Below are 70,509 nucleotides of genomic sequence, written 5' to 3'. Positions count from 1 at the left end.
AATTAACTACCGGGAATGAAAGTGGAGATGAAAGCATCCAATACCTCAATAAAAGAAACTGAGGTCAGGGAAAAGCAACAAAGGAAGCCTGTGTTAGTGTTAGTGGTGAAGCATTGTATATTAGGCACATATTCTACCTTTGCCTTAATTTATCTGATTGCCTCTGATTTTAGCTTTTTAGAGCCGTACAAGTTTAGAAGCATAGTGTGTTATTTAAATTGGCTGAACTTTACAAAGAAAATTTTGTGATTGGAAAATCTGGTATGTGTGACCTTTCTTTTAACGATCCAAAGAATTATCTAGATTGTAGATTCTAGATTCTGGTATATATATGATCACGAAAATCTGAAATTAGTTTATGGAGCACAAAAGAGTTGACATAAGGGGTGAGAGGCGTTATGAAAAAGAGATCCATTCGATGTAAGAATCATTCCTCCAAATTAGAAAAAATTCCACTAATAGGGCATTTGAAACTGTCACCAGCAAGATATCATATACAATTATCGTTGTGGAGTTTGTACATACGAAATGCTCTCTTTTTTGGTACAGATACATACGTAAATGCTATGTAATTATAATTAATGCTTTAAAAAAATGGAAGATATATAAAACATGTACTATATGTGAGCTTCAGTTGAACTACAATTCTTTTTTTTTGTTTAAACTCAGCTGAACTACAATTCTTAATATAAGTTGAACTATTTTCTCTCCAACAAAAAGAAAAGAACATCCACATACGGAAACTAATTCCAATAACAGTCAGGAGTGCACTTAAACTAATTTCATACACTTTATTCTCTTTGATGTTCCCTATGTTAATTCATTCGCCAAGAGTAAATTGCGTGCCCAATACGAGTAATTACTTCGTATAGGATTAAGCGCTCAAAGAGAATACAAAAATTATAAATGAAATAAACACAATATATAAAAGTCAGGGTTCAAATCATCTCCTACATTGCAATCTCAAGAGAGAATGTTTAGCTACTCATAATCGTAGAATAAAAAGACAAACAATCCCTAGTAGCCAGCTTCTTACATGCATAGAATTAAAATACAAAGTTTTCACTTGTTGTCTTCTCCCTCTTCTTCTCCAAAATCTTCTCTCCTTGATAGCATTTTTTGTCATGATACCACTGTCACATAGTAATCTTCTTTGGCCTCAAACCCTCCTTTAATTGGAATAATTAAGTCAGGCTTGAGCTCTCTGGTTAGGCGATATATAAGGCACGGTAGTGCCACTTAAGGGACATGGTTGTGGCTATTGAATTGATTACCACAGACATGCATGGCTTTAACACGGCATGACTCTTCTATATAATAGTGCACGAACATACCCTCTGGGTTCCGCGGTCGTACTTTTACTTCTGCACGCAAGTCTTCACTTTTTGCTCCCTTTTGCCATTTTTTCAACAGTATTTTCCTCATTTCACTTTTTACCTGCATATTCCAAATCTAACATAAAGCACATGATTTCTATAAAGATGATGCATTACTATATAAAACCATAGGAAAAATAAGGTAAAAATAATGTATTTTAGACGTGCACTAGTGGGCTAAGCCCAACTTAGTCCAAAATGTCACACCATAAATACTACTAATTTAATTGGACCAAGACTACATACAAGCCCAATTTCTCTAGTCTTAGTGGGTACGTAAGAATATAAGCCCAAAACAACATTAAGGTCCAAGACCAAAACAAAAAATTCTATGAGCATTTACATTGGAAGTTGTTTATTTGGGTTGCTTAGCAATATTTTTATGGGCCCAAAATGTTACAAGAGACTTAAGCTACTCATAAACAACTATTTGGATTTAAAAAAAACTATTGGGATCCCACAATAGGCCCTACATGCATATTTATTTATTTTATTTCTAATTTAATTTGGGTTGCATGCTCGTGATTATATTATGAGTTAAGAGAGAGAGAAGAAATAAGGTTATTTAGTCACAAGGTCTTTTTTTTGTACATCGGAAATGTAAATTGCACATGTCAGAAATCGATCCATGACCCATACTCAACTCATATGTCCCCCAGCTCCTACCACTTGAGTTATCCTATGGGGACTAGTCACAAGGTCTAATTGCTTATAAAAGTACAAAACTTTATTTTTAAATTATTTCAATTTCCACCTATACTTGCTTCAATGTGTAATCAAATAAGATTCTTTTTCTTAGTGATAAGAAACTCATACTAGCAAATATTAATACTAGCAATAGAAATTATTCCTAAAAATTATGTTTTGAACAAAGATCCAACAAATCTTCAAGCTTTATTCCTATGTTATCCATGCATGTGTCATTAGCTTCAATTCATTTAACGTGAGCTAGGACATTAAATCATGTGTAGCGTTGGCTTGTGCGTTCTTAGTGCTGGCTTTCGACCGGCCAATGCTAATTAGTATTTTTCTTTTAGTTGTCTAAACGAGTGACTTGAGGGTCTCAAAGAAACGGTTGAGGTGAACCAAAGCTATCGTGTAGAGTTAATTCTCCAATAGTGGTTGTAGAACCCTCATATCGAGTTATTCTTGTTCAAAGGTGTTGATATTGCCATTTTTGAGTTTTCTTGGTGAGCGCTTTTGTTTGAGTGAATGGTGGTGGTTGTGGTTGGCGTGGAGGGTGTATTTCTGAATGAGCTGGCATAGGGAGTTTGTAAAAGATATGAAGGAGATAAGGTTGAAGACTGGGACATTAGGGGAGATGAGGAAATAAAGGAAGGTGTATGGGAGACCGTTGTAGAGGGAGGAGGAGACACACAAATAATGGGATGGAAAAAATGGTTGCAAGATGAGAAAGATAGGGTTTCACATATTGTAATATCCGGTTTTTCACCTACTTCGACAACACACACGTTGGAATGATAATTGAGAATCATATCCTTCCATATATTCATGTTAAAATTAATTATTAGCATCATCATCTTTATATTATTCTAATATTGAACCATAATTATTCATGTCATATGTGCCCTAAGCATCTCAATCTTTAGTTTTATTGATTTATGTATTCCTTGATCACTTAAACTTATTCAAAGTGACCTTAAATTATATTTTATCATTTTATAAAGAATATTCTTAAATTCTTAGATCTAACAATTTTTTTTGTTACAAGAGGAATAGATCTAACGGTTTAGAATGGAAGGACTACCTGTAAAAGGGACCACTCTAGTATTCACCACAAACTTTATCTCTTTTGATTAGAGCTGGGTAAGCGGGCTAAAGTCTGCGGGTCAACCCGCGTAACTCGCGATCTGCATGGTCAATAGCCCGGTGTATGGTGGTTCGCTTAAATGCAGGCCTATCTAGGCTGACTCGTTTAGCCCGCGGTTTAAATGGGTTGAACCCGCGGTTTTGCGGGCTGGTCCGCGGGCCATATTAATACATAAAAAAAATTATCTTCATAGTCAATGAACTACTTTACTTGATCTTGAATTCTTGATAGTGTGGCCCAAAAAAAAAAAACTAACCCAAGAGACTCAAGTGAAGTGAGATACTCATCACTTACCAGACAAGTTACCTTACGTACCCTACTTCTCTTCTCTTACTCTCTTTCTTTTCTGGTTTCCGTATCTCTCAAGTCTGCACCGCCACCATGAAATCCTCTTGCTTTGGATTTGTGGAACATTTTAGAGTTTGATTATGTAATGTGGAATTTGGAGAATTGTTTTGGCAATCAGTTTTTTTCTCTATTTTTTTAGGTGTTTTTTGCTTGTTTTATTTTAAAATCTAATAGTGGCCCGCGGGTCAGTTCGTTTATCTGCGGTTTAAGCGGGGCGGACGAGAGCTAACTTAAATACAGACTCATTTATTTGCGGGCCTACACAGGAAAACCCGCTAACGCGCGGGCCTATGCGGGACAAGCATATATGAGGCGGGCTAAACCGCATACCCAGCTCTACTTTTGATATTGTCCTTTCTTCAAATTCCTTTCCTCTCCTCTCTTCTTCTACAAGTCAATTACAGTTAAAATGTATTATATCTTATTTAATATGATTTTAACTTATTCTTATATGCATGTTAATCAATGTATGTTTTAACTACAGTATTTAAGTATATTTTTAATTTCATCAGTGTTTGTATCATTGATTTGGTTTTTAAATATTAATTTTACAAAAGATTAACTCTTACAAGTTCATGAAGTGAGTTTACAAGTTAAATATAGTCACTCCAGACAAATTTATGTAGACTCTTAAGTTTGACAACTAAATTTATTCTGCCTGATCCAAAACACCAGCTTCCATTAGTTTTACTTTGGTTAAAAAGCATTTTTTACCCCTGATGTTTTAAGTTTGTGCAAATTCTGCCTCTACTCTATTTTTGTCGACGTTTCTACCCGTCATGTTTTCAAACAGTGCACCGTCTACCCCTCCGTCAGTCAGGCTTTCTCAGGAGAGGTTCTTGAGTAGATTGGAGAGATGAAGAGGAGTATATGAAGTTGATGATGATCAAAGAAATAATAAAAATTAAATTTGCTTGATGTATATATCAATTATGTATGTTACGGAACTGGTTAAATGCATGTTTTGCTACTTACAGGTCTTGAGTTTCAATCTCTCATGCCCCCTTTTTCCAATTTCACTTGTAATTTCCACGTGGCTGGTCCAAAAAATATAAAAAAAATAAAGCCAAATCAGCTCATTTCGTTAGTTTTTTAACATCCGACTGACGGAGGGGTAGACGGTGCACTGTTTGAAAACACGAGGGGTAGAAACAACGACAAAAATAGAATAAGGGCAGAATTTGCACAAACTTGAAACATTAGGGTCAAAAATACTTTTTAACCTTTTACTTTTATTTCTTGGGTTAAACGATAATTTAATGATTGAAAACTGGTATTGGGCATGTGTACCTTTACCTTGATTGAATTTCTATCAATGCATTTGACTTCTAAAAATAAACAAAATCTACAGCACTAGAGTTTGATATCATTAACAAATAGTTTCAATAATAACAAACCTTGTCTCTTTCAATATTGTCCTCTTTCTTTTTCTCCCCTCTCTCCCTCTTCACTCTTCTTCTACAAGTGTATTACAATTGAAATGTATATATCTTAATCATTTGCTTTCGATCTTAATCAATTTACAAAACGACCAAGACAGAAGCAAAGGCCATCACTGCTCCAACCAAACCAACCTTGGTGGTGCTTGAAGCGCTGGAAGGAGCTGCAGCATCTGCAGCATCGGGACCTGAAGCCGGACCTGAAGCCAATGGGCTTGATGCTGTTGGGGCATCAACTGGGGTTTCAGCAACATCACTGGAAGGTGATGTTGCCACAACCTTGTCAGCTGAAGGAGCAGGTGCCTTGGCACCCTGTGCAGCAACGGGAGCCTTGGCGCCCTTAGCGGGCACAGGGGCCTTGGCACCTTGTGCGGGCACTGGGGCCTTAGCAGCACCCTGTGAAGGAGAAGCCTTGTCGGCACCAGGGAACACAATAGGCTTAGAGACCTGAAGGACGGAGATGTTGTAGGGCTGGCTGGTGACGGTCTTCACGAGCTCGGCATCGGTGGCAGCACCGTTGACGGCGGAGCCGAAGGCAACCTCACCCTCGCCGATGAGTGCAACCTTGAGGAACCCTTGCTGGTTCACGGCAAGGCCGGAGGCTTGGTAGAGGGTTGTCAATTGTTGTTTGCTGCCGAGGGCTTCCATGAGCTTCTTCTCATCGAAGAAGTCGAGGACAATGTGGGTGCTGACGACGGCCTTGATGGCATCAGCGGACTTGCCGGAGATGGCGGAGATGGCGCTATTGTCGACGGCGAGGACGGTGATAGTGTTGCGGCTGTTTATTTGCTCGGTGAGCTTGGTTTCGGTGAGGTATTTGCTGAATGTGGAGAACTCTGGGTATTGGGATAGAATTTTTGTGATGTCAAATGCCTGAGTGGCAGATGAGACTGCAAGGACAAGAGCCAAGCAGAGAAGAGAAGAGCTTTTGAAACCCATCTTGTGACAAGCTTTTCTCTTCTGTTTATTTCTTTTTTTCTTATTTTTTGTTTTTCTGTTTTGGATCCGAAACCAAGCTTGAAGAACATGGGAGGGTGAAAGGGGTTTATATATGTTACGTAGAAAGGGAATCAAGGGAGGACATTTTGCATGTTCAGAAACTTACTAACTTTGGTCATTGGTGATGAGAGAACCTCTCTCTCTACCTTGCTATTTTTTACATGAAGGATATGTGGGTGGTTGGGCATGATTTGCATATTCAAACAAGCGGAGGATACTGAGTAACTGCTTAATTTTAGGATAACATGATTGGTGGTGATTTGAATGAAGTACGTGGTTTCTCAAAATTAGAAGTTTTGCTAAATTTGCAACTACTCTTTGATGTAATACACAAGGCGAAATAAGCACTTTGTGATACTGAGATTTGAGAGGGCAATTGACCAATGAGAAATCAAGTCATATTATTACAACATGAAGAATAAGAAATTACACGTGAAAAGTGCAACTTTAACCGTTATTAGTAGTAGTATTTTATATTGACAAATATACATTTTATTGAAGACGAATAAATAAAATATTTGTTGTTTTTACTTTCCCAAAATTGAAAGAATTTTTATGTTGACAATCATTGTAGTTTTTTTTTTTACGGGAATCGTTATAGTGGTTGCAACTGCTGAAAGATTTTTTTTTAAATTAAAATTGTTTAAATTATATCTAAGGTTACCAATGTTACAAGATAGAATGAGTTAGCTGTCTTATCTATTAAAAGTGAAATATTAGAATTGTTTTATAATGATGAGTATTCATCTTCTTCAAATATCTTCATCATAAAACCTAGGAAAAAATAAAAAGGGAAACCTAGAATTTCGTCCATGATTTATTTTTCATGTGCCACCATATCAAAGATAAACACCTTCTAGAGAAATAATTCAAGCATCCACATCCAGTGCCCATAGGCCACCAGATCTGAAGCCTCTGCCTTCTTCTAATTTGTGATATCCGCTCAGAAGGCCACTAGCCCACGTCGGTCCATTATTCTAGGTTTCCCTTTTTATTTTTTCCTGGGTTTTATAATGAAGATATTTGAAAAAGATGAATACTCATCATTTTCTAGTTTTTATTTTGTTTTTTATTAATTTAAATGTAATTTTTAAACTTTAAGGACCAAAACTACACAATGTGTATAAGTAGGGGACCAAAAATGCAGTTAAATCATTTTCCTTGGTCACATGAGAAGCACGTGCGTTTTCACATAAGCCTTCTCCGTTAATAATTAGACAGAATGACTAACGTTTAAACGGGAGGGAACGTGAAGAACTAATCTTGTAATTAAATTAGGTGAGGGACTAAAATCATGGTTTTTATAAACGTCGGGGACTAAAGTTGCAATTAAACCAAAATCTTAACAAATGATTAAAGAACAAATCATCAATTCCTATACAAATATCTAGAAAATTTGACATTAAAAAACAACATTACAATTATCCAGAATTTTGTTACAAAATGGAGATGACAATGAGAAACTAGAGAAAGTTAAACATTAACTCATGAATATGATCTATTTAGACACATTGACCCATGGATCCATATATCTCGATCGGAAAAGAATTAATAGAACAACTCGTAATCGCAATGACCAAATTGTAAGAGCGGAGCTCTACCAACTAAGCTATATCCCCCGAGCCAAGTGTAACATGCAACAACGTGATTGGAGGCGAGGACAACAATAACATGCAAATCCACTAAATTCTTGGGTCTCGATGACGGAGAAGCAGGTGGCCGAAGGTTGGAGGATGGAGGCATAGAGGATATACTCATTGAGTTTGCGCTTTGAAGCCATGGGTGAGAGGTTGTGCTTTCAGACCCGAAGAAAATAAGGATCACTACGGAAACCCTAGAAGTGAAAATGAGCAAAGGGGGAGAGAGAAGTTACTTGAGTGAAGCGGTGAAGGGTGAGGGTGGAGGCGAGGGAGACAAATATATGAAAATAATCTTAATGATTTCTTGGTAGAATAAAATTGGTAATCTCAATGGACTTTGGACTTAGACCTATGCACATAAGTTTAAAGACTCTAAATCAAGATTGTATCTTTTTGTATCTTTTATAATTTCAAATAGCATCTTTTTATCTTTGTATATTTGTATCATATCACAGATGATTCCTTCCGAGTTTGGTATACGCTGGGTATATAAGTACACACTATAGGGGACACACCCCTGCTACACACGTCCTTCTAACCCTAATCCGTATTTCTTCTCCCACTTTACTGACTTAGGCGTTAGAGTGTCACACAGGTACCAACCTCCAATGCCTAGCTGTGATGGAATACAAGACGAAGTCCTTCTTGAAAGGAGCAGAGACCGAAGCATCCCTTCATGAACACCATTCGTTTTTAATCTGTTCACGTAACCTATTACCATATCTACTACCATGACATTAGCACCATTTATGGGAAACATTAAATCACATTCCCATTTATCTCACCATGAAAAACACAAGGCAACTAGCAAAATTGTACTCTGCCCCCAAAGTAGAGAACTCATCAATGGTCATGAACCGCTATGATTTTGGGAACACAATAATCACCATCTAAACCACAGGAAGTGAAAACTAAAATCATGCCAAGGACCAACTGTTTGGTGCCGTCCAACATGAAGAACAAAAGTGTCTCTTGTTTTTGTTATTAATATTCATTAAGTATAGAATCAAACTCATGTTATATTGTAACCAAGTTATATCATATTTCATTCTATCATGTTTACCAAACACAGACATATTATTTCATCCAAAACATGTGCTGTAAACAATCTAACTATCCAATATATCACATTAAAGTAGCATAAAAAATTCATAGAAACATTAGCATTCTTAAAGATGCAAGTAATTAAACATTGTCGGCAAAAGATATCTAGGAATTTGGTCTGAATATGCATATGAAACCTGAATCTAATTCTATTAAAACCAAATCCATGGTTGAGACAGTAAGCATATATCCAAAATGACTGTCTCAACTCTCAAGTTGCAGAAATTGAAGTTAACAACCATAAAGACAACTGGTTGATACATTCGAAACAGATTTGCTTTGTTGGATTTCTACCATTAGAACAATTTACCTAACTTGACTAAAGCCAAGACAAAAAGCTTTGCAAAACAACTTTAAATCAACTAGTGTTTGATATCTCATCAATGATATCAGCAATGACCTTGTCCATGTCCAAATCCTTCATTGGTTTGAAAGGACGCTTCATGTCCTGAAACAAAAATATAGGTCACGAACCACACTTGTTTCAGAGGACAACGTAAAATAATCAGAAAAAGAAAGAAATCATTTGCAGGTGGAGAAAGATATCTTCAAAAAAAGTGATATCCTGATATGTGATATGGGAGGCCAATAGTTAAAAACAAATCCCCATATAGCTCATGTACACATTGAAAACTGATTGATAATAAACAACTTAGCACACCAATTTCCAATTATTCATGCTTGATAAGAGTGTAGGAGTTACCAAGAGGCTAATGAACTTCTTGCCCCCTTCTTGACGTATTTCAAAGCAACCTCTTCTTGGCTGTTCATTGAAAAAAATATAGGTTAAAAGTTGAATCAATCAACCTGCTGACACCAATAACAGAGTACTTTGACAATAAAGACTGATAAAATAATACATCATATAAAACTCCATAACCATTGTCATCATAGAGAAATCATAAGCAACCTCTTGTCTGTTCATTGAAAAAAATAATAATAAATTGAATCAATCAATCAATCTGTTGACACCAATAACAAAGTGCTTAGACAATAATGACTAATAAAAAAGTGTTTGAACTATAGTGTGCAAGGTATGTATGCTTGACAAACATAACCGCCAACCATTTTGAAAGGAAAGAGCATAGAAAGCCAAACAAGTGCTTGAACTTTTACAAATAATGTGTGTAGCCGCATGGATACTTTATCAAATACCAAAACCGATACTTTATGTTTAATGGTGATTTTAGAGTCTATGAGTATATTTGTGAGACAAAAATCTGAAGTGTTTGTAATATTTAAGATATTAAAAACATTTGTATTAAAACAAAGCAACAGTATACAAAAGCTTTGTGAACTGACGGGGGAAGGACTCAGGAGTATACCTAAAATGAATCACATAAATTTTGTAAAGAAGTGTTGAAAGGAAGCTAACAGTTGGCTATTGCGTGATTGGGTAAGACGTGTGGATAACATGAATCAATTCAGGTTATGTATTCAGACTAGGTTTGTGATTTTTTAGTTTTCATGATACAGTGGTTTGATCTTCAACTAAAGATAAGTATTTAGCAGCTAGCTTGGCAACAAAACAAACACTTTGGTGGAGAAAAATAATAGAAAACATTAGAAAGAATCAAAAAGGAATTATCCAACTTCATTGTGACAGCAAATCAATCATTGTCATAGCAAAGCACATTTACATAAAGCATCACTTAGTTTGAAGTGTAGTTGAAGAAGGAGATGCTCAACTGGTTTTCTAAACTTTACAAAAGCAATAAGGAGATATTATAACCAAAGCACTACCAAGATGAAGATTTCAACATCTTAGAGAAGCATTGAAAGTTCAAGAACACTACATTCAGGAAGAGTATGTCGACAAATGTGCCGATAGCAGATATTGTCAATAGCGGAGAGTTATGCGTTTACTGATATAAATGCTAGTGAAGAGATGTGCTGATTAGTGAAGTGTTTAAGTGAGCAGTTGAGACTTTCTTTTATAGTTGTAACAATCACTAATCATTGTAGAAATTCATGTGTATGACATCCTAAACAGAAGTGAGAAATACCAAAAGAATCCACCAATGTAAATAGAGCCCAGGCTAGTTAATAGCGCGCCATACCGGCGCACAATAGTGCTATACCGGAGCACTCTGGGGGTTCACCGCTCCTCCACTATTCACCACTATTTGCAGCTATTGTCCGCTATAGCGCCGCAATAGCGCTTGAAATATTGGCTTGTTAATAGCGCGCCATAGCGGCACAATAGTGCTATAGCATACCGCCCTGGGAGTTCACCGCTACTTCACTATTCACCACTATTTGCACTTATTGTCCGCTATAGCCGCAATAGCGCTTGAAATATCATTTTTTGGGCTTGCCGCTACGCTACGTTATCCGCCATTAAAAACCCTGATAAAGCCTATCATATTCTACATTTCCTAGTGTCTTAGTTCCTATTCAATCTTTAGAATACCAACAACAACAAGAAGAAGAAGCTATTAAGCGAAACGCTACATAATTTCGACAAATAAAATCAATATCAAGACCTAGCATACCTTTTGGGGGTTCACTATGACAGTGACTCCACAAGCACTCTTCTCTAGTCCTTCCTTCACCAAAAGAGCTCTCGTCTTGAACGAGTTGCATTGCTTACTACAGAAATGCAAATAAACAGTTAGAAATGAACATTATCGAAAAATTAGGGGTAAGAAATGAAGTACCAATGCTCAACGACGATGGTTTTGTTGTCAGAAGCTTCTAGAACTTCTTCTCCAGAGGAATCACCTTCGGCTTCGGCTATTTCATCGGCTGCAACATTATCAACCACAACTGGTTTCTCCTCTTTCTCTTTTTTACCTTTACCTTTACCCTTAGCCTTCTTCACTGGAGGCGGAGCCACTGAACTCGCGGTGGCGGCGCGCTTCGTCGACGACCGTGTGACCCTCGCCGCCGGTGGTGGTGCCTCCGTTGCGGTGGGCTCAGCCTTGCGTTTGGGTGGCATGGTTGTTTGGTTGCAAAGCAAAACTCTCTCTCTCTCTTTGTCTCTTCGTTTCTCTCTTTCTCTCTCAGTGTTGCTGTGTCTATCTGTTTCCACTTGTTGGGAACAGATATTTATGCTTTTCGTTTTGGCTTTTCCCGCGCAGGGTAGAGGGTTTGAATGGACGGTGTAGATGTGTTCTGAGTTGGATGGACGGTCCTGATGAGATGACAAGGAAATGTTATGTTTGTGCGGTACAGTGAAGTCAAATGGGTAAAATAAAGGCTTAATTGCACTTTTCGTCCCTCATCTAGCACAGTTGTGCGATTTGGGTCCCTCATTTTTAAAACGAGCGATTTGAGTCCCAAATGTTTTTGCCATCAACAATTTTGGTCCTTCCGTTAGAATTCTGTCCAAATTTAACAGAAGTGAGTGATGTGGACCTCATTTAATGACATGGATGCTATGTATTCGCCATGTAATTGCCACGCAAGAAATAATAAAATATAATTAATATTAAAAGTTAAAAATCCAAAAAATTAAAATCCTTAAACACCCCCCACCATCTTTCCCATCAACGAATCTTCAGCCATCGGCCTTCCTCTAGCATCTTCTTCTTCTTCTTCCTTTTTTCTTCTCTTCTCTATGCCTTCAACCCCCATAACCATCCTCTGCCACCACCGTCTAGATCGAAGCTTTATCGTCGTGGGAGATCAAGTCATGGATAGCGTATTCGCGACCCTTCGCACCGAGTTCCACCGTCAAGGTCGAAGCATTATCATCGTTTGAATCCTCCTCATTTACCAACAGGGTGTCGCTCGATCGGCTCCATTGGGAAAATGAGCGAAAGAGAGAACGAGGTTATGGGAGCGGAGAATTTGTTGTTGGAGATCCAGATTTTCTTGAAGGAGGCTGAGTGGGAGAAGACCCATATCGATGAGGTGGAGGCTTGGGACGATGTTGTTGAAGTAGATCGGTGAAGGATCATTCTTAGCACTGAGCATTATACGCACATATGGTTTCGAATTCTAGTTTGCGTTATATTTTTATACTGAATTATATATATGTTTGATAGCTTCTGTTGCTGGAACAATTTTGTATTGGTAATTGGATTGAAACATTTTCTGGAACTTATATTGTCGTTTATGAATTATGAGATGGATCCATGATTACTTGATAAAATTTCCTCGGGTGAAATTGTGAATGGGGGTGCTTGGTGGTGGTGGTCTCTGAAGAAAAAAAGAAGGTGAAGAGGCAATGTGGTGGTGATCTCTGCCTCTCTAGAGTTGAAGGGGGATGGAGTTGGAGGTGGGTTTAGACTTTAGAGTGAGGGGAAGAAGAAGAGTGTGATGTGGAATTTATTTTTTTTGAAAATGAAATGTATATTATTAATGAAAGTGATGTGGAATTTATTTTAAAGAATTAAATAAAATTAAAATTTTAAGTGGTAATAAAATATTAATATAGATGCCACATCACCTATTTCTGTCAAATTTGTACGGAACTCTAACGGAAGGACTAAAGTTGTTGACCGTAAAAACATCTGCGACACAAATCGCTCGTTTTAAAAGTGAGGGACCCAAATCGCACAATCGCGATAGATAAGGGATGAAAAGTGCAATTAAGCCTAAAATAAAATGAACTCAAAGGATAAAAGAAAAAGCTGTCCATGATCATTTTTTTAATATGTATAGAAGTTGTGTTGTTCAATGCTCCACGTATTGTATTTGTAGTTTATAATAAACCACATGTATTTTTGGTACACGAGGGGGTTAGACCAAATGTAGAGACAAATTCGAGTACAATATGATTATTGTGGATGATAAAACTCGATTAGGTAAGAGTGTGTTTGTATTATAATATGACTACTATGGACTATAAAACTCGATCCGGTAAAAGTGTGTTTGCATTGCATTAAACTTGAACGGGCATCGTAACTAAACATCAACAGTTACGAAGGATGGTTTTGTTTTAAAATAGCTATTTCGGTGGTGTTTCAACTTTGCAACTATGTCGTCAGTGTAGCATAAGGCCAATTTCTAAAATATGATAAAATAGATTAATGTGATACTCCACTCTCCATCCAATAAGATGGTGCTCTGGCTTTCAACCCTCCCTTGTTGTATCAATGTCAAATTCATAAGTCCCACCAAGATTTTCTGCAACTTCTACACCCCATGTCGTCTTGCAAGGGTTCTAGTCTAGTAGTGGCATAGCTAGGGCCACAAACACCGGGAACTTGTGAAGCTTTCTCAGCTTCGTTGAAATATCGTCGGTCAAGCATCACCATCTCCGCCAAGCTCCAAATAGCCAGCAAAATGTTATCGAACATAAAAAGATCTAATTAATTTTCAATTTTTTTATTGTTAAAAAAGTAACATAAAGCGGGAAAATCTTTCAAACACGTAAAACTAAGCATGTTAAAGTGTAACTAATTTCATATTGGTCGACATTAGGTAGCACCAAAATTTAATGGTAAGCACTACTTTTTTACAAAGTAGTAAGTGAAGATTGAAAACATGAAAAATCCACAAGTTTTTGCTGCACTTTCAATATGTGTTTATAATCTTTTCGTGCACTATCAATGTAAACTAATGCACTCATCAGTATAAATTGTTTAGTTTACACAGACATTTAATTGTATTCTATCAATTCAAAAAAATTATTTCTATTTTAACTAAAATTAAAAACAAATGTAATTGTTTCAACTAATTGTGATGGACTGTTATTAAACTGTTTAACACCGAAATGCATCACAATTAAACTAATTTCGATATTTAATACAATTTTCATCTTCATATTTACTTATATACCAAACTGGCCTTCGATTGTATAAAAATAATCAAATACGGCATGCTCAAAATAAATCTTTTTCCAAAACCATCATATAAAACCACCGATTTGTAAATCTAAAAAACAAAAGAGACAAACTCAGCAAAATTCTCTGCATGACTGCTGAACCATCACCGAAGTTATATTTAATGCATGGCTGCATAAAATTTTCAATTCTATTACAGTGATAAATAACAGTTAGCTTCCACTGTCAAAATCAAGACCAAACCTCATCCCTCCCTTTCTAGTCTCTATCAAGGATATCAAAATTTTCCATCCTTCAGAAGAATCTGTGATGATTCCAATATTATAAATAAGAAATCAAAATGGGAAGATCAAATTATCCAACCAGACAAGCTCAGCAGTTTCATTAAGCCCCAGAAAAGGAAACCTCGACTAAACCCGCTTCTGTTTCTTCCTGAGAAATTTATCCAGCTGCTTTAGGGAACCTCCCAAAATTAAAGGTTCTGTCATATGTGCAAGACGTTGAGGCTGGGGATCACATGGTTGATTCACCAAAGAATGATATAGTGTACTAAATATTTCAGAATGTTGTATAATTAGAGTAAATTTGTATCAATTTATCCTGAGTTTCTGGCAAAAACTTCCGGGCGAATAGATAACAAGAACGTCTTGAGCCGTTTAGTATGCAAGGTGTAATCACCACTGTTCTCTGCAAGGCATAATGAAAATGAAAACCAAATATTAATGCATTACTTCAACAGAAACAGAAGCAATTATCATAACATGGAGGACCTTTGAACCTAAAATAGATGAAGGAGATCCTATACCTTTGCATCGCTTGTATAATGTGGACTTTCATCAATGTACTGCAATGAATAAATCATTTCATTAAATAGAATAAATACTGTTTTAGAACCTTGTCAATTAACAAGAGAAAGACAAGACAAGGAAGTAACTCAGTAATTTTTTTTTGTTTGGACGTCAATGACTTGGTATGTCAGCTATGTACTGTAGGGTTTAATTCATTGAAGTATTGAACAATACACTATATATATGTTTGTGTGTGTGTGTTATGTATATGAAACAATTTCCTTAGATGATTCAACATAATGAATACAAAAGCATCTAAAGGGAATGAGAGTAAAAATTGCTACGTACTGCTATTTTTTTCATGAGTTTGTAAGTAATATCATGGGCTCTGAATGACCTCGGATGCCATTTTCTTTCAGACCAATCAACATATGTTACCGACCAATTTGCAATTCCACCTGGATCCAGCATCTAAACGTACACTAAATGAGTTAGCAGGGAGAAAAAGAGAGATGTCTATCATTGCACAACAAAAAAGAACAGATTGGTGCACTGACATTAAAAAAGGTTGGCAAGTAATGCTCATCAGCATAGCAATTGCGTCCTCCCTCCATATTTGGCTGGGAATTTAAATCATGAACAGTAGAAATTTGTCAGAGAAGCTATCTAGAAGATTCCTTACTTTCCAAGAACTGTTAAAAATAGCATTAACAGAAGACAGTAAAATACTAAGTCTGGAAACAAAGAAAGAAACCATTATTTTTTTACTTGGTCAGTAAAAAAATAAAATAATATAAGATAAATGTTAGTCATTATTAGGAAATGTTAATTCAAAAATTTATAAAAGCTCATACATGCTGCAGCAAGTACACTACTGACGATGTTTCTGAATAAAAAATTATTGCAAACTTCTATACTTCTAATATATGCATTTCTTAACAGTGAAAGAAAAAAGAGAATTGCATACATGAGGGTAAGTAATCACATATGAGCAAAAGAAAGAACAAAACCAGAAGAACAGAACCTGTAGTCTATGATAGAAATAACATTTTCAAGCTACTTTAAGTGCAGCAAATCCGTAACAAATGTAATCATTTAATAATTTCCAGCAAACCTACTTGTGTGTAGGCTAGTTACTAACTTTTTATATCCTGCTCTAACAAGTTATTTCGCTATTTTTTTGACAGTGGGGGGGAGTAAGTTAAAATTTAATTTTTAAGAGACAGAAGACAAAAAATGTAAATCAAAATAATGGATTAGAGTAGTTCACAAATCATACACAAACTTACCTACACTAACATTCTTAACAAAGGTAACAGGAATAATACAGAATGCATCACCAAACAATCCATCCGATTAAGAAACAAAAAAGTAATAGTGATACTTAGTGATGTCATACCCTGCAATGATGCTTAAATTTTGTAAAATATAGACTGTCTGCCATAATTATGATAGCATGCTGCCGTTTCATTGAGAACCACTGCATTAGAAACAAGATCCAAATCAGCTGCATGTCAGAAAAGCTATCATTGATTTCCTACATGTCTGAACTTGTAATAACAAAGCTGTAATTCATCCAGATCACTACTTTGATGAATGGTTCTATAAATTAGAGGGAGATGAATGAGCAAACGAAATAACACTCTGAAAGTCAACCAAGTGAGATAACACTTTCCCAGTGGGTGTTGTAAGTCAGCTTATGTCCTCCCCGTCTCAAACGTCAGGAAGCACTAATTCGCATCGTTAAGTTTTTGAAGAAAGCTTTGGGAGAAGGTATTGTATATAAAATATAAGGATCATGGACACATGTGAGCAGAGCCCTTTTTGAATACTGACTAGGCGGGATCCCTTATGGATAGAAAATCTACCATAGGCTATTGTGTATTTTTGAGAGAAAAATTGATATCATGGAAAAGTAAAAAGCAAAATGTGGTGGCACAACCAATTGCAGAAGCTAAATACCGAGCTATGGCTCAAAATACTTGTTGACATTTGTGGGTAGGACAGATTCTAGTCAAGATGGGAGTTGAGAGTACATCTTTGATGAAACTGTGGTGTGATAACTGGGATTCAATACATATCTCTTCAAATTATGGCTTCCATGAAATGACAAAATATATTGAGGTGGATTGTCACTGTATCCAGGAGAAGCTTCAACAGCGCCTCATCTCCAGTTCCTATGTTACCATAAGTGACCAACTTGCAGATGTATTTTTACAAAGACTTCGAGTGGGGTGCGTAATGGTTTCATTTGTAATAAGGTGGACATGATTAGCATCTATCCTCGAGCTTGAGGGGGAGTATTAAGAGTTTGGATTATGATTTAGACTTATAGATTATTGAGTGTATACTTGACCCGTATGTACTAGTATCTCGTACTTTGTACTTTACTCTTAACCTAGTATTATATATATTAGAGAGACAACACCTAGCAAGGCATCCCATTACAGTTCTCTCTGTCTCTCTTCTTTTAATTCTTTTCCATCTTTACAAATATTTAAACCCCATAGTTTCAATAAGGTACCATATCAAAATGAGAATGTATGACATGGTGAAAATCAAATAACCGCTGTCAGGCTAAGTGAAAGGGATAGGAGAGTTGAAGAGTGATCTGAATCAAACACTGCAATTAAGTGGAAGCTTAAATTTTACTGTACAGGTAGATAACATCCATACCTGAGAACCCTTTCGGAAATCCTTCTTTTCTACTTCAGGCAACATATGTTCTATATACCTGCCATTTCCATGAGGACCATGATCCACATAGCTTTTTTTGAGAAAAGGCAAGGGGGAAAATAGAGACAGATTAGACCAAATTGCCATCCAATAAATCTGCAGCATAGAATTTTCATGAAAGGAAAAAGTTTCTAGAATTTCTTCAACTAATTTGTAGAAGCCTATTTAATAATTACTTACCTGTCAATAAAGCTGACATCTGTTAATAATAAGTAGTTGTAAACAAATTCAAAGCGGCGCACAGGTATACAACTGAAGCACAAGTGAACAGAAAATCAACTTTCAATCCCACAAACAAACTTTCGAGTTAACAGCAAAAAGAAGAATCAGACAACAAAAATACCTATCAGACAACAAGACAAAATGTTGGTTATCAGGGTCTAACAGTGCATTCGCCAAAAGTCTCCTTTCTGCCTCAACCATAGAAGTCATTCCCCACGCTACCTGAAAGAAATTGAAAACCAGTTGGAACAAACTACTATAAAACAGATTGCATGGCTTTGGGAAAAGTGGATACATGTGATACATGTTAAGTACCAGATAATCATAAGAATAAAAGAAAGTCTGCTTATTTTATCCAGTGTTCACAATGACCTTATTGTTCCGGTTCCCATTAGAAATAGATTTTATTACACTCTCATCTTATCAACGAAGTTCACCATTATATTCTTTGTGTAAATAGAAATTAAATGTCTCATATGATCAATAGTTCTCCTTGCTAAGTGATTGTCAAAGGGGTAGTTTTGTGGTAGCTAGTAGAAAAACAATGTCAAAAATAGCATTAAATTTTAATGTAGAGAAGGGGAAGTAAAGCCCTAGTGCCTTGCTCGGTTGAGTGAAAGAAAATAGAAGGTAGTGACGAGGGCAACCACTTGGGTAGGGTGGGGTGCCTTTTTGCCTGGGCAAAGAAGTTGTTCCTTCTCTGATTACTTTTCTTTCCTTTATCATTATACATTGGCTGCAATTTTCCTTTGTAATCAAAGCTTATTCCCTGAAATTTCCTATCAGTTCTATAACACATTCAGTTCTGGTCACGTTAATTAAAATTATACTTCAAATTATATAAACTGAGCACATCTTTAATCATCCTTAAGAACTTGAAAATGTCATATAAACAGTTTGTATATATATATTCAAATCATGAGCTATACCCCATACCGGTTCACTGTGGATGTCTCGGCCAACAAAATAGGGGCTGACATGAACTGGTTTTTCCCTTGATGCATGTACATATACAGTGAATTTGCCCTCGTGGCCCTGCATTTCATTATAAGAGGAGTCCAAATAAATACAAAGTAACATATCTCACATTCAAAGGGAAAGGAATTGCACTTGGTAATTACATCCAGCACAACAAGCATTGATATTTTAATAGAAGGAGAATATTATGCCACTCGTAAATCATGGTATTCACTCTGGTGCTGCAGGAAAGGAACAAGTTTAGAGCAGTTCTCAAATTACTGTAGCAAAAACAGAAGGACAATAGCAGAAGCAGATCGAAAATAAAAGAGAAACTAAGATAAGCTACACTGCCTCGAGGCCAAAACCTCCCAGAATTTCCTTCACAAATTTGAAACTCCCTCTCGCCCAGCTCCCTCCATCATATTTCCACCTCTCTCCCTTCCTATATCCTTCTCCATTATCATGCTACCCAGTGTCAGTTGTGTTAGACTCCTTCCTTTCCCTCCTAACAGACTTCTGTAACACGTTTCCATTCCTGCCCATTCCTTCCCTGCCTCTCTTCTTTCTCTAGTAAACATGCATTGAGGCACATATGCCCAACAAAATTTCAGCAAATGAGGTACCAAAATATGGTTAGTAAAGGGCTGAAATGTTGGAAGGGCGTTACTAAATACTCATAATGTCCCTCAGGAGTTCGAAAGGTTGCTTTGTAATGTCCGACTTCATGCAGATTTGATGATAGCCACACTTTCAGATCAAAATTGCAAATAATTCTTTCAGATCATAATGATCATGACCAAAATGAGAAAGGAGAAACCATTGACTTTGCATCCCCACAGAAAGGACAAAAATAAATATCCACAAATTCTTACTTCGTAATAATCAAATGTCGCCTACATTTTTAAATGCTAATCAAATAAAGGTTTAATAGTTTATCTTCCACAACTTTGCATGTGATTCGTCAACAGAAATTGTTGTTTCCTTCATAATGCCTTTTTCTGTAAAAATCTAAATAAATCTCCAACCATAAATAACTGGAAATAAAATCGGACTCTATCCACCACTCCTCCATTTATATTCCCAAAACCCAATCTGGGAGTAACAGTCAAATGACTGTAACTTAAACAGGATGACATGACTCAAACTAGTTCCTATCAAGAACACTGATGTACGTAGCTATATTTGCAGAAGCAGAAAACAACTTAAAGAACCCAAGATACATGTTGTAGAATCAAATTATAAATAAAACAAGAAAGCAGAGTTTATGGTAAATGTAATAGGAATGCCATACCTGAAAGAACACATGCCACAGCTTCTCAAAAGGTAATGAACCCGGAGTCAAAAACAAAAAAGCAACTTTAGGGATTTTGGATTGGACAGCATAATACTTCAAAACTTCATTAATAACAATCCTAGATTCTCTCTCTGCATCAGATATTTCCCGGGAATGCGCCTCCGGTGGCAGATCAATGGTACTACCGCCGCAGCCTTGAGAGTTAAAGAAATTGCATGTTGAGGAGGGACTCCGGGGCGGATAAATAAAAGCTACAACCAGAAAAATGCAGACTATAGAGAGCAAAACAATAATCCAAGTGGGCCTCTTTAAATGCGACCGGTTTCTCGATCCAACCATGATCAGAATATTTCTTATAAACTGCGGCCATGCAAATTCTTTCTCCTTCATTTAAGTTCCACACACCCCAGCAGCAGCCGCAGCTTCCCCATTTACATTCTACAATGTCTCGCTGCCAACAGACATTCATACGTAATCAAAAACACAAACAATAAAAAAAACAAGAACAACATAGTCATAATAAGTACAGTACTACTTCAAGTTTCAACTACCAAGAACCAAAAATGAAACAAACCACACACGTGCACAATGCTTCAGGAACCAGTAACATGTTTCTTAAACCGCAAAACAAGAAACATATATAACAACTCTCAATTCTTTTCTCCTCAGCAACAACTCAACAAACACAACACAGATCTTAATCTTAAACAGAACAAAGATCTCACTACTTCTATGCCTGTCTTTCATAATCGTGTAGATCTTCAAATATTCGTATGAGATGAATGGATGAATGAGTACCTGCGGTGAATCCAATGCAATGATCTGAGGGAAGATGCTCCCAGCGAGAAGGGGAAATTGAAGAGAAACCAGAATCGAAGGCAAAAATTCAAAAAACGAAGGTTGTAGAAGTTTTAAGAGTGTGGATTCAAGGAAGAGAGGAACGAATGAGATTGGGCTAGAGAGGCGAAATCGTCATCGTTCATCCATCGAGAATGTCAACGGTGGTTTTGTTTTGTTCTTGCTGGCTGCGCCTGCTAGTGCGTGGTTAGATCGGAAGCTCAGATTTGCAAAGCCAAATGGACAGCGTTGATTCCGGTGTTGTTGTTGTTGTAATTAACTAAAATCATATATTAATTAATAATAGTGTAATGGTACATGTAAACAAGATTTGGGATTTAAGTCTTGCTCCCCATTGCTGCCAGCTTGTTCAAGTTGCGAGGTCTTGTCACTCTCAATAGTGAAAATAAATAGAGTAATTCAAGTGATAACACTTTTATGACTAAAGAAATTACTTTGAAAAGGAAAACTTGGTACCTTTGAAAGAGTTTCAAAAATGGGAAAGATTGGTGATACAAGTGTTGGGAAGAGAAAGAGGACTAAGTTCAGTCATCAAGATGATGGACTGTTGTGGTGCGAGAAGTCACTAGGGTGCAGGAGACACTTCTTGCTTATTAAGCAAATTGTTAGGGGAATCGCTGAGTATTGTAGAGAACAATAAATGTTAGCTAGAGACGTGTATCCTTGTGAGGGTGTTCTACTGTGTGGCTAACTATGACGCATTCATGCATGTATACCTGTTGAGGTTTGGATGACCGAAAGATCGGACCTCCGGAAGGTTGAGACGATCGCATATCAGGCCTTAAATGGAAATGTACCAAGAGGGTTCTAGCTCCTGGCATACGCAAGTCTGTGTGGTCAGCTGTGTGTTGGATCGATTTGGCGATGTTTACGTGGTAAGTGATACTCGAGTCTGTATGGTCAAATGTGTGTTGGACCGACTTACGAGGTGCCCGACCTATTAAGTGGCAATTCTTTTATGGCGTTGACCAGTTTATTTGAATCATATTTCTGAGCATGCATTGTATGAGCATAACCATGCAACTAACTTTGATGTGTTGATAAGTCCATCGTTTGATCGTGTGGAATGATAACACGACTTGACTACGTGATATGATATGATTATACAGATTGTGTTTCTTGTGTATAGCAATATTATTTGTAGTGGTTACAAAGTATACATTATTGTGCTATAATATACTAGTATTTGAAAGTTGACTCTCGCACATTATTGTTTGCATGCTTGTGCTTAGGCGGTCGACAACTGTTAGGTGATGGGGGATTGAGAATATGGTAGAGGTATCTCGAATGACACCACCAGATCATGACGAGTTCGAGGACGAGGATCCGCTGCATGGCGTTTCTTGAGCAAGATGAGGTGGACTTCAAAGATATAGTAGATCGGACAGAACAAGTGAGAAAGCGCATCATTCAACGATAGATGAGTCGTTGTAGAGTCGAGGAGCATGGTGGACATGTCTTCTCGAGTAGAGTGTTGTCATATTAGTGCAATACCTATAGGGTTGGATCTAGTGACGAATCCAAGATTTCTTAATTGTGGGGCAAAATACACACACATATATAAAATAATTAGTCGGGAAAAATAATGCAAATTACATACACTTTTTTCTTTTACAAACAAAAAATATATATAAAGTATTTAAAAGGGATTTAGAGAACAATAAAAAATTTGTGGGGGAATTTGCCCCCAAAGCCACCAATGTGGTTTCGCAGCTGGTTGGATCAGCATATACTTGTATTTTGGGACAGGGTTGGTTCCCGACATATTGATCTTGGTATGGTTCTTTTATAGGGAAATCATATGGAGTAGTTGGACTTAGGAGTCTATATTGGAGGCCATTTTAGGATGGCTGTTTCTTTCGACCATGGTAAACACTTGTGTATTATATTTTTGATGATTGGTTACTGTGGCCTTCAGACTTGCATATAAATGTGATGAGTTGGTATGTACGTATGGTCTTTATGCATAGTATGTTTGAAAGTCTATTTCGCTTTAAAAAAGAAAAAAGAAATATACCCGCTTTCAAGAACCGCTTTTGAAAACTATTGCATATTTATTTGGAGAGATGTTACTACTGTGACCCCCGAAAATTGGGGTGTTACAAAGAGCTAAGTAATCCTAGAGGAATACAACCTCTTCGAATGGGCAAAGATCGAACGAAAGTAACATGTCCTGGGGATACAGTCCAACAAGTTGTGAGCACAAGTAATCTGAAAGGGTCAACCCACACCGACCCTAGAGGATGATGATCGGAAAAGAAATCCCAAAGGAATGAAGGCAGTTAACAGCCAAAGGATGCAAAGGCATAAAAATTCATATGAGACTTTTCTTCCTTTTATTAAAGTTTGGAACTACATAACCGTTTGTTGCAAAAAAAAAACAATTTCATTATTAATTTTTTTAAAGGGAACAAACTTTAAGCAAATCGAGCGGTTTCAAATATATGGAAAGGAGCGCATGAAAAATAAGGGCGCAAAGGAAATGCTTGGAAGTTTTCGGAGACTCGACAATGGGTATGGCTTCAGAGGGTGAAAATGACTCTAGGAATGAAAGAAACGTCAAAGATATAGAAGAACACTCTCCATTTTCTATTTTAATACTTTTCAATTTAAACTTAACATAACAGGATAGATAAATTCTAATTAGATGGTTTTGTGAATCGTTTTTACATTGCGAGTGATGGTAATTAAAGTCATCGATAAGTTATTTGTATATCTAGTTCTTTAGATTTTGTTTTAAAAAAAAATCTAGTTCTTTAGATAACAAAAGTTATCTTACTGTCCCCTAGGATAACTCAAGTGGTAGGCAGGGCCGGCTCTGGGCCTGTGTAGGCAGACCCACAACTCAGGGCCTCCAAAAAGAAGGGGTCCAAAAAAAAATTCTCATTAAACTTTCCCAAAAAAAAAAAATTTACTAGTTGCATTCAAGACCAGTTCTGTACTTCTGTATTTAAGAGCTTAATTAGCATTGAAATGTGGAAGGTTTCCTTGGGTTCTTCTACCTAATTCACTAGATAAGTGGATATTAATTAATTAGTGAACAAATTAACTCTGAAACGGCCCAGGCCCTCCAAAATGTCGGGACCAGCCGTGGTGGTAGGAGCTTGGAGATATATGAGTTAGGTAGGAGAGATCCAGAGGTCGATCCGTGACGGGTGCAATTTATCTTTCTGATGTACCAAAAAAAAGTATCTTAGTATGAGTTTAATATTTTATAATCTTCATGATTACTATTATTAAAAATCTAAATATTATTAATTGTATTTAATTTTTGTAAAATTAAAGTAATTAATGCTTCTTTTAGTTAAATATATTAATAAAAAAATTATTAAAAATATATTGTTTCTTACTTTTTTTCGATACTTCGGAAAATTTTTTGTTTCTTACTTTTATGTAAATTTATTCAAATTATTAATTTTATCATAAAATTATTTGAATTTGATTGTTTAAATATTTCACGAAATAAAATTATTAGATGCATTTAAACGTTTTAGCTTAAATCTTAATTACTAGATATTGTATCATTCATTTTGCTTCAAATTAATAAAGGATTTTACGTATGCATCCAATGATGTCATTTTTTTTGGTACATGCATCCAATGATGTCATAATGCTCCATTTTCAGTTACAATATTTTTAAATTTATATTAATTATGACATGACATGTTGAGAGATTCTAATTTGAGTAATTGTGTAAAACTTCTTTACACAATCAATGCATATTAATAAAACTTTACCGATAAATTATTTTTATTTCTAGTTCTTTATAAAATGTAAGTTATCTTAATATAATTTTAACATTTAATACTTTTCGTGATTAAAAATATTAATAATATAATTATTATTAAGTAGATTTAATTTTTTAACTTAAATTGTAATTAATTCTAACATTTATAAATATTCAACCTAAATTTATTAATAATAATTTCAAAAAAAAACCTAAATTTATTAATAATTAGTTTTTTAAAATATATTATTTTATTACTTTTATGTAAAAAAAAATTAAATTATTTAATTTATCATAAAATTATTTGAAACTTTAATAATTTTTATACTTATTAAATGTATTAAATTAAATGATAATTAACCAAAGAAAATTAAATAATAATCATTAAAATATGCATCATTTCTGTACCAAAAAACTTATCCTTTTTTGAAAATAGTTAATGCATCATTAATTTTGCTTCAAATTAATAAAAGATTTTTTTTTTTGATAGGCAATTATAAATATATTGAAGAGAAGTACAAGGGGTACTTCAACCCAATACAAAAAGGAAAATGAAGCAAAAGAACAAGAAGAGAACATGTACAAAGACAAAGACCCTACTAGTGTTAAAGCAAAAGATTTATTTTATGCGCAATGATGGTGTTCAATTATTTTTTTTCTTCGATGGAGCAGGTGTTCAGTTATATAAGCATGCATTCAATCACGTTATTTTTAATTTATATAATTTTAAATTTAAATTTAATTATTGCGATGACAAATTGATTTTTTTTAAAGGGACAAATTGATATATTTTAATTGAACGACTGTGTAATAATTCTTTCCACTAATAATGCATTGTAATTAAACTCATAGATAAATTATTTTTATTTCTAGTTTTTTTGAAAAAAGGAAAGTTATCTTAATATAATTTTAATATTTAATAATATTTATGATTAATATTTTTAATTATATATATTTTTTAAATTAAATTGACATTAATGCTGTCAAATATATTAATAATTAGTTTCTTGAAATATATTATTTTTTCTCTATGTTTAAGGGAAGATATTTATCTTTTTTATTTGATATGGAGTGTACTAATACATTTTTTTATTTTAAGAAAGTATACGCTTTTATTAGGTCTGACAATTTTATTATTTTCTCTAAACAAATTTCATTTATAACCATTAATTAATATTTAATATTTTGTAATTAAATTTCCATAAATTTTCTCTCATTCTTCCTATTTATATAGCATTTTTCTCATTTCTTTGGTCATCCTCTTTCTTCTTCTCTCAACATTTTCCTTGTTTCTCTCTCCACCACCTCCATGGATCCTTCAAAGATTTTTTTTTTGAAAGAAAGAAAAAAAAATCTTCAAAGATTAAAATGGGAGAAATTAAATTGTTCATAAAGGTTTAGTCCTTTATGATCATCAATTAATTCGAGTGAATGTGAACTTTAACAGATCAATAAATCACCACATACACATGGAGATTTTTTTTCTTCAGGTTTTTGGTGATTTATTAAACCGACTGAATTTCATATTTCAAGAACAAATATATCTTAGGGTATATGAAGTATGAAGTGGTATATTCTTTTTTCTATTCATATTTTATTAAGATTGATTTCTTTAAAATTCAGATTAAATTTCTTAAACTTTCACGTTGTTTCAGTAATGTACTCCAACATTAGTCAATTTGTTAATATCCTAAAACATAACTTGTGAATGTTCATAAGCATTCTATGTTAAAACTTGAAAATAGGAAGCCTAGCTAAGGGGTGACTCTAGTTGTTGATAGTCATTTTGTTTGATGTCAAGGTATCTTATGGTAAGTGTTTTTCTAAGCTAAATTTGATTACAAGTTTTGTGTTGTTGATTTTGTTTTGTTATGACATGAAAAGTAAATTGGATATGTGAAACAAAATTATGACTATTTGTGCCTTAACATTTTTTTTCATTTTTTTTCAGATCAGATTTTCTAGGTATTGTTTGTTAAGCTTTGCAACTTGCCTTGACTGACAACAGTGAGACACTATTGCCTTGGTTAATAGAACTGTTCAAGGCCAAAATTATGAATAGTGCCTCAGGGTTTTAAGCCAAAGCAAGTTGCAAAGCTAAACAAACAATATCTTGAAAATATGGTATGGAGATAAATGTTAAGGCACAAATAATCATAATTTTGTTTTACATTTCCAATTACTTTTAATGTCATAACAAAACACATTTAACAATATGAACTTGTAATCAAGTTTAGCTTAGAAATATACTTACGCGATAAGACACCTTGACATCAAGGAAAATGATTACCATCCATTAGAGTCTCTCCTTTATTCTTCACATTTGCAACTTCTGACATAGATTACTTATGAACATTCACAAGTTTTATCTTTATTTGAGTATGTTGAGATGTTTTTATAAGTATTAAAGACTATGAGTTTAAAAATGGTAAAAGTTCAATAAGGTAAATGAAGTTGTCCAAATGTAAGTAGAGGATCAAGATCCTGCCCTAAAATAGTAGCGCAACCGTGCAAAATCATTCCACTCTTTGGCTTAAAATCCAACAAACGAGAAAAATGAGAGCTGGGGGAAAAATCCTTCAACCTAAAACACAAATTATGTAGCAATTTAGTAGAAGAACAAAACATCCAAATATCCATATTAGTGAATCCAACAAGCTTAAAGCTCCATTGTGCATATATTTGTGAGGAACGCATGCACCATCAAAACCAAAAGCCTTGTTCCCTACCATTATCTTGATTAAATAGTTATTACATCCCATAATTAGTTTGTTCTAATGGTCACTTTAAAAAAGCACATAGCAATTATCTTTCCATTTCACAATATTTCATAATCATATATCCCAAAGCATAAACACAATCTAAACCAAAACCAATACCCAATTGCAATGCTCAAGAGTCGTACACTTCCACAAATACCTCCTCAAGATCATGAATTGCCTCATTGCCCTTGAATTTCAATCCCAACATTTTATTGAGTAAGAAAGTTATTTCTGCTCCTGTAAAGTAACCCCAACAAGTGCACCACCAAAAATAGAAGGAGAATTTAGAACCAATGGGGATTCCTCATTGACTTCAACTCCATTTTCTACCATCCCGACATGTCCCTCACTCAGGGGAGGGGACAATACTCGAGAATGATGACCCCTTTTGATTTTCTTTAGGCGGCCACGACCCCGGGGATTAGAGATTATTTCATTCCATTTGGACTTTTTCTGATTCCTGTTGATAAACTTTACCTAGAAAACATTGTCAAGAGCATCCTCAACATTTTTGGAGAGTACACTCGAAACCCTCACACCCTGAGTTGTAGCAGCTCCCCGGAGAACCAGAGAGGCCTAACAAAAAAAATCCAACTTAGAGGACGCAGAAGAAAAAGAAAACCTTGTAGAATAGCTATGTCGGATGGGAAAATCGACAACTGGACTTCTATCAGAAGCATTAGAAAAAACCACAGGAGAATAAGCCCTTGGGTTTAAACTGACTATTCCTTACCATCCTACCAGATGATAAGTAAACCTGGCATCTCAAAAAGTACCCCAAAACCAAACAGACGCACCCCAAGACATCCAAGATGTGACTAGTACACACACCAGCCACTAGAGGAAGAAATCAAAAAAAGATTAACAATTAACATATCATTATTATAAACTGAAAGACTCTCAAACTTCCTTAACTATAATGGAACCAAAACAACAACTAAATTAAAATCCATAAAAGATTTTCCATAGATTTCAGGTCTCATTAATGGAGTAGTATTAACCTCCATTGTCTCTCTTGCGCGATCTGTAACACCCCAATTTCGGTGGCGTCACTTTAGTAACCAAAATCAAATAAAGCGGAAAAACAGGTATATTTTTTTTTCGTTTTGTTTAAATAAAAAGACTTGTCGAAATAAAGACTCAACTCAATCGCGATTAACAGCGACTAACATACAATATAAGTACAGCCCTCGCTGCAACTAAAAACATCGTCACGAGTGTCCACAAGTGACGGAAAGTAACTGAAAGTGGTACCCGCAGGCTAATAAGTGCGGCCCATAGTCAGAGTCATAACCTTTATAAATACAGTCATCCAAGAAAGTAAGTCTGCCCATAACGACCTCCAAAAGACCTCCTACGTCCGACAAACTCCCTGTGATCCTCATGGAAGAGAACCACACCACAAGCTAATAGTCGGGGACCTACCCTGCCCCAAAATAAGAAATGACAATCAGAGCTATGACAACGACACTTGATATACTACACCCCTAACATCGACCCTCATCCGATCCTGCATGAAGTCCGGTCCACGTCGAAGGCTCAATAGTAGTCATTTCGCTCCGGGTCCTCCCCGAACGTTGAACCATCACGAATCAGCTGTTGAACATCTGGCAGCAAGCCGACCGCCCAAACACAAACATGAACACAAAGCCAAGGCGCGAGGGTCAACTCACAGAATATGATAAATAATACAAGCAACATGTGAAGAATAAGGGGGTATATATATATGTTGTATATATACATATAAGTTTTGCATTGCCTACCCTAAGGTATATACATGACATGTTATCGAATCTCTAGTAACAACACAATATTCAATATCTCAACAATTCAACAAATAACATAACGATGTTCACCAATATCAAATCATCAAAATCTCAACATATGAAGTTAGGTGATAAGGTTAGTCAAACAATGTATCGTCCTCCCAACGCACAAGTGTCTAACTAAACAAATGTTCCCTGTCGTTTGCCCTAGGTTAAACGACGATGAAATCTCACGCTTCAATGGAGTCTTACGCTTTCACGAAGTCTCACACTTCAGTGAAATCTCACACATTCACGAAGTCTCACGCTTCAGTGAAGTTTCACGCTTTCACGAAGTCTCACGCTTCAGTGAGGTTTCACGCATTCACGAAGTCTCACGCTTCAGTGAAGTTTCGCGCCTTCATGAAGTCTCCCGCTTCAATGAAGTTTCACACCTTCACGAAGTCTCACGCTTTAGTGAAGTTTCACGCCTCCGCAAAGTCTCTCGCTTCAGCGAAGGTTCCCGTCTCCACGAGGTCTCCCGCCTCAGTGAAGTTTCTGCTTTCACGAAGTCTCACGCTTCAGTGAATTTGCACACTTTCACGAAGTCTCACGCTTCAGTGAAGTTCCATGCTTTCACGAAGTCTCACGCCTCAGTGAAGCTTCCCGGCTCATCCTTTGGATGGCTAAATAAACTGCTCAAAGAGCGAAGAAGTATCAATGTACTCATAAACTTATTAGTTTCCCCAAAACTTGGATTCGACGACACTTCTCATTTTCCAAAACTAACATCCAAGCCCTAAGCTTTCATTTGACATTGTTATCATTAGTTAAAGGGTTCAGAGGTTGTTTAGTGTATTATGAATTTTCCTTGTAAAATAGTTTCCATTTAGGTTTATCTCTAATCTTATAAGTTTAAAAGATCCCATCATCCCAAGTAACTCCCAGAGAAGGTCTCGATCCACTAAAATAATAAGGGTTCGAACCTCGGTTCGTCCCATCAAACTTTTTCCCAAATTCTCATCTTGAGTATGACATAACTACCCGTTTCCCCACACTCTGACGTTCCACAAATATTCGTATAATTGTACAGTATAATCAATATAATCCAGCAAATCATGTGCACAAGTATTCACATAGCCTATGATTATCCATTTAGCAAATACAGCATATGAATCAATCAATGGCAAATCAAAGCGATAAATAAATCCCAATCACCAATGTCGGCCGAAGCCTCGGAAAACGGAGACACACGTCTCAATTAGTTCACTCGGCCGAAGCCTCCAGAAAAACATTTCCCAGTCAATCACAATCAAGTGCATAAACAATAAATCAAGTCGAATTGATCGACGCCTAAAACATTAGCTAGCAAGGTAAGTTGCCCTCACCTCTAGTTCGTCCAGAATCACAATGTAAGTCACACTCACAAGCTTGTTCAGTCAAGTCCAATGTTTCCACAAACGAACCTTAGAGCAAACAAAACAAAAATCAATCAAAATAAGTCGGTACAACCGAAACAATACTAACTAACGTTAGACAAAGCTCAAGAAGCTTCAGAGTACAACATTTAGGCACGAATGGAAGGACTTTCCTCAAATGGATGAGTTTTGACTCGATTCAATTTTTGTACAAAAACACTTTATTCGCTAAAACGTCCATAACTCGAGCTACAAAACTCAGAATGACACGAAACCAAAGCCAAAATTTCGACAACGGAGAGAGCTACGCTATAACTCAGGTCATACAGACCCAAAAGTTATTTTTGGACACGGTACTATACCAAATAAGTCTCGGCCACTATCAAAATAGGGTTTCCCGAACTTTTTCTTCGATCAAATTTAATTCCTAGGTATTCTTAGGCAATATCTAGGCCAGAGAAACTCTTAGAAAAATTATCGGGTCGAAAACTAACACAAGGGTATTTTGGTCAGTGTTTTTAGCCTGAAAACTCAAAGTCAGAATTTTGAAAAATAAATTTGATGAGCGTGTTCCTAATGACATTTATAACAACTAATCCTACTGACGCTAAGCTCAGTCAGGAGTTTTTGATTCAAAAAGCGAAGCTTTTACCCAAAAATGGGGGTTTCCAGAAAATTGTATCTCTGCGACGATTCGGCGAGATTCAGCAGAAAACAACCGGATATTCATGCTCTTGGGCATGTAGGCAATAAGTTTAGACATTGAAGTCCAGTTATTTGAACACTTTTACAAAAAGCTCAAAACTTTGAGCACAGAAAAACATAGAGAAAAGCGATAGAATTGACGATCAGAAGTAAGGAATATCATCTATACCTCGAGGCCTACGTATAGCAACTGTCAGTGCGACGATCAGGCAAGAAACATCGAAAATCTTCTTCTCCCTCCTTCTCCTCCAAGCTCGGGGGTTAAATGGTGTTATGGGTTTGGATTTTTGATTTCTCACCTATTTATAGGTGAGGGAAAATGCGGGAAAATGAAAATTTCGCGATTCTGATTTTTCCTGTGCATTCCTCTGTGAATTATAAGTTAGGTTCTGGCGACAGAATTCTAGAACTCGAAACAGGTTTCTCAGAATTAAGGCAAACGATCCAAAGTCGGTGTAAATCGATTTTACCCGAAAAACTACTTCTTGCAGTTGATGTCGGATGAGAAAACTTCTTTCTGAAGAAAGATTAGAAACATAGAAAGAAATGGGTGTACGTGTGTGGAATCTTCGTTTGAAGCTCCGAATAGAAAAAGTCTCCATCGACAGTTTATTTTAAGGTTCTTGAGCTATCAGAGATTCAGTTTCGGCAAACTTCCGAGAATTGGAATCGGACGTTTGTACATTCCAGGGTTTCGTGTCGAAACACTTGTCATGGAAATGAATAAGAGAAATTCTTATATTTCTCTGAAGATTTTTGGAATTAGTTCCTATAGTGCTTTAAGAGTAAATTAATCGTTTACTAACGCTCTTGCCCTAGGCGTAAGCGAATAAGACTCACGCTATAACTTATATCGACTTTAATACTATTCTTAGTCTTTTCCTGAACTTTCTCCTTCATAAATTTATTCCATTCAGTAAACACTTGTTCAGGTTTCCTTCACGATACATCGAAACCTAATCGTGGATATGAATTTAATTAATTAATTCTATAACTGAAATTTTGGGTCTCACACGATCTGCATAACTTCATATTCTTTCCAACTGTCAGGCGCAACAATCTCTAGGAAAAGCACATGGACCAGATGCCTTAAGGTCGTCGCATCAAGAGAGCTTGTTTTGTTACAAACAATCCTATCATCTGGCAATGAAAAGGCCACCTCATGACGATCCTTCACTTTCCCCTGTAGAGTGTAACACCTGGGGGTCGACGAGGGCGGGGAGTGAACACCGATGCAATGAGGCACAGACAAGAGCGACTCTTGGCAAGGCTTCTAGGCAGAGGGGCACATGAATGAATCAATCTCACACATAAACAAGAGAGATTCCGAGATTGTATAGGTATGAGACCATACAGTTGAGGAGGGCATAAAAGTTTTATCGTTACTACTCATAAGAACTCGAAGGTTAAGTGTGCTTGTCTTGGAGCAATATTGGGACGAGTGACCTTCTGAGAAGTTTTACCGGGAAGCGCGTGAGTGAGGACAACATGTACTAAAAAGACTCGTGTTCTTACCGTAAGACCAGTCGTCAGATCAGGATGTTACACTTAGCTTCACAACAAGGGTTGGAAGATGAAGGGAGCCCAACCGCCTTATTCTGTCAAATCTACATTTGCAAAAACCCTTGTTACCTTCTTACTCGTAATTCGTAAACGAACCACTCATTTCTCCCTTGCCCGACCCTAGAGCAACCCATCGAGGAAATCTTGCTACTGTCACAAACAAGGCAACACCACCTACCCTAATGCTATTTATAGCTTCAATCACCATAAAGTCTACGAGAACCAGACAAATCCGAAATGGGACAACCTTCAAATCTTTCTCATGCCTGCCCTATACATAACTAAAAGGTTAATTAATTATGTCTTTTTATCATCAATTCCACAAATTTCACCATTTTCTTGGCACTTTTGTGGGGAAAACTATTCATGTCAAGTTTTCCCTTCTTTCCCAAACATGTGAAGATGCCATTTCCCATTCGCATTCCTTCTCCTTCTGTCCTTCCTACCTATTTCCTTCCTCCCAAACTCCCTCTAAAATAACACAAACATAATATAAATGAACCCCCCTTGAGCAGATGATTTGGCAAAAGTGGACACCTAAGTAAACTAATAAACTAAATAATTTAAATAATGTGAGGTGAGATACTGAGATCCTCCAAAAGATAAGAGTTTGCAAACGTGGCATCATAGAAATCCAATAATTAAACCCAAACTTTATTTTCATCCGACGTGGCTTCATTTCATTTCATTTCATAATTTTGGGGGTTTGTCAGCGGCTTCGAACACCACCAGCTCTCTCTCTCTATCTATGGCTGCAGCAGCACCATCTTCTGCGTCTCTCCTCCTACCTCGTTCACTCACCGCCGCCACAACACGCCACTCCGTCAACCTCCGTTTCCCTCACCGCCGCCGCCCCCACAACAGCTCCTTCAGCGTTTCCGCTTCCGTTTCCGTTTCCAACCCTGCCGTCAGAACTGGCTCCGATGATCTAGTGTCTTCTCTTCTTTCAAAGGTGATAATATCCTCATTTATTTATTTATTTTGAGTGAATATTCAAATGCAAATTAATTTCTACTATGATTAAGCCTTATATGTACCCAAAAAAGCGCTTATATATACTTCTATTTTGAGTTTATTTCAATATGCTATGAATAAATGTTTGTGCCACAAAAGTTTACTGTCATAAGTGATTAATTAAACTGTTTTCAAAAACACAATCTTAGAGTCCTCGATTGATAGCTTAAGTGGTAAGAACTAACGGACATGTGGGGTTGGGTGGGGGAGGTCCAAGATCGACCCCTGAAGGTGTAATTTATCTTTCTGATGTAAAAAAAAAAAACAATCTTAGAATATATGTAAAAAAAGTAATGAAGTTCAAAAAATAAAAGGGCAAGTGATGAAATATGTTAGGCGAACTAATTTAATTAATAATACACATGGACTCTTGTAAGAATTTTCATCCTTAACAACTAATATGACTAACTAGGGTCTAATTATTTTACTTATGAAACTTTTAGTGATTTGTTCTTGTTTGGATGAGCTGAAGCAAATTTTGGAAAAAAACAACTAAGCACATTGGAATTAATTGTACCTTTTAAGCTGCAATTCTAGACTCTTATTAATAAGGCCGTACTCAGCAAGGTATGGTACTGAAAATCTTTTTATCAAGATCATAAGAATGGACTGTGATTAGAGTCATGAAATTTCATATGATAGATTTTACAACAAGGCTTATGAATTGCGGTTATTAGTTTCGTTCTTCCATTCATTCAACATATATATTTATTTCCCTACTGAAAATTGAATTATTGACATTTTAATTAGGTGGTGCAAACAGATGGAGGAGTTTTACTGAAAAAGGAAGAACATAAAGAGGTTTCTGAAGTGGCTCAGGAATTGCAGAAGTATTGTGTGAATGAGCCAGTGAAATGTCCTTTAATATTTGGAGGTGAATCCTTATTGTTCTGATTAGCCTTGAGTTTTTGTTAAAACCCCATGACAGTATGTCTTCATATTCAATTCTCTGATTAGGGTGTTTGGGTGTGTTTGTTTTTTTATAAAATACATTTTGCTTTGTGTATAATATTGACGAAAATGCTTTTCAGAATGGGATGTGGTATACTGTTCACAGCCAACATCACCTGGAGGTGGCTATAGGAGTGCATTTGGTCGACTTTTCTTTAAAACAAAGCAAATGATTCAGGTTGTTGAAGCTCCTGATATTGTGAGAAACAAGATCTCATTTTCCGCTTTTGGCTTTCTGGATGGAGAGGTTTCTCTAAACGGTATGTCATTTGATAATTCAAAGAATGAGTGCAACATACAAATGCTGATAGCGTATCCTAGAAAGCTCTATGTTTTAATAGAAAAACTGAAATTTCTTAGGGTCTGTCTGTTTTAAAGTTTAGTTGAATGAAGTTTAATAAATTTAACTTAATTATAATTAAATTCGAGAGGATAGATTTGTGCGAAATGGTAATGTAAAAGTAAGGTTAAAAAAAGGTTTTGGATTGGATAGTAAGATAAAATTACTTTTGTGGTGTAAATATAGATATAGTTTGTAGATGAATGAATTGTTCGAAATAGAAAAGTATAAGTTCGCACTGAAGTCACATACTTTTGTCTAATTGGGAAAACTACCCAACACAATTCAGGTCAATGCTTTGTTTGGTAGAGATGATTTTGTAAAGAGAGTTAGAGAGGGGAGAGGAGTCCAACCTTGTTTGGTAGGACTTAGGAGGGAGTGAGATAGGGAAGAGAGAAAAGTGGGACCCAAACCCAATACCTTTTTGTAGTGTCCCCAAATTGAAGAGAAAGTGGGAGAGAATGTGTCATTTTTTACTGTCTTACCCATTGTATCCATCTACCATTATCACACTTATTTTATTAATTAATATTTATATTTTTAAGGTATTTTTTGTCATTTACTTTAAAACAATCTTATTTCTTCTCACTCACTATTCAACCAAGCAAGCGGAGAGAGTGTCCATATCATTCTTTCTTTCTTTCTCTTTCTATAATACTCCCAAACAACCTACAAAATCTACTCTCTTCACCTCTCTCTCTCTACACTTTTTCTTCCCTCTTCTCTTTATCTCTTATAAACCAAACAAAGCATAAATGAAATTAATTTTAACACTAAAACGTAATTATTTTCAGCTAATGTTAATGTAAAACAAACAGGCTCAGTTTTGTGAAGTCAAAATCAAATGAATGAACAGTTATTGGATGATTTTTAAGTCATTGTCTCAATAGTAAAGCAAAAAATTGAAAGGAATGGTGTGGATTAAGATTTTGTTGCTTGGTCTCTAGCTTGTAATCCAGTTGATATTCAGTCAAACTTTCGTGCTGATTTGATGTATGCTGATAGGAACCCAGATATTAGTAGTCCTAGTATTGCTAAGGTATTTGTTAGGAAGGGTAGAAAGGGAAATAAAATTGATTCCCACTAGTGATAACTGCCAAGCTGATGTGGCAGTATCTTCAGGGTGCTAGGAGTGTGAAAGAGAGAGAATGCTGAGGTGAGAATGGCTATATAAGCGTGTATTGTGAGAGAGAGGTTAGGCTTGAATTGGGTTTAGGCTTGGGACTTGGGAGAGAATAGAGGCACTCTCTAATTTGCCTCTGCTATCTTTTCGTTTTTCCTTTTCCCTGTAATCTTCTGCAGCACTGCTTCTGGGTTTCTACCAGAGGGTTCAGTGATATTATGCAATTCCATCTCTATTTTCTAGTTCTATTCCTAGTATCTAATATTGTTTCTACATTTCCTTGCTGAAAACCGGGTTCCTAACATTGGTATCAGAGCACCGATCTAGGTGCTGTGGTAGCCTTTGATTTGCTAAGATGTTTCCAGAATTTGATGGAAGAGTGGCTTATGGATGGATCATCACCGTAGAGCAGTACTGTGAGGCCAAGGGAATATCAGAGGAGAAGAAATTCTCAGTGGCGGAGAAGGCATTGACGCGTGATGCTCTCCTTTGGTGGAACGACTGGAAAAGAAGAAATCAGAGGGCAACATGGATGGATTTTGTGATAGCTCTACTCAGAAAATTCGAACCAGATTCTGATTTGTTTCTGCCAGATCCAGTTCAAGATACTGGGGAGGAAGAAAAACAGACGGATGAAACCAGAAAAGCCAAAGCCACAAACCTGGAACTGAGAAGAAATTGGTGTGAAGAATGGGTCAAGTTTCGTTGCACTGGTGATGAACGGTTCGAAGGTGACTGGATTTCAGAGAATGAGGAAACTGAAGAGGATCTGACAGAGAACATCATCGTTGCAAGGGAAGAGATGACCATTGCTGCGAAACTCCAGATCTGCGACACTCTTCAGGAATCAAGAGGTGAGGCGGCGGGAGTGATGCTAAGTGTCAAGCAACCACCACCACCGGAGATGATAAATCAGGAAGAGAAGAAGATCGAACAAGTACCACCAGACCAATCATATCGTGGGGCAGCGCTAACATCGGCGACGCCCATGTTCATAACGAGGACAAGGTCAGTTTACGACCAACGGTTGTATACTCTGCAGGCAACGGAAAGCGGATTGGCCAATTTGCCACCACCACAACCACCAGATAAGTCGTGTCATGCGGTGGTTGAAGAGACGCTCAGAGGAGCAAAATGGAAGCAAACTCAAAAACATCCACCACCAAAACCACCGGAGTACTTGGACTGTGGATGTAATCCGGCGGCGTACGCCACAACGCCGGCGCCGGCGAGGTCGGAGGACAAGGCTACACCGGCGACGAGAATGAGAGAGAAGATAGCAGAAGTTTCTAGACGTCAGAAGGCAAGTGCATGGGCAAAGTGGGTGAAACAGGAATTGGACCCTTCTCTCAGCATAATGGGCCTGGCCCAACGTGATAGTAGCTGTGTTGCAACAGGTAATTTGCTTCTTAAACTTCTGATTGCTTTTGGCAAAATAGAGAGAAAGTTACAAAATTTGGGCCCATTATATGAATCAATAGATTGTGGCCCAATAACTGAAAATAGAAATAAGCCTTCTCAAAAAGGGAATCAGATATGTGGAGTTCTTCGTACTTGTGTTATAGTTCATCTATGGTTGAATCCCAAGATGTTTATGGATGCTAAACATGGTTCAATTGTTCAAATATCCTTCTTTGAGGCTAGCAACCTACAAGTTCTCAAAGATTCATCTCTTATTCATTCTAATGCAAACTTGGGAGTTCGTGGACAAAGCTTTTTGAACTTGTCTGAACTTGGAAATTTGATTGAAGCCCAACATCTAATTTTATCATTACTTACTAATAGCAAGGTTGGGTCTAGACCTGTTCTAAGAGGTCCTTTAGAGGTTTCTGGAGAAGATAACATGATGGTAGCACAACTCTACTGGGAAATTGAAAATGGCATGGTGGAATTGCCTCATCCTCCTGAAAAGTGTAATAAGAATTCTTCATGGATTCTCACACTTCAGATATGTCGGGTTGAAATTGCTATTGTTGAAGTAGCCACAACTGGTTCGGGTTTGCGTTTTCCCTGGATTAGAAGGCTCTCAGTAGAAGTGAGTATAGATGTGGATTTTCCAACAATAATACAGCTCCAGGTACAATCTAAAATACCATTCTGCAGTACTTTAAAAGCTCTTACTCCTAATGAGATGATCAAGCAAGGGGTACAAGCTGTTTCCTTTCACAACACAGATGGAATTTGGTATGTGAAGTGGCAGAAAGATTCTAAGTCATGCTTACTAGACTCTTGTGTAATTTACATGATATTGAGAGTTGTTAAAGCAGTTGCTAAAAACACAAATAACATTCCAATGGAGAAGCACATGGACCCCTCCTATGTCATTTGCTCGTTGGAATACGGAAGGTTGACCCAGGAAATTCAGAAGCTCATTGAGGGGGAAGGTGACATAGTTACAGTAAGAGTAAGAATGAAGAACACAGCTGTCTGCATTATTACCACAATGACTTGTAGTACACTTGATGTCAAGAGGGCCAATGAAGAGACTGAACAACAACCGGTGATCTCTAGCCATATGTTCATCTCTAGAAGGGTGAGGACACCTGACCTTGTTGCCCAGGCTGTCTGCTATGCTTGCACACAAGCTGATTTTGCTGAGGAAATTTTTAGCAAGTCCTGGACACATATGATAGCAGCTAAGACTCTATTGCTTGGGTTGCTTGTTGCGATTGAATGCAAGATGAATACATGGGACCCTGGAGGTTGTTCTTATTTTTCAGCAACGACTTGGTCTACATCCTGTTTCAAACAATGAGATTCAGGAGGTGTATTACTGAGTCAACCTCTTCCGTCTTGCTTAAATGAAGAGGGGGAACTGCAACCTGAACTTGAACAACTACTGATTTCAAGATCTGGACAGCAGGGAGATAGGGAAGTGCCTATGAAGTGGAAGACCCTACCTGATTCTGACAGCTCATGGGAGTCCTTGGCAGCCATGAAGGAATGTTTCCAACTTCCATCCTTGAGGACAAGGATGTTTTTGAGGAAGGGAGAGATGATAGGAACCCAGATATTAGTAGTCCTAGTATTGCTAAGGTATTTGTTAGGAAGGGTAGAAAGGGAAATAAAATTGATTCCCACTAGTGATAACTGCCAAGCTGATGTGGCAGTATCTTCAGGGTGCTAGGAGTGTGAAAGAGAGAGAATGCTGAGGTGAGAATGGCTATATAAGCATGTATTGTGAGAGAGAGGTTAGGCTTGAATTGGGTTTAGGCTTGGGACTTGGGAGAGAATAGAGGCACTCTCTAATTTGCCTCTGCTATCTTTTCGTTTTTCCTTTTCCCTGTAATCTTCTGCAGCACTGCTTCTGGGTTTCTACCAGAGGGTTCAGTGATATTATGCAATTCCATCTCTATTTTCTAGTTCTATTCCTAGTATCTAATATTGTTTCTACATTTCCTTGCTGAAAACCGGGTTAGGCTAACATATGCTAAACTTGAAACAGGAAAACTGAAGGCTCTGGATACTGAATGGATTCAAGTTGTATTCGAAGCACCTGAATTGAAACTAGGATCATGGGAGGTTCAGTATGGCGGCCAGAGTGAAGTTAAACTCCGAATAACTTATGTTGATGAAAAAATCAGGTTAGGATTGGGTTCCAGGGGTTCCCTCTTTGTCTTTCAAAGAAGATGAAATCGAAATGCAATGAATCAGGAGAAATCTGATGAGTGTGTAACTCTGCACAATTTGATGTACAATATGATTATCTGTGTATATTAGTAAGAGTTCAAATAGAAAATCTTTTTGAGATCGCATTACTCAGTTGCAGAGTTTGTCTCAAAATAGATTAGTTATAGATGCTATGGCGCAATTAATTTGCTACCGAGACAATCTTCCATTGTGCAAATTCTGAATACTCATCAGTGGTTGGGATGGATTTGCAAATTCTGAACCATCCTGAGCAAATTATTAGAATACTAGTGTCACTCTATATTCTATAAATAGGGAACTCATTGTAATATTTTCATCATCTTTTTCATAATGATTGACTATTGGAATCAATACTCTAATTCTTTTGTTTGCTATGTTCGGGATCCTCTCCTGGATATCCATATTCCTTACATGGTTATCAGAGCTCCAACAATGGAGCTCACTGCCTCTTCCGCCGCCGTCATGTTACAATCAATACCTTTGACATGCTCGTGATTTCAAGCGCTGCCGCCGCAACACCACCGCGAGATCATCTTCCTTCAATCTCTCAGAACCCCATGATTTGTTTACTGCAAGTTCACTCTTCTACAAAAGATGCTAGAGTTTTGATTAATTGAAGTATGAGTTTAATATTTCAAATTCATCCACTATCAAATTAAATTTTACTGGACATGCTCTTGAAGTCTTCATATTGCTTCACACAAAGACCCTCTTCCGACGCTCTTCCTTTCAAATTCAATCCATTTTCATTGTGTGCAAGGATGATGTTGATGCAGTAGTTCTCATGTTGTGGTTTTGGATGACATGGAAATTAATTTGTGCTTTGATGAAGCTGATTAATGGTGGGTAAATATATTTACATCAGTGGAAGTTCAGCTTGGTAGACCTGAGAAGAAAAGGAAAGTTGTGGGAGCCAGTTGCAGATAATGGAGATGATGGCGTGCTTGCTGAATCAAGCTTTAACTAGACATGTGTCAAGTATTACTCACAAGTTGAAATAGATGCAGTTTTTTATTTTTGAAGAGCTTATTTCTCAAGCAACAACTCTCCAATTCATGTGATGAAATTCTTGAAAATTGCCTTATTTGTAATGCCTTTGGGTATGCTGTTCAGTCATTCTTGCAGCTCTTGGATCGGTTCAACAAAATGATTTTTGTGCAACGCCATTACAAGATGAACCATCCCCTGATGATATATGATGTAGCCACTCAAGAGGCACATTGTAAAAATCTAGTAGCAGCAGCAGGGAGCATTAAGACTTTTGTAGTGTCCATACTCAGAATTTGTTTGTTCATGCAGTTGATCTAGGGAACATTTTGTATCATGATTTAAGGAAATTATTTTCGAATTTCATTATTAATTACGAGAGTTAATAATTTCTGGAAATGCAAATTAATTATGAGGTAAAAATGAATTTTGAAATTTAAAAAAATTCAGAAAAAATGAAATATGACATCATCTAGACATCTACTTACTAAGAATAGTATTTTTTTATCAGCAAATTGAACGAGTATATAATAAATAGGGGCATAAGGGTCCTCCAACCGATGAAAAAAGTCAAGGAAGGCAAAACATGAGAGGCGACCACTTATAGAAGTTACTATTTCTTTGCTTCGAAAATAATTTATAGTATAAGATAAGATAAGATATGATAGTGACAAAAAAATATATTTACCAATATTTTATTTTTAAATATTTACCAAAATTATTTAACATAGTTTTTTGTTGTTGGATAAGCCAAGATTATATAGAAAAAGAAAAAGAAAAAGAAACAGAAACAAATCGAAACAGGGGAACAAGGAACAGGTTAATACACGGATAAAGTGATTTCTTCCACTTCCCAGCACTCATGGGCACAGCAGTTCACCTTTGTGGCTGTTTCAATTCCACCACTTCCAATTCTCATCAACTTCAACCTTTCAAAACTCGTAACCCCGTGGCGTTATCTTATAGTGTTTTTATTTATTCAACTTTACCATGCTGAATTTTTAACTCGTCTGAATTTTTTCAGGTACCAAATGCAACTATGCTGCTCAATCAGTGGTAAACAATACATGATCTCTAACTCTTAATTCTCACTTCAATTTCGTCAACATTACCTTTTTTGTTTAATTTCATTTATCAAACACTTTATGTTCTATCGAAAAATATAAAATAAAAACTAAATGATTAGGGTTTGTAACAATTAACATTACCAGTGATTACTGAAGTACTAGTGTGTGTATGTTTGAAGTTATTATTTGAGATTTTGTAGAAAGCGCTTCCTATTCGTATATTATCGGTGGGGAAGAAGCGATCGCGTGGACTGCAACTCTTGGTTGATGACTACATTGAAAAGATTAAGTATTATTGTAGTGTTGAGGATGTTCAAATACGGCCCAATCCGAGAAATGCACGGTGAGTTCACTGTGTTGCTTTTATTTAAGCAGTCCATTTCGTCTGAATTTCCTGTTGTCATGCGAAAATCATGTCTATGGCGCATTTCATAGACATTAAATTTATGAGAATGTGAGATCTCATTGAAATTTGAGAATTTTATCTAGAGAGATAAAATGAAGTTTTCAGATGAGGTCTGGTGAAAGTTTAAGATGAGAAGATTCACTCTCTAATTGAAGGGCGGATCGTTTGTTTGTGTTGTAGTGACCACAGGGCTCAGGTTGATGATGAAGATACGGCAGTGATGAACATTATAAGGTCTGATGATTGGGTATAGTCTCAAACATGCATGTAGTTATATTATGGTGATGATGAATGAATACTTTTGTCATTCTTATTTGTACTTTGTGAGAGTTCTGTTTTGGATGGAGATGAGAAAGATGGTTTACGTTCAGTGTTGAGCACAAATACTGCTTGGTGCTTGCTTACAATGCTTTCAATTTTTTAGTTGTTTAAGTTTTAAGTTTCTCTGAATTGTTTGTCTTTTTTTCCCTTCTTATACCACTTTTATGTAGACACACGAATGTAGATTTTTTTTCCTTGATGTGTCTTTAATACAATTGTGTGATATAACATAATATGTTTATATGCTCCTTTAGCTCCATGTGCTGCGCTGATGGCAAAATGGAGTTAAATTAAGCCTATGTAGATGATACTGTCAATTCTGCATTATGTTTTGGTCTTTACTGGTCATTCACTTATCCATGATATATTGGAATACATTCAGGTTTATTTTGTTGCTAGGAATACTACTACACTTTTAATTGAATCCACACAATCATTCTATTTATGGTCTGTGTCATATGTTGCAGCTTAGGTAAAGCTAGCAAATCTCTCTTTCCAATACACTCTCAGATTGATTGAAATTCATGTAGGATCCACTAAATCATGTGTCCCATTCCCAACTTGGTGTGTTGGTCCACATGAATTTCAACCAATTAGAGAGTTTGTTGGAAAGAGTGTTTAAGGGGCGTTTCACTTCTTTTTTGGTTAAATTAAAATATAGGTCCCTGTAGTTTTATCCAAATTTTAAGCAAGTTCCTATAGTTTATAACTTTTAGGGAAGTTCTTATCGTTTCAAATTTTATTAATGCCCTAATAACTATCACCATTACTAACACCATTTGAGCTCTGCTAAGTGATATTGACATGGCAATTTTATTTTTTCCTGTGATTTCTTTGGTGCACAAAAATTTTTCTTTGAAATATAAATAAGAGAAATTTTGCATCACAAAGTAGTTGTAACTACGTAAATTTTCTCTTATGATTAGTGTTTGGTGGTGATAGAATATGGATTTCATGATCATATTATCCGACTCTAGTTCTGAGAGGTGCTAACCCTAGCAAGCAACAAACTAAACTAACAAGTGTTGTCAAATAGCAGATATTGTGGCGCTATAGCGCTATTGCGTAGCGCTCTGAGGTCTCAATACTAACCACTATTTGCTGCTAATTCCGCTCTGAGGGCTTAACATAGAAAACTTTTGGCTTTCCTCTATTTTTCGTGATCCACGATTAACAACATTGCAGCTAATGCACACAACAACTCGTGCATTGTCTTATTGGCTGGTTGTGGTCTCATATGGAGATTCCTGCTGAAAGTCAAAAGAAACAAGAGGCATATAATAGAATAAAAAAAGTTGAGACTGCCACATCCACAGTGCTAGAAGTGATGCATATTAGGAATTCAATGGTTTTAGGTTACAGAATTTTAAAACTATCACTTAATTGAAAGTTTTTAACTATTGGGATTTAATTAATAATTTGATGATATTATATAGATGAATTTAACCTATGTTTTAATTATTATTATTAACATTGTTTCTATTTTTGCAAACATTTTAATATCATTCTGTTGAAGTTGCTACTTCAAGTCCTTGCCTGAAAGTTGAAAACCTACTTTACTTGCAACTCATATTTTTCAAGATACAGTGTAACCAGCTACAGATTTATACATCTTTTCTATATCAGCAAGAATCTATCTTTTATTTGTTGTCTGTCATGTACCTGACCTACTCTTGTAGGTTGTGATGTTGGATGAACGTGGGCAAGACATAGGATCTGAGCAAATGGCAGAGCTGGTGGGTGGTGCAAGTAATACTGTAAGAAAACCTTGTAAACTATCTCTTCCTTATATGAAAATTCTTCAAGCATGGGCATATGAGTATTAAGTAAGCTTATTGGTACTGTGGTGAAAGAGATAATCGTGAGTTGTCAAGCATGTGACACATCCTTGACATCCTGTCTAAAGAAAGATTGAATACATCAGTTCTGTTTAAATTGAGTAGTAGTAAAAATAATATGTTTCGTGTCTCACACTTGGTAGTGCTTCTGTCAATCTTTCTTTTTCCTTTCATGAACTTACTTTATAGTTACGGGAATTAGTTACACTACACAACTCATAATAAGAGTCACGACAATAATAAGATTTATCAAATTAACAACTACTTTTAGTTTTTGTAAGCTTGCTGAAGTTTCTTATCTAGCCTTCGTCTCTTTACTTGGAAAAATTCATCTCTCTCTCAAGCAGGCTAAACTAGGTTCCTACTTTTGAACTCCTTGAAAGGAATGATTTTTTGTCCTATACTGCCTAGTTCGTATTTTGACTGTATTTACTATTTAGTAGTATTAGACTATTAGTTGTATCTCAAAATATAGCGGCATCATTTTTAGTATTTCTTTTTAATTGTACAGTTTTTATTTTCCCTTTTTCGTACAGCTTTTCCCTATATTTCATAATTAGGATAGATTTACTTTCCCTTTATTCTGGGATAGCAATCAACAAAACCTATGTACATTAGTCTATAAATTGTAATTCGAACCTTTTTTCCTAGGCAATCTACATGAATTCCCATGATTTGAGCTGAGTTTCAAAATTCTACTAAAGATCATTTAGGGTCCTTTGGCACCTACAAAAGGATTTCAAGCATGGTGCGCAGGGAAGGGATGAAAAAGGATATCCAACAATTTCAAGCTAGTCCGCTTGCATAGATTTCCAGCCACCATTGTGTCTAATAGGGACAAGACCGCATTTGGAATAACTTATTTGAGCTTATCTTATGGTATACATGATTATCTAAGTGCTTGTGTTGTGTGAGCTTTTGACATAATTGTAAGCTGTTTTGGGCCTATTTTCATACGGTGCTCAGATTAGCTTATGAATAAGCGCTTATACCTGTACCTATTAGTTATTTTGAACTTATTTCAATAAGCTTCTCAAATTAGCTTATGAATAAACACTGATGTGATAAGCTGTTATGGCAAGAAGCTCTTGAACACTTATGTGAAAACACTTAATTAAACACAAAAAAAAACCTTCCTGCGCTATTCTTGGAATGAGTTATTCCATTTAATAGGATCACGTCCAAGCAGTGGTCTAGGTGTCTAAGCTAGGTAGAATTTTGGTGTAACCATAGCAACTCAACACAACTCACTCCTTTCATAAGTGTGTTCTCTGTGAAGGTGTACGTATAGCCCAGTTTTGTCTTCTTTTAATAGGAAGATGCCTTTGAATAATATTTCTTTTGAAAAATGGAAATAAATTTTATTGATTTATGCTTTCTCACAGGGTGCTTCACGATTATCTTTCTGTATTGGCGGTCCTTATGGTCATGGAAGAAAAATACGAGAACGTGCTAACATATCTATCAAGTTATCTTCACTGGTTTTAAATCATCAAATAGCATTACTTGTGCTCATGGAGCAGCTTTACAGGTAACAATATTTTAATCTGCTACAGTGTTCTGTTTATCAGTTTATGTTTTTTTTTATCTCAGTCTTAAAATGTAGCATCAGGATAATATGTTAGAATAAATGTTCATTTACACTCCTACCACACACGAAGTGAGAGATAGGAAGAGAAGAGAAAGACCCGAAGAGAAAATAAGTGGATATGAAATGGAAGAGAAATGGAGCATGAATGAATCAAAACAATATGTTAATACTTTGACACGGATCATACATTGGTTGCTTTACCTATTATTGGTGTACTTGCTTCTTTTTAGGAAAAAGAGTACATTTTGGGGAACAAAAAAATGCCACTTTAATGAACTCAAGTTAACCTAAGTTTTTTACATTTTCAAATAAAGTAAGAAATCTTGATACCATTTGTTAGGCTTTTGCATTGAATTTTTGTTTCCCCAGAGGGCCTTCCCCCAATCACATTGTAACTCTATATTTCACGTGTATGAATGGTAAAATCCAAAATTACAATGTAACTGTACCTTTAACTTGTCCATGTTTTTCACACTATTATAGTATGATTTACTTGTAACTGTAAGTGGCTAACATACACTTCAATCTATTTTGCAGGTCATGGACAATTTTGAGAGGACAAAAGTACCATCATTAGATGCCTTGTCTTATTTTGTTTATCTTTCATATGTCTTGGTGATCTGTCCAATTTTCCTCCGAACCTTTTTATACCTTGTCCTGTATTTCACAGAACTTGCCTCAAATTGAGGTGGACGGATGAGAGATGTTTGTTATGAATAATTGAACTTGATTAATAGAGTGCAAATATGAAATGGTGAGGTGGTTGTTTATTCATTTTGCTCTATTATGACTAATGAAGGGCGTTTCATCTAAGGTTGTTTATGAAATGGTGAGCATGTTTGGTTACCTTCACTTTGTTTCCCATTACTCCGTATCACTTTGTTTCCTCTCTCCACCATAGAGCCCTCAACTCAACCCTCTTTTTTCTCCCAACAATCAACTCTTCCACTCCTTCATTGTCACCGTTTAATGGTGGAACCACCCACAACTTGGGTAAGGGGATCCGCCCAACTCATCTGCAAACCACTTCCAAAAGTTTGTTTTTTTATCAGTTTCAAACACATCTTCCTTTTGAGGGTAGACATGAGATCTCGCACTACATAGAAGGAAGATGAAGCAGAAGGTGTTTCAGGTATCGTTGAACAAGGCTCGAGCCAAGAAGAGGCTAGTGGTGCGACGGATCTGTGCGCCGAGATGGTTGACGGCACGAGGGGGTTGAGATTCGACCTAGTGGAAAAGATTACTCTAAAGGAGGAAGGAGATAAATGGGGTTTAGTGGCTGAGTGTGTGGGAACTGGGAAGGGAGGTTAGAGATGGTGGTGGGTACGATCGGGGACGGACCTATGTCTAACACAAATGGGGCGATCGCCCCCTAGAATTAAAAAAAAGGGTTCATATAGTACTACAAAACTATGCATCCGCCCCTGTAAGAAAAGCTGCAGCTAGTTAGTTACTCATGAGCCTTCCAATTCAGTTTGATATGGTTATATTATGTCTAAGGACAATAAATATGAGAAAAGCTGCCCCTACTTACTACTTACTTACATTATTTTTACTAATAGTAGAAGTTCAACCCTTAGATAAATGAGTTTTTAATATATTCACACTTACATTTCTTGCATCTTATTGTAACTCTTTTTCCTTCACTTTTTTTTATCACATTATCTATAATATCCTACTACTCTTATATAACATATTTCATACGTGAAAATATAACTTAAGTGTGCACATATTATTTTTAAAAGAAAACAAAGACCATTGCTCTTTAATTTGAAAAACCAAAGAAAAAATGAATCTTAAACCTCTTGAAATTGAAGAGGTTTTATATTTTTTTTTTTGAACGTGAGGTTTTATATTTATTAATAGTGTGTTGGTGGAGGTAAGGGGTTTATTTTTGTAATAGATGCAATATTTTAGTGCAATGTAAACTATATTAGTTTTCATCTTGATAATTATAGTGGAATGTAAAATATTTTACAAGTCCTTTTCTCATTAAAGTTTGTTGTATTTGGTTCATGAGATATATGATATTTTGTCTTTTATTGAATACATTTTATATGGAGTTGTTTAAATCACCTAAGGTTTATTTTGGGTAGAATCACTCTAACTTATGTGGTTCTAATAATATTTTATTATGTGGTTTTAGAAGGTTTATCATATTAAAGAAGCGTGTTTCAGAAAATTCTAATCACACTCACGCATATCAAAATATCATTATCATTATATTACATAAATTAGAGTTATTTTATTTAATATTTACCCTATGTGATTTAAACAATCTCATTTTATACAATTGACAATAATATAAACTATTAAAAAATTATTTAGTATAAGCTAAATTTTCGCCCCACAATTAAATTTCTTGATACGACATAGGTTTGTTTCAATGGAAAAGATGATGGAGGGAGAGAGACCTTAGTGAGGGAGAAGATTTATTTTTGGGAATAAAACAATATATATAATTTTTTTGGAAACAAATTGATTTGGTTTTTTCTTCTTGAAAATAAAACTAACGGTTAAAAAATAATTGTGACCTAAACTAAGGGTTATAAAACTAATCATTCATTACCACTTTCACTCTCACACTATCACTCAGCACAACGGTCGTTTTTTATTTTCCCGGAAAATTCCTTCTTTTCCCGGAAAATTCAATCTTCCTTTCTATCACCGGCATTCTTCTTCCTTACAAATCTTTTCTTCATTCTTGTTTCCCTCTCTTTAGGGTTTTGCAAGATAATCACAATGGTGGCCGTGGGTGATGATCACAGAGACCAGTTTCCTATTGGAATGCGAGTTCTTGCTGTTGATGATGACCCAACATGCCTCATGATTTTGGAGGCTATGCTCCGGAAGTGTCAATATAAGGGTATCTTTTTTCTACTTGTTATTTCTTGTTCTTGATTTTTCTCTTTCTGTAGTGTATGATACTTATTTGAGTAATGGATTTTGCAGTTACTGGAACTGATAATGCAATAACCGCACTGCAGCTGTTGAGAGAAAACAAAGACAAGTTTGACTTGGTAATCACCGATGTCCATATGCCTGAAATTGATGGATTCAAGTTTCTTGAGCTTGTGGGACTTATAATCGACATACCTGTTATATGTAAGTCATAATCTTATATCCAATCTTTCAATTTTTATTTTTTTCAGTTTCATCTATACCATTGATTATTGATTAATAGTGATGCTTATGAATAAAGTTAGATAGTTAATATATTTTAGATGGTTAATATATCACACCACTGATTTTAGATACTTATGGTCATTATGTGTTTGGTTTTGATTTTGGTCAAGTTTCAGAATTGATTGATAAATATGAAACTTTGGTGTGTGCAACTGAATAGTAAGTTTAAGAAGATTTCCTTGAGGTTTTGATTTTGATTTCATTTGGTTATGATGTTTTATTTCAGTGTTGTCTGTAAATGGCGACTCGAATATGGTGATGAAGGGAATTACTCACGGCGCTTGTCATTATATGCTGAAACCTGTCAGAGTTGAGGAACTAAAGACCATTTGGCAGCATGTAATCAGGAACAAGAAAATTGGCTCGAAGGAAAAGGAAGGGACCAAAACCAGCAGCGACCATGAGACACTTAATTATAGCGACAATGGTCAAGGGTCGGCAGCCACACCAAATTCAGATCAAAATGGAAAGTCATCCAAGAAAAGAAAGTATCAAGATTTCGATGACGAGGAGCATGAGAATGGTACTGATAGTGGGGACTCATCAGCTCAGAAGAAGCCTCGAGTTGTCTGGTCTGGGGAGCTACACCAAAAATTTCTCGCTGTTGTCAATCAGTTAGGCATTGACAGTATGTTCTTCACTCTCTCTTCAATCAGTTTTTGTTTCCTCTTATTTTTTGTCAACCTATTATGAATGTGATAACATGATAGCAATCCAACATTGAGAATGTTATATGATAATTTTTTTATGCCATGCGATAAAGAGTTTCATTGCTGAACTGTGTTATTTCTGTTGCAGAGGCTGTCCCTAAAAAAGTTCTTAAATTGATGGATGTTGAAAACCTTACAAGGGAGAATGTGGCCAGCCATCTGCAGGTAATTTTCTTATTCTTTCTTCTATAGAGCTCGTTTGGATGTGAACCAAATAGCACTTTATATTCGACCTTTTCTAGTACTTTTTATAGTAGATAAGCTCCAATATGGGTTTTTATTCCTTATCCAGAAAGGTCTATAGTGCAATATGACCTGTCCTGACCTGAGCCTTTTAATTAATTCGTGGAACCTTCCTTGTTTTTGCAGAAATATAGACTTTATCTAAAAAGAGTTAGCTGTGTGACGAACCAACAAGCTAATCCGACATTGGGTTCGCTGAGTGTTTCTCGGAAAAATGCTTTCAGATCCTTCACACCTGATGGGATGATTAGTGGATTGAACACTCCTGCCATTCCTTCTTCAGGAACTCTTCAGGTTGATCAATTTGAACACAGCAAGGGTGTTAGTCATATTCCAAACCAGAACAATACCTTCATGTTGGAAGAAAATCAAAGACCTAGTGAGTTGAGTATCTCAAACAGTGACTTGGAAGATAATTCCCAAGACAAACAAACGGGAAGAGTTTCAACTTCATTAGCCCCTCAAGATTCACAATTCTCTCTCCCTCTGCTGGATAATGACAGGTCAAATGATGTTTTCTCAACTGAGTATCTTGCGAATGAATGTTTTGGACCGGCTTCTGTGTCTTGTGCAGATAACATGACTCCTGTACCCTGGAACATAAGCTGTAATGCTCCATTTAAAGGGTGGGATAATCATAATCAGAATAGCACTTACCATTCTCATGTTGGTGGTAACTCAATAGGCTCCATGATTCCTGCGAATGGTGATCCAGTAAACTCAGCCTTCAATTTTTGCGATCCATTGCAAATGAACCATGATGAGATCATTGAATTAACTGAAGAGTGCTCAATTAAACCACATCAGCTACATGTAATGGACCAGCAGAGGTATCAAAACAGTAGCATCTGTAATAGTCTTGGTTCCCCTGAAGACTTGGACAGTGCAATGATGATGAAACAGGTAATAAGTTCTAACTGATTTTTAATTTCTTCGTATCAATATTCCTGATTTGAACTTGATCCACATTCTCTAGCTGGACTCAAAGCATATGTTTTAATTGCATTACTAATGGCCTTTTTACTTGCATGTTAGACATCTTAACAGTAGTATTCCTGACTTGTTATTTTGGGATTCTGTCAGGTTGAAGAAGAGACAGGCATCATGTTAAATATAGAAGATCTGATTGACTTCACTGATATAATTGACCTCACTCCTTTTCTGGACTCTTCAACTGGAAACTAAATATTGCAACAATTATTCTGGCGAGACACCTGTGTGACAGCAAATTTGGTCGCGCCATTTATATATGGACCGTGTCCTCCTTGTTGATGAAGATCGTATTGTGACAAGTACTCTTCCATTTACATTGTTTATAGCAAGGTCTTTCTCAATTCTGAAAATGCATTGTTCATAGGCCAGTGGCGCATTATGGATTTGATCATGTTTATTTGTTAGCATCAATTATAGAACCTTCATGGGCTAGTAGCGCATTATGGAGTTCCATGAATGAATTGTGAAAATGCATTGTAGTTATTATACTGACATATTATATAAAGAAGCAGTTTTGCAGCATTAGAGGCAAATCAGTAATTCAATGATTTATTGCACTATAATCTACTTCTCTACATGGGTATTTTAGTAAAATTTCATATTATTTTTGAAAGATTCAATCCTAACCGTCCATAACTTTGTTGCAAGTTTTTTTTAATACTACTTTTGTTGGAAGTTGCAATGCTTCTTCAGGTTTGCTTTAAACAAAACGTTTCCGATTTGTTACTCTTCTTTAATCTTCCGAGTTAAAAAAAATCATTACATTAATAAATTAAGAAAGTGGGGGATTGGGGTTTTATTGGACAACAGCATAAGGGGTAACTAAAAAACAACACCTAAGTTTTATTCTTAATTACTTTTTACCACCTTCATTCCTTAGTAAAGTTTCAAAGGTTCCTTACTAAAAGGTTCAAAGGTTCAGAAAGTCTAGAAATACACATGTTGAAAAAATGTAATTCCATTTTGTTTTTTTTTGGAAGTTAAAGAGAAACTTTATTCAAATAAAAATATTTTGGGAACAAGACCCTCCCAAAATGAGCCTCTTAATATCACCCTCCACATAAAAAACCCCTCCATTGTGTAATCCGTCCCCAGCCAAGAAACCAAAAGCTCCAACATATCCCCTTATTCCATTTGATGTCTTTTGGTTCTAGTGATTCCTCCGATGGTTGTTTTGAAACAAAAATCACAATTTACAATTTTTTTATCATTCAGATCTTTCGAGCTATTCCACTATAATGCTAAGTCAAGGTTTTCACCATTGGGCTTAAACAATGCACAATGAGAAATTGAAGCATGTATTAAAGGGTTGTATTGAGATTCTTGTTGAGTGAGAATTGTCATTATGAAGTTGAACAATGAGAGATAAAATAAATGAAACAAAGGAAGGAGACACTTACGAGTTCCTCTAATAATTAGAATCAATTTTATATAGGACAGACAATGTGTTGATACAACTTAAGCTTTTGATTTAAAGTGATAGTTAATCCTCAATTTTTCTTAACACTTTTAAAAAATTGAGGAATTGAGGACCTACTATCACTTAAGAGCAAAACGCAAATACATAAAACAAACGGAGTTGAGATAACATGTTAAGATTGATACACAATTCAATGACAACAACCAATCTCGTTCCTATGCTTACTAGCACTTAACACAAACATTTATTTATGTCCCTGAGGGTTAGCTCAAGTGGTAAGTGTTAGGAGACATAAGGGTTGATGAGGGGAAGATCCAAGGTTCGAATCCTGGAAGGGAAATTTGAAGGGATTTTCTAACTTACTAACAACTAACGACTAACATTTGCCTATAAAAAAAAACACAGATTTATTTATAAGCTTATGAGATAATTTTATTAAAATAAGCACAAGAGTTTATAAATATAAATAGATATAAAAATGTATTCACATGCTTATTTTCAAAGCTTATCAAAATATAGTCAAATTAGCAGGTCATAAATTATTTTCGTAAGTTAGACTTAACATCTACCAAAATGCTTATTCTATAAGATAAATCTAGATAATCTCTTCCATACACACCATACAAAACTGGCGAGTACTAGATTTGACACCCCACTCATTTGATTTACTCAATATTTTAAACATCAGACTACTAATTAAACAGGTGAAGTTACCGATTGAAAATTTTCTTATGAACCAATAATAATTATATATAATTTTAATATTATACAAAATACTATATGAAAAAGTAAGTGGAATCCAATATTAAATTGCACGAAATTATCACATCATGCTATAAGATGAAAAATAATTAATAAATATGTAAACCTTTTAAACTTGATATTATTTGATTAAAAAATGTAGAGAAAAATGATGATGCACCGATAGTGTAAGAAAATCTTACACCGTCAACCAATCAGATTTCAAGGATGTGCCACATCAATTAATGAAATTAAATAAAAAAAGAGATTTTCTCACATTCTTGAAATCTGATTGGTTGACGGTGTAAAAAAACTTTACACCATTGGTGCATAAAAATTAAACTCAAAAATGTATTATAAAAAATGAATCCTCAGTAATTATTAGCGAAACACAATAAGTCTTTATAACAGTTGATCAGTAGTAATAAATAGTCAAAAACTGTGGTGGTAATAATAGTAGGTTAATTAAGTGGCATGCCTTGACTTTTAAATAAGGTTGCCTCCTTCACCCTTGAGCTTTTGCTCATATGTACATAAATCAAAACAATACAATCCAAAATTTGCCATTATGGTGGCTAAAGACCAATAGCGTTCAACACCCGCTAAGGCCGAGGCATAAGGAATTTTACATGGTTGGATCCCACCTAACTATTTCTTTTCTCCTTCATATTTGATTTTTTCTTGAGACGCCTATACAGACACACAAAAATACATACTGCTGAAAATGCGATTCCTAAACAACCTGAGATGAAACATTTGATGTCAAAAGTGTTCCGCGAAACCCTTCCTCGGTATGCTGCGAATCCATTTTCTCGTCACAAAGCTCATCTGCGAAAGATGAATATGAAGACATTTATAATATAAAAGGGAAAAGATAATCAAGTATCTGTACCAAATGGCTTACCAGCAATATCTCGATTTTCATGGATCTCAGAGTCCCTAACTATAACTTGGTCTCCAGCAAATATGTTTACATCCACAAGCGTAGTACACTCATCATCAATATCAATTGTTTGATCACCTTTTTGCAGAATCTGGTTTTCCTTGACGACCTGAGAGTACAATTACCAGATGTGGGAACAAAAAATTGGTGCATTATGAAGCAATGAATTGGTTGCAATATAAAAACTAAATCACAATAGGGAGTATCAGCAAACACCAATCATATAACCACCTCCATGAATGTCATTAAATTTGTGTAACCTATGTTTGTCTTCTCTCAAGCATCCAAAACCCTACCCTCTTTTTGAAAACCTAATTACTTTGATAATTTATGCCAGGTGCGCTTATTTAGGTGGAAAAGTAGGGAGGCGAGTTAGAATCAAAATCACTTCACACAAGCCTGGCACAACAAAGTCGGAAAGTTGAAATTAACATACACCTAATTATAACCAGAATACATTTAGCCTTTCACATCGCATGAAAATGAGTTCAAGTCGGAAAGTGATTTTCCACCCTCTACTAGCAACAGAAAGAGGAAGATCATATTCCATCCCACTTTCCTAATATTTTCAGTTTGCCAAGCCATCACCTTCAATTCATGTCTAATCCATCCAAGTTAGATTTTATTCAATGTCATATTAAATGCTTTCACACAAACAGACAAGTACAGAGACCTTAATCCAAATATTCTGGAGTTTCAGGTTCTATCACTGAAATTTGACCCTACCCCGTACTGGAAGTGAAGCTTTGAAATATGTTTAAGAGCTAAAAAGTTAAACAATTAGGGGCCAAAGAATGGTAATGGTTTTCATAACTATAAAACAAGAACCTATCTATATATGCTTCATGTAGCAATATGTGTGTGCACACCAGAAAAGAATACCCAGAATATTGAAATTTCAAGATTGGTTCTTGGATGGAATGAAGCGGTATGGATAACTTCTAATCCAAGAACCGACAAGCATGCCATTGCAACCCATCATTTGGATAAAACAGATAGAAAAATTATGTTTGTACACCTCAAATAGGTGTATCTGCCTATGGGAGATAGAGAATGGAAAAGAAGAGAGAGCGAATTAGAGATGAAATGGGAAAAGGTTGATAGAGGTGGGAAAAACGAGGTGTAGAAAAATAAGTCCAAAAAGATATCTGACTCCAGCATTTTCCTGTGCCTAAAGGTTGAGATATTCCTTGACCATTTTTAACCACTTGAGCTTAGACAGCCAACATTTTAAACCAGACAAATAATATGCATACAGCGCAAACTTGGCTTACCCCAAATGATTCCCATATCATCATTTTCAGCTGGTAAATTGATGTCGAAGCAGAAACTTTTAGCATAACTGAACTCCCATTTTTTGTCTTCCGGGAGCGCTTGGAAACCCGCCGATCTGTTTCAGTTGTGCCCTTTGAAGCCTCCAGGATCGATCTAGGGACTTCTTTTCCACGGACAAGAATTACGCATATGTCCTCATTGCAATAGTTAAGCTTCTGCATTAACTCACAACTTTCCTTTTCTCCAATGCAACTTTCACAAACCTGAATATCAAGAAGGGTAAAAATCATATTTTAAATGAAAAAAATATATATAATCCTATAAAGAGAGGAAGTTTCCAGTAAATTTGGTATTAGAATATCAGAGATTTAGAAGAAACAGAAAAATAAATACAGAAGTTGGCTATAGAATTTATGTGCAAGAGAATAAAGGAATGGATAACAGTATAGAACTATAGATTCAACTGAGCAAGGTACAAAAACACACAACTTTCAGACTCCAGTAAAATTATCACTCAAATAGTCAAATTACAATTGTTTTAGTCAGGGACAGAACAAGAAAAAATAGGTAAGGGCGAAAGTTTAACACATTTAGCAAAACTAGCCATTACTAATCTAAAGAAGCAGTATAAAAAATTTAAGAGGGGCGGAAACAACATTTAAGAACTATCTTATTGAGGAATTTTTTTCTCTTGGGGGGCCACCACCCCCTTAGATCTCTACATAGGTCTGTCCCATGTTTTAGTTAAGTTACACGCACATCCGGAAGCAGCTTTTGTAAGACACGATTGCTCTCATTCAGAAACATGCATTGCAACCTCAATTTTTTTTTCAGAGAAAGGTTGTTGTACTATGCATGTGATGAAAAGAGCTAACAGGAAAATTAGAAAAATCAAGGACATGCCCTTCCAGGTAAATCTGAAACATTAGCATGAACATTTAGTCTAACATAAATCAACACAAACTAGCATATTGGATTAAATGTCTAATACACAGACACACATTCACAAGAATATCAAGGTTGGGGTATAAAATAGCATATGCAGCAAAATGTGTCAGAGCTTTGGATTACCTCAGGAAAGGTCCTAATCACAATTTGGCCATTTTCACTTTCATTATTCACTTTATCCCAATTGGACAACTGATCCTCACATATGGGCATCTCTTCATTGGTTCCAGGGAAAGCATTCTCCGAATCATTAATTTTCTCAATTCTTGCAGATATTCCTTTGGTCTCAATAGCACCCCATTTTTCACAGAAGCATTTCCAATCATTCTCAGATATGACGGTTAAGCCACCAGCCTAGAATCCACAAATGGAAGTAAAGACTGAGAAACTGACAAAGAAGAACAAACATATTGATATGCCAAAATGGAGGGAGAGACAGAAGGAGCAACTAGGTGTCCGGGATATTACAATTTAATTATTTTAAAAACAAGGATTCAAAGCATACTAAAATTTAGTTTCTCTAAATATTTTAATGACAGAACATTGCAAGCGTGTACATACAGGTCACATGACTACAGAGCAGAAACATATTTTCTTTACAATAATACAACTTACAGAAGACTCTCTTGGGTATATAGCACCGCGTCTGAAAATCAGTTCAGGAGGCCTTTCAAGGAGTCCTGAGTGCTGAACAGCAAGGGAATAAAACAGTTAGAATCTGCAAAAACAAAAAATGTAATTCTACTTGCATGTTACATGTCTAAAATTGCTACAGATTAAATTTGACAGATTGGAGATGCCATGTCAAGTACGTGCAGACCCAGTCATTGTGTTTAGTTTATGAGTTAGAATCTGGACCTGCAACTAAAATTCCTAACACACATGCATAGATTAACTTTTCAAAGTAAATCTTCTTAAAGTAAGTGTATACTTTATGCCTAAAAATTCAACTCTAACCAAATGCAACTAGTAATATACTAAATTGAGACAAAAGCAAACTAAGTGATTACCACAGAAGAGGATACAAAACATGATTAAGTAAAGTAAAGAAGTACCTTTTCACACATCAGTGACTGAACTACCCCATCTAAAGTTTCAGGTTTATCTGAATTCTTGATAGCTGGATTAACATAATTTCTCCACTTTGAAATCCAGGAAGAAGGAACTAAGAAATACTCGCAATGTAGAGAGAGAGGCATACTTTTCCCGCTGAATAGTTTGTCATGAGTCTGACGCTCCCTTTGTTTCAATAATCTGCAGCAAGAATACAGCACTCACTTTAAAATTTGTCTATAGATTTTTATTTAAATAGGAATGTACAAATGAAATAACCTCAAAGAGTCCTCCAAGCAAGCTACTTCAGATAATTCAATACTGCATTGGGAACACTCTCCGGAGTCTAAAGGAAAAGTAGGGCAACCCAGAAGATCATCATGTTTTACAGAAGTGGCATTTTTGTATAAGAAGAGCCAGAAACACTCAGGGACAAGCACCCGCTTAGCACCAGTGGCTAGCTCAGGCATAAGTTGCCCGTGTGGACAAGTAATAGCTGCTGTTGGTCCAGCATCAGCTTCAGAAGGAGCATCAACAACTTTTCTTTTCCACCACTGCAGCAACCTACAAAAGTAAACCCATAGCTTAATCGGCATTAGCATCGTGACTTGCAAATTATACTAACACCATAAATTGATCAGAAACGGTAATGGAATTATTTATGACTGGGCAATAGTGTATTATATGCAATTGTGATTTACTGGTGTACAGGGATTCTGTTTAGTTAGTTATCAACAGTTAGTTGGGTGTCAGTTAGTTATAAAATTTATGTTACAGCCTCCATAACAGCTCAGCCCAAACAGAATCAGTTGGTTGTTAGAACACCAGATCTTTTAAATGTAAGTGCTTACTTCAATGAATTCAGTTCTCCAATCTCTGCATTTTTTATTCTCCTATGCTCCCCCCCTCCCTCTCTATAATCGTAACACTGGGCCAGTCACTTAAGATATTAACAATTTGTGTAACATAACAGAAAACTGCACTTATCACCACCGCCCCCTATAACTTTCTTTAGGAGTATATTTGACAGGAGAAAAGATTAGCAATCATACCATGGTCTGGACACATAGTACTTTCCATCTTCACAGTTTCCATCAAGAATTTCCCGTGCAAGTTGCTTCAATGACTCTCTTTGATCTCGATAAGTGTCAGCTGACACCACATTCTGAGCTCCATCAATCAGGCAATCCCAACAGCAGTCATCATGAGCAAGTTTTGGCCCCCCACCATACTGAAATTTATAAGCCAATAAAGGAACATGTTATAGACTTATAGGCATGATATCAGCAACTATGGCAAAAAAGGAGATATATGGGAATAAAACAAGCAATTTAACAACTTCTTAATCTCTTGATAGAAGCTTAAACTTCCTGTTGTTTTCATGTACACTGTAACTCATTCAGACAAGTGTACTGAATTCTCCTTCTCAAGTCAGCAGAAATAAAAAAATAAAAAACCCAAGTCATAAAGGCTATTGTTTGCCAAACTTCCTGACAAGTTTACTGAACTCTCCTTCTCAAGTCAGCAGAAATAAATAAAAAACCTACTTCACAAAGGCTATGTTTGCCAAAATGTTCCTCTTTCAGACCCACATGACAACAGTTTCCCTGTTGGCATCACCAAGAAATATCCTAAGTTTGGTGCTTCATGATGATAATAGCCCACTACTTCAAATTATTCAGTAAAACACATAAATGACACTAGATTAGATTGTCTCTGCTAATGCTCAATCTGATAAATTTTCTTTTCATCACTCCTACCTATGTTATCCATTGCAATATGGGAAATTCCACTCAACATCTTTCATATTGATTTAAAAGGGGCTTCCAAGATCAATGAATGGTATCATAACAGCTAATGAAGACAGTTACCTTAGACAATAATTGATCCCATGCTTTAGAAGACAATCGCTTCATTGAGGCAACTTTTGACACTGGGACTTTCCCATGTGAACATTGGAGGGACGTGTTGTCGATAGCACTGCATTAAAAATTAAGTACCATATAAATTAAGTGAAATAACCCTATCCTAGTAATTGACAGAATGAAAGCTGAAACTAAGGCAAGGAAAGAATTTGGCCACACAGTAAAAATAAAAAACCATCGAAATATTTACTGCAAAGAATGCCATAAAAGATAGGCACTAACGTTGGAATAATGTTTTCAGCCCACTGGCGAAGCCAGTCACTAGAAATCCAAAAGTATGGTTGCTCCAACGGTTGAACAGGAGCTTCTGCTAAAACAGATCGAACTTCCTGTTTCCTCTCGTTGATACGACTCACTTCTAACTCTTTCCTATGAGAGTATTGCTCACAGGCATCAACATATGAAGCATTGAAATTTTGAATCTCTTCAGAAAAATGAGAAGGAAGACAACCATTTTCGTGTGCAGTAACTGCACCGTCATCACTTTCTCGATGGTTAGCACCACAAACCATGCCCCCCTTTTCATCAACATTTTTGGTGCGCTTAAGGTGGTACATCAACATGTATGCATCACTAGATGAAAATGTCTCTACTTGCGAGGATTGTGAGTGAGTGGTGCTTAAACCATTTCCATTGTTGTCAGTTACCATTGCTTCAGAGATATTAGAATTATCTACATCAGTTTTAACAGATTTAGAAGTTGGACATGAAGCTTCTTCGCCAAATGGATGACGACCCAAGTTAGTAACATGCTCATCATCAAATTCCCACCATTGCCCAGTGTTCTCATCCTTGATGTGAGCAATATAATGACCACTATTCGCAGCAGTTCCCTTGTGAATCAGTACAGCTGACAGGTCATATATCAATTCACATTGAGGTGGCTCAGACAATCTATGGTGCATCTCAAGCTCAGCAGGAAATGAAAATGCAGAAGTAATTTTCTTTTTTGTAGTTGTCTGTCAGGAAATAGAAGAATAAAGAAATATATATATCAGAAAACAATTTAGAGCACAGAAAATTGAAATTTACTTCATAGCATGAAGGAGATTAAAAATTGCAAAAACAGGTAAACAAGATCACCCTAGCATGAAACTACCAAGAAAGAAAAAGTTACTCATGCGTGATTCCTATGTAAAGAAAGATTTCCAAAAAAATTCAGAGAAATCAGCAATAACATGCCATAAAACTTATGAGGCACCATACAAGTTTGCAAAGCAAATCAAGCATCCTTTCTATATAACCATTAAAAGTTCTTTCGCTTTTTCCTTACATATAAAGCTGAAACTATATTATACCCAGAATATCCTCCTAAAAGAAAACAAGAAATACGAAAAACAGAATGCAAAACACGAAAGTAAAGCTTGTATAAATAAGCCAATGTGTGAAAAATATATTAAAAGGCTCGTGCATTTTCTGCTAAAGCATTTTGACCAAGATGTCTAATGTAAACAATGATACAGAATGGAGGAATATTTTTCATTTACTTGGGGCTTTGGCATGGACCGGAAAATTGGGGGAAAAGAGAGAGAGAGAGAGAGAGAGAGATGGTGCACATAAGCAACGAAAAAACAAATTTTGTAAGTCCAGAATTTGATTACATTACTATATTAGATTAAGAATGATAGGGAACTTGACAAAAGAATAAAAATCCTATAAAAAATGAAAAAAAAAAACTTAAAAGTATACAATTATCTATCTCTTTAAGTTTCTGTATTTACAAATTGAAACATAAGCGCTGAACTACAGTGGATCGTCATAGCAAGATTCACTTTGCCTCTTACAATGCTCCCATCCCATTGAGTATTTAATATCTATCTCTAAGAATCTTTTGGAGTTTCTCTGAAAATCCTAGTAATACTTATTGCTCTCTTATACCCAAAAATCACTAGAATCAAACCCGAAAAGGAAGTTACCATTGAAAAATGCATGACATTTAACAGCGATAATAATGATGAAATTCAAAACTTTTACACAATACCTTAGGAAGGAAGACATAACGCTTAAGCTGAAAATTAAGGACATCAGGTAAGGAACGCAGCTTGATGCTTCGTGTAGCATCAACTCTTGTTTTACACAACTCACAAAAATATTGATTCTCTCCATGAAGCTTTTCCACAGTAAGGTAATCATCTAGGCTCTCACCCAAACTTCCTAATCCCTTGACATTCAACTCCAACTCATAGAAGTCTTCCATTTTGGAAGAAGCTTCAGAGTCTCTTCCACATTGTGAACACCTGCACAATAAAGTGATAAAGTAAAAAATGTGTTTTAGTCAAAAGCAGAGCTAATACTAGTAAGTGGTAACACGAGTTTAGATGAAGTATATATAAATATAAGAAATTTATTTGAGATCATTTAAACATAAATAACCAGAATAACTTCTAACCTAATACCACACTTCAAGAGAGGGTTGTGTTGGAAATATGTTTGACACTTCGTGTTAGAAACACACAACAGTGAGACACTACAAAATAGATAGACACATCAAATTTTCTTGCGCCACCATGTGTGCATCAGTGTCATGTCCTGTGTCCATGCCAGTGTCCTTGCTTCTTAGCTTTTGACCAATATCAATAAAAGTAATCCTAATTCATTGCTTGTTTCTAGCAAATGATATCAGAGCTATGTCAAGGAGCTGAGGGCGCTTAATAGCAACACTCATGAATGACAAAAAAATGGAGATAAGGCTGGAATCAATTGAGATAAAGGGGGGCATGAACAGAGAAGAGCAAGAAGCGAGGAAATGAGAACGAAAAGCAATACTCAAGAATCTAGAATAGGGAGTGGAGAAGTTAGCTTGACTAGTGGGAGTGCACACCAACGTAAGAAGGGGTGGGAGCTAGAATCTTCGGTTGTGGCCAAAGAGACTAATGCAAGACGCTTTGGGTAAGGAAGAGAACAGGCGAGACTCAGCTATGGTGTCCGACAAGGAGGGGGTTCAAGAGCAAAGATTGGTTTCGAAGATCATCCTTCAGGTCACCAAATTGAAGAAGCAAAGAAGGAAGAAAGGAATCTTGAAGGTAGCATGAAGGTCAATCGACCTATGGTAAAGGAAGAACATCATAAATCGTAATTCATAGAGAAGAAGGAACAAAGGCAAAACGAGGCAATGAATTGAAAAGTGTTCATGACAACCACCTTCTGGGTGAAAAGAGAAAAGTCTATGGACAGAAGGGAAATTCCTTATTAGGCCCATACTCTAAGCTGTTTGAAACCCAAAACAGTGAGTTGGCTTCCTTCCTGTCCAGTGTGCACCTCCTGCACATTTGGGATGACAATATATGAACTTCTGAATTTGGAATTTGATGACAGCTTAACGAGAAGTAGTAACTGACATGACTCTTCTTAATGACTTCACCTGGAGTTAGAGAGTGAAGGAGAATGCAATAAATATAAGAGAGTTCGAAAGGGCCTGGATCTTTGGATTCATTGTACAGGAAACTTGGGGAGAGCCCGGCGTCTCTCGAATATCCAAGAATTAAGTGTAGTTTTTACCAATAAACACAGTTACTTGCCCGTTCCTATCAGGTTTTTCTTTATGTATTGGAGTATATGAGGGGGTAGGGGAAGGGTCCAAAATAAAAGAGAAAATTATGCCATCATCCATCATCAAAGCCATAAACACGTTAAAGAAAAAAAGATTTGTAATAGAAAAAAATGATTCTATATAAGTCAATAAGTAGCTACGAATGATTCTTACGTAGTCACATGAGACACACTTCCCCGGAAAAGATCTTGAACTAAAGTTCTTGCCTTGGGAAGTTTGGAATGGCTCAGGCAACGCTCAAGCAATGACAGAAGCAATGTTAGAAACTCGTGGCTGTCCTGCTGAACACCATTGTCTAACTCCAGTGTTTTTACAAATGGAGAAGAATCTATGAAGGCCATTTTACTAATATGCAACTGTACAAAAAGCCGAGCCAGTTGATCTAACACTGGTTGCTGCTGCAAAACATCCACTTCTGCAGAAAATATGCCTTCTCGGAAAGCTTTATTCATATATAAGCACTGGAGTATACTGTTGGCATAGCATGTTGCACCAAGATTTGTCAAACCTGCAGGTGAATCAGCAGACTCACGAAGATCCTTGTTAGGGTCAGGACCAAGACTTTCAACAAAATCAGACATCTTCTGCCATAAGCCAGACTTCCGGGTTCCATTTGGAGGTGGAACCAAAGCACAGAAGCAATTCGGGTTATCTTTAGTATTTACTCGACAGCCCGAACACGCCGGCTTCCAAATCATATACAGTTGGTTCATATCCTCTTCAGTTACAACACCAGTTTTGTGAATTTTCCTACAGAAGGAGAATCATAAACCAGTAAATAGATACACAAAGGAAGTAACAATAAGTTCCAATTCCATTTCATAAGCTAAAAACAAAAGAATATGTAATAGTAGTACCTCCATATTTCAGAAGTGCTGGCACCATCATCCCCTTGTCTCAGCCTTTTATTTTTTGTTCGAGTCGTTGGTCTACTCATTGCACAATACAAAACCTAGCCCTGAAAAAAGCACAAAAACTTTGTATAACAGCACAAAACACTAACTTCCTTCAGAAAGATACTGAAATTAATCAATGCACCATTTCCTCAATCAATTTTTAGACCTTAAAACAGCAAAAATGAACTAACAACAGAAAGTCCTATTGGTTTCGATTTACGCTAACAATGAAACTGGAAAAAATACAAACAACACATCAATGTTCATGGAAAAAAATGCATTCAAGCACTTACATTTGTGTCACATTACAGGGAAATCAAGTAAAAAAAAAAAAACCCGAAATTTCCAGAAATTTGACAACATTGCGACAAGTTCACTTGGTCATGGTGATGATATTATTGATTGCAGAACAAAACAAGCATGAACCGAATTACATAAATCACAAAGAAACCATAGAACCCTAGAAATTCCTAACAGACGCAAAATCAATCAACGGAGAAAGAAACAATAAAATTAATCAAATTGCAAAAAAATGATCCAAGAAACTGTGATATCAAAGGAAGAGAAATAGTGGTAGCGACAATACCAGAGAGAGAGAGAAGCTGCTTTCAACAGCAAGAAGATCAAAAATCACTTCAGATTCTGAGAAAAATAAATAAATAAAAATGAAGAGAGTAATAGAAAATAATACAAAGAAAGAAAGGAGTAATAATAATATTATTATTTTTTCAATTGAGGTTTTTACCTTTTTAAGGGTAGAGAAGGGAAAAAGAGGGAGAGTCAGAGTGAAAGGGATGGGTTTGATTGAAAGAGGGAAGAGGGACAAATGATTTTGGTTGGTTTGTGTTGGGCCAAGGCCAAGTATGAAATATGGGACAATGGATGGGTGTAGTTTTTATTCAGTCAGAGCTTTCCTTTTACTTCCTGCCTTCAGGGCTCAGGCTATATCATACAGCTACCTACACACTTTGCCCTTTAGACTTGGAATAATGTTACCTACACACCTCTCTTTGAGGTGGAAGAGGTGGAATGAGGAGAGAGATAGGAAGAAAGAAAAAAGTAAGAGAGAGAAAGTATGAGATGTGATAGATGGTAAGATGAGAGAGATATAAACAAAAGGAGGTGAAAATGAAGTGTTTTAAAAATGAGGTGTGTATATATCATTACTGTTTAGACTTGACATAACATTCCTTACTTTTCTATACATCGGAAATACTAATTGCACTCTCGAGAAGAAGTTGATCCTTGAATTTTTCTTATCCAACTTATATATTTTTTAACTCTTATCACTTGAACTATCATTCGATAACATACGACATTTCTTTTATTTCACAGTTAATGCATATGATGAGAGAATAAGAGATAAATATGATATCAAAAAGAGAGATAAATATGACATTATAGGTGCTAGAAAGTAAATGCAGAAATGGATGGGGAGATAAGTAAAATCAACATGAAAAATGACGTGAAACAATTATATTAGTAGATGTACAACATTGTTTAATGTTTGGATTTATCCTGAAATGAGAAAAACTAGTGTGTTTTTTTCACGGGTAATATGTCTATTGTATTTGATACATTAATCAATCTCTTGATTATTAAAAATATATTAAACAACATATGAAATAGAAGAGTCTGAAATGCTAAGCAAAGTGGACAAAAATACTTCTCTTCTAAGCCTGATTAAGATTATCAGGAACTCGTTTGACATTCTTCATGAACATGAAGACAATAGCACAAATCATAGATATAAGGAATCACCAATAAAAACTTCCAATCTACTGGAATGACACGTGGAAATTTTTTTATGAGAATTAACCCGAGAATGACACGTGAATTTTTTTTTAATGAGAATTAACCTGGTGCTGCTACGTCACTAAATCAGCCTGATAGAAGTTGTTCTTTTCTAATATATATTGATTAAAAACATGACATTATAATAGTTAATTTGGTTTTTTAAATACTTTTAATAAAAAAATAATTAGGGGGCGGAATCCAATTGCGCCATTCTAGGATCTCACCTTTGATCAAGATGAAGGTGTAGTTTTCACTACGAATCCAACCTACAATATTACCGTTATGAGCGGTACGTTATCCAGTTGAAATGGTTGTTGTTCATCCATTCAAGCTTTAGTTGAAAATAGTTTTTTTTTTCAAGTAGGAAATCAATTCTTGGGGTCAAATAAAGACAAAGGATATGGTGAAGGAGAGAGACTTTTACAAGCTGATGCAGCTAAGAAAGTCTCGTTGATCCTGGAACGAAATGAGAATTTTCAATAGGCTTTTCTTTTGTACTCCACACACGACCCAATAGGAACGATTTCAGCGGGTTCTGAATGACCTCCCTTTCACGGTTAAAAAAGTGCTTAACCATCGAAGAGTGAAATGATCATTCAAAGCAGACTAACTAAAGACTTCTACTAAGGCTGAGCTTAATAGGAGCAAGAGACTTGGTTAGAAAGAACTTCTTTCCGGCGAAGTGACAGTTGGGAGCATGAATGAATGGCAATAAGCGTTTGGTGTGAACGGGAGCTCGTGTGGAACCTTTGATTTATGGCGTAACAACGGTCTGAATGAATGTCAGATCGGAACTCAAAGGAGAATGTGGTGAAAATTTTATGCATCGGTGGATGAAGATTCGCGAACATGCTCTGATGAAAGCCTTGTGGGTCTAACGCGACCCATGGAATGAAAGACTTCAGTAAGCCTGCTGGCCTTGCTTTCAGCAATCCTCCACCCGTCGCTTAGATTGTTGAAATCGCTCAATTGAAGCCAAACCTTAAACAGAAGGGGCTCACATAATACTTTAGGGCTCAGAAGGCTCAATCCCACACTCTAACTTCAATGATGGGCGGTGAAAATATTAATTATAATTATGTATTTTCACTATAAAGCATATCATGTAAAAATAATTAAATTAATTTTTTTATACCTAAAGCATTTTAAATATATGAAATTTATAATAATTAATTTACTTTTTTGAAACACTTTTAATAAATTCATAATTGTACAAATATTTATTATAATATTAATTATTAATTTTTTAGGTAATTATTCTAATTGTATATTTTCACTTAAAGGCATACTTTTCATTTTAAAATAATTAAATATAGTTTTTGTTACCAAATATTGAATCTTTTTATCATTGTAGAGTACCAGATATTGAACGTGCATTATAAAACTCTATCTAATTTCATGCATACAAATTTATAGAAATTCATGTATTTTTTATTCAACAAAATGTATTTATAACTATATTTAGACATGTTGTAGGGTTTGGACGATTTGTCATGTGGAGTTGGGGAAAACATATATGTGTCATTTAACATTAGACAACAGTTTCTGAAGGTGAAGATTGCAATGAAGATTTGTCCTGTGGTATTTGGAAAAATAGATTTGTCCCATGTGAAATTCAAACTGCAGATTATGAAAGTGAAGATTGCAATGAAGTTCATGGTAATGATCTTAACGATGAGGAGTCAGAAGATGTTGAAAGGTTTTATTATGGGTCAAAGGATGATTTGAGGTCTGAGCTGGGCATAGATAACATTATTGACATCCACAGTAGCGTTGAAGATGATACTGAAGAAATGGAGGAACATATTCACATTGGAAGCACAAATGACTTCCTCAACATCAATTGGAACATAATTGAAGTGGATATCAACAAGGTATTTTTCTAATGCTTTCGGTGATTGTGAGGTTGCGTTCAATTTTTACAACTGTTATGCAAGAATCAAAGGCTTCTCAGCACGAAAGCACAACATTTATTAAAATACATATGAAATAATTGCTCAAGAAAATTTGTTTGTTAAAGGAGAGGTTATGCAAAAATGACGATGAGGGTGCTCTCGAGCGTGAATCAAGAGCCATTCTACGTTGTGGGTGCTAAGAAAAATGTAGGTTTCATATTGATTTTGAAACCAAAAGATGGAGAGTGAAGTATATTGATGATGAGCACAACCACTAAATGTTGGAAGATAGATTTGTTGGCATGCTACCACGTCACTGGAAGAAAAAACAAATTGGGGTGGACACTGCTATTGCTTTCCGGTCATCAGCCAATAAAGAAGGTGGTTTTGAATCCTTGAATGATAAGTTTGGAAAGTATGTGGAATCAAAAAATAATTTTCACGACTTTATACAACATTTGACTCGATGTGTAAAGTTCATAAGGTACAAGGATGTACAAGATGATTTAAGTCTGCAAAGGGTGACCGGTGGTTGACCACCAATCATCAACAACTTGAGGGGCTTGCCGTGAAAATTTATAGTCGTAAAATGTTCTATAAATTTCATGAAATGATTAAAAGGGCAGCCAACTTGAAGGTTGTTTGCTGGAGTGAGTCCTTTGGAACCACAATTTACTCAATTTGAGTACGCGCTGAATGTCAGCATGAGTGGCTTGTGTCAGTAAACACTTGCAAGTCTATGTTCATATGTTGTTGTATGAGGATTGAGTCCTTTAGGATTGTTTGCCAACACATTGTTGTTGTAATGTTACTTTTGGACATTCAGAATTTGTCTAAATATTTAATTCTTCCTCAATGGACAAAAAAAGGCAAAAGAGGGTTTGTGGGTTAGTAATACTCCTAAGTCATCACATTGAGATTCACTCATACGAGCTTGATACTTATCAATGGTTAAGAGTATAGTCTTTGAACATGGCAGAATTTTGATGAGGATAACAACACCAACAAAAAGAAGAAAAAGATGAAAATCTCAATCTTTGAGACTTGTAATAATAGGTAGTTTTTAATATTTTCTATCTTAGATCTCATTAGGAAGTTCTAGCTAAGTTCATAAGTTACTTTCTCTCTTAATCTTTTAAAATGTGTTTTAAGTAATGATGGTTGTTTTCTAAAGTAAAAGACTTAAAAACTTTAGGAAAAATGGTATTTGAAAGGTTTAAAGAGGCAAAAGCGTCTAGTAATAGATTATGTGACATCGATTCTTGTAATGCCAACTTGAGTTACTACTGCCCTAGGAATTTAAAACTTTTTTCTTATATAAACAACCTTTCATCCTCAGTTCACAATATCACAACTACATTTTTACTTTAAATCACAACTCTACTTAAAAGTTTCATTATTACTCTACATTTGCAATTAAACTTAACCCTAAGAAATATAATGATGCATGATATTCTCTTACTCAACAACAACTACCATGGTTTAATAGTTTCGGCGTACAACACATAATACTTGATCTATGCCCATAGTCTTTCCCCACGTCTCTCAACAACACGATCTCCATCTTTAATGACCATTACTATAAAAGAAGATATAAATACCAAGAGATACAACGATGGGTGAAAGTCATTCAACACGATCATATAAGAGGAAATCATGACATAAATAAGCACCACACACAAATTCAAAGAACCAACACAAGGAAAATGTTCGGATGACACCTTTGAACATAATTTCATGGGAATGTTCGGATAAAACCCTCGAACATCAAGGCAAATGTTTGGATAACACCCTCTAATATCATTCACAGTAATGTTCGGATAACTACATCGAACATAATTCACAGGAATGTTTGGATATTACCTACGTACACTATCCACAAGAATGTTTGGATAACACCATCGAACAATTTTCAACAAGATATCACTTCATATTCTAGACACGCATATATTTCAACCACCACATAGAAGCATATAATCACTCATATAATCAACGTCACTTTCAAATACATAACAATCACTTATCAACATACCATTTGCAAATAGTGCACTTGTCACAAATACAAAATATCATCTCAACGTTCAACCAGGCAAGAGCAAGTGCAAACGATGCACTTATCATAATCATACATTAATACATACTTTTGTCAGCAATACAAGGGTTGATCACATATCACAAATTCGAATTGTTACATTGTCTTGTCAATTAGACAAGGACAACCACAATGATGCATGCATCACACACTAGGAATACCCTATACTTTCTTTATAAAACCAAACCCCTTTGAAAACATTTCGAATTGCAATTTAGGAAAAACTAGGGATGGAAAAAAATAAATTTGTGTCTGCATGTAAATATCTATCACTAGTAAAAGTACCCACGGATTCGGGTACCC

At 35.9% G+C, this 70,509-nt stretch overlaps 7 protein-coding genes across 8 annotated transcripts; 3 read left to right on the top strand and 4 right to left on the bottom strand.

Moving 5' to 3' along the window:
- Positions 1-4,890: 4,890 nt before the first annotated feature.
- Positions 4,891-6,031, bottom strand: LOC130721392 (fasciclin-like arabinogalactan protein 3). The gene has a single exon (XM_057572186.1). The coding sequence runs from the start codon at positions 5,931-5,933 to the stop codon at positions 5,076-5,078; it is 858 nt and encodes a 285-aa protein (XP_057428169.1). The 5' UTR covers positions 5,934-6,031; the 3' UTR covers positions 4,891-5,075.
- Positions 6,032-8,787: 2,756 nt separating this feature from the next.
- Positions 8,788-11,772, bottom strand: LOC130721063 (uncharacterized). The gene is made up of 4 exons (XM_057571795.1): positions 11,398-11,772; positions 11,233-11,329; positions 9,441-9,500; positions 8,788-9,185 (listed from the first exon to the last, which is right to left on the bottom strand). The coding sequence occupies exons 1-4, from the start codon at positions 11,676-11,678 to the stop codon at positions 9,096-9,098; spliced, it is 528 nt and encodes a 175-aa protein (XP_057427778.1). The 5' UTR covers positions 11,679-11,772; the 3' UTR covers positions 8,788-9,095.
- Positions 11,773-14,603: 2,831 nt separating this feature from the next.
- LOC130718182 (glycosyltransferase BC10-like) lies at positions 14,604-21,610 on the bottom strand. Its single transcript, XM_057568697.1, has 11 exons — positions 21,271-21,610; positions 20,470-20,923; positions 19,155-19,253; positions 18,340-18,440; positions 18,177-18,248; positions 17,937-18,027; positions 16,660-16,740; positions 15,818-15,880; positions 15,609-15,731; positions 15,278-15,316; positions 14,604-15,159 (listed from the first exon to the last, which is right to left on the bottom strand). Exons 2-11 carry the CDS (start codon positions 20,860-20,862, stop codon positions 15,031-15,033), a joined length of 1,191 nt encoding a protein of 396 aa, XP_057424680.1. The 5' UTR covers positions 20,863-20,923; positions 21,271-21,610; the 3' UTR covers positions 14,604-15,030.
- A 12,318-nt stretch (positions 21,611-33,928) lies between these two features.
- Positions 33,929-40,680, top strand: LOC130716565 (probable plastid-lipid-associated protein 8, chloroplastic). Of its 2 annotated transcripts, XM_057566532.1 has the most exons (4): positions 33,929-34,202; positions 35,015-35,138; positions 35,296-35,475; positions 40,124-40,680. In XM_057566532.1, exons 1-4 carry the CDS (start codon positions 33,999-34,001, stop codon positions 40,309-40,311), a joined length of 696 nt encoding a protein of 231 aa, XP_057422515.1. In that variant the 5' UTR covers positions 33,929-33,998; the 3' UTR covers positions 40,312-40,680. The 2 variants fall into 2 exon arrangements, with proteins under 2 accessions (XP_057422515.1, XP_057422514.1); XM_057566531.1 differs by lacking the exons at positions 33,929-34,202; positions 35,015-35,138; positions 35,296-35,475 and adding an exon at positions 35,493-38,075.
- Positions 40,681-42,102: 1,422 nt separating this feature from the next.
- LOC130720536 (putative RNA methyltransferase At5g10620) lies at positions 42,103-47,313 on the top strand. The gene is made up of 7 exons (XM_057571187.1): positions 42,103-42,257; positions 42,341-42,372; positions 42,584-42,726; positions 42,970-43,036; positions 44,790-44,867; positions 46,334-46,479; positions 47,077-47,313. Exons 1-7 carry the CDS (start codon positions 42,179-42,181, stop codon positions 47,114-47,116), a joined length of 585 nt encoding a protein of 194 aa, XP_057427170.1. The 5' UTR covers positions 42,103-42,178; the 3' UTR covers positions 47,117-47,313.
- Positions 47,314-49,105: 1,792 nt separating this feature from the next.
- Positions 49,106-52,193, top strand: LOC130718662 (two-component response regulator ORR22-like). The gene is made up of 6 exons (XM_057569284.1): positions 49,106-49,405; positions 49,492-49,644; positions 49,952-50,353; positions 50,524-50,600; positions 50,805-51,581; positions 51,762-52,193. The coding sequence occupies exons 1-6, from the start codon at positions 49,282-49,284 to the stop codon at positions 51,861-51,863; spliced, it is 1,635 nt and encodes a 544-aa protein (XP_057425267.1). The 5' UTR covers positions 49,106-49,281; the 3' UTR covers positions 51,864-52,193.
- Positions 52,194-54,233: 2,040 nt separating this feature from the next.
- Positions 54,234-65,303, bottom strand: LOC130717214 (ubiquitin carboxyl-terminal hydrolase 26). Its single transcript, XM_057567356.1, has 15 exons — positions 65,168-65,303; positions 65,009-65,064; positions 64,384-64,484; positions 63,680-64,276; positions 61,958-62,213; positions 60,199-60,935; positions 59,923-60,031; positions 59,104-59,282; positions 58,331-58,615; positions 58,054-58,252; positions 57,614-57,685; positions 57,122-57,352; positions 56,050-56,313; positions 54,737-54,884; positions 54,234-54,660 (listed from the first exon to the last, which is right to left on the bottom strand). Exons 3-15 carry the CDS (start codon positions 64,461-64,463, stop codon positions 54,566-54,568), a joined length of 3,252 nt encoding a protein of 1,083 aa, XP_057423339.1. The 5' UTR covers positions 64,464-64,484; positions 65,009-65,064; positions 65,168-65,303; the 3' UTR covers positions 54,234-54,565.
- Positions 65,304-70,509: the final 5,206 nt, after the last annotated feature.

Source organism: Lotus japonicus, chromosome 5 (assembly GCF_012489685.1).
Source record: "Lotus japonicus ecotype B-129 chromosome 5, LjGifu_v1.2".
Classification (NCBI taxonomy): domain Eukaryota; kingdom Viridiplantae; phylum Streptophyta; class Magnoliopsida; order Fabales; family Fabaceae; genus Lotus; species Lotus japonicus.
The sequence above is the reverse complement of the archived record's forward strand: the minus strand, read 5'-3'. Positions and strand labels throughout refer to the sequence as shown.

What these genes read in the sequence shown, in the direction of transcription:
- LOC130721392 (XM_057572186.1), bottom strand. Translation starts at nt 5,933, where the DNA reads ATGGGTTTCAAAAGCTCTTCTCTTCTCTGCTTGGCTCTTGTCCTTGCA.
- LOC130721063 (XM_057571795.1), bottom strand. Translation starts at nt 11,678, where the DNA reads ATGCCACCCAAACGCAAGGCTGAGCCCACCGCAACGGAGGCACCACCA. An exon ending in ACCATCGTCGTTGAGCATTG is followed by an intron (nt 11,330 to 11,397) that starts GTACTTCATTTC and finishes GCATTTCTGTAG; the next exon opens with TAAGCAATGCAACTCGTTCA. An exon ending in AGAAGTTCATTAGCCTCTTG is followed by an intron (nt 9,186 to 9,440) that starts GTAACTCCTACA and finishes TTTTTGTTTCAG; the next exon opens with GACATGAAGCGTCCTTTCAA.
- LOC130718182 (XM_057568697.1), bottom strand. Translation starts at nt 20,862, where the DNA reads ATGAAGGAGAAAGAATTTGCATGGCCGCAGTTTATAAGAAATATTCTG. An exon ending in GAGACATCCACAGTGAACCG is followed by an intron (nt 18,441 to 19,154) that starts GTATGGGGTATA and finishes AATTTCTTTCAG; the next exon opens with GTAGCGTGGGGAATGACTTC. An exon ending in AATTTAAGCATCATTGCAGG is followed by an intron (nt 15,881 to 16,659) that starts GTATGACATCAC and finishes TTAAATTCCCAG; the next exon opens with CCAAATATGGAGGGAGGACG.
- LOC130716565 (XM_057566531.1), top strand. Translation starts at nt 37,034, where the DNA reads ATGTTTCCAGAATTTGATGGAAGAGTGGCTTATGGATGGATCATCACC. An exon ending in TAGTAGCTGTGTTGCAACAG is followed by an intron (nt 38,076 to 40,123) that starts GTAATTTGCTTC and finishes AACTTGAAACAG; the next exon opens with GAAAACTGAAGGCTCTGGAT.
- LOC130720536 (XM_057571187.1), top strand. Translation starts at nt 42,179, where the DNA reads ATGGGCACAGCAGTTCACCTTTGTGGCTGTTTCAATTCCACCACTTCC. An exon ending in CCCAATCCGAGAAATGCACG is followed by an intron (nt 42,727 to 42,969) that starts GTGAGTTCACTG and finishes TTTGTGTTGTAG; the next exon opens with TGACCACAGGGCTCAGGTTG. An exon ending in TGGGTGGTGCAAGTAATACT is followed by an intron (nt 44,868 to 46,333) that starts GTAAGAAAACCT and finishes GCTTTCTCACAG; the next exon opens with GGTGCTTCACGATTATCTTT.
- LOC130718662 (XM_057569284.1), top strand. Translation starts at nt 49,282, where the DNA reads ATGGTGGCCGTGGGTGATGATCACAGAGACCAGTTTCCTATTGGAATG. An exon ending in CAATCAGTTAGGCATTGACA is followed by an intron (nt 50,354 to 50,523) that starts GTATGTTCTTCA and finishes TTTCTGTTGCAG; the next exon opens with AGGCTGTCCCTAAAAAAGTT. An exon ending in ATGTGGCCAGCCATCTGCAG is followed by an intron (nt 50,601 to 50,804) that starts GTAATTTTCTTA and finishes TTGTTTTTGCAG; the next exon opens with AAATATAGACTTTATCTAAA.
- LOC130717214 (XM_057567356.1), bottom strand. Translation starts at nt 64,463, where the DNA reads ATGAGTAGACCAACGACTCGAACAAAAAATAAAAGGCTGAGACAAGGG. An exon ending in GCTGAAAACATTATTCCAAC is followed by an intron (nt 60,032 to 60,198) that starts GTTAGTGCCTAT and finishes TTTTTAATGCAG; the next exon opens with TGCTATCGACAACACGTCCC. An exon ending in TGATTAGGACCTTTCCTGAG is followed by an intron (nt 56,314 to 57,121) that starts GTAATCCAAAGC and finishes CTTGATATTCAG; the next exon opens with GTTTGTGAAAGTTGCATTGG.